Genomic DNA, 60,948 nt, shown 5'->3' with positions numbered 1-60,948 from the left:
CTTGGAATGCTTTGCACTATAAAGACTTTTAGTGAAACTGAGGTGACTGCGCAAGTGTTTATTTATTTTTTTGAGTACGTACCAAATATCAAGACATACAGTGGCCTGGGGGGCACTGTGGCGCAAACAGTAGCCCCGACCACATTCGGGCTTGAAGCCCATGGAGGACACGGGTTTGAATCCGGCCTGATGTCATTTCTCCTGTCCACTCCCCACCTCTTCTCCCTCTCATTTCCTGTCCCACTCTTCACTGATCTATCAATTAAAGGCATAAAAAGCCCAAAAACAAATCTTAAAAAAAAAAGACATACAGTGGCCTGGTCAACACATTGCCTAATCCAAAAGTGACACTCAAAACACAAAGCATTTACCTCATAACCTGTACCTGTGCGTACCAGAACCAACCAGAACCTGTACGTAGCCTATATCTTTCACTGGCTTTCCAACCAAAACCCAACACATGAGTCTTAAGACTGTGTTCTACAGGCTGACTGAAATGCGTGCTGCATTGGATGGGCTGCAGAGTAGCTGTGTGCAGTGGCACTGGAAAAAATGCAGGCTAATGGAGAGGTAAGCAAGGACGGAGGGTTTAATATGGAGCAATTACAACAGAAAACACAAGATGGCATCTATTTCACAATTTTCGAATGAGTTTTGGCCAACACGGTTGCCAGCAGTTGACATTTTTTAAGTTATAACTTTTCTTCCTACTCGTATATGGTCTCTATACTCAATTCTGACACGTTGTTACTTTCCTTGACACACTACCAGCTGGTTGAGAGGTCCAGAAATGTGTGAATTCCTGGCTAAACAGAAGTAATTAAAGCTTGGATAGAATAAAAAAAAAACATAGGGAAAATAGTGTCAATTACATTTACTGCTGCTGTGGAACTCAATTCGTAAAACAGTAACCTATTAATCAGGTACATCCATTGTCTGTAAAGCTCCATGAGACCATAGTTTATGACCAGATTTAAATTAAGTATAGGCTATGTATTTACTGTTTCATATCTTTAACCTTGCAGGTTTAACCTTGTGTATGCAGGTTTACATTTTTTTTATAAAAAGTGTCAGTGATGTGTTTCAAGTAACACTATCTAATAACTACTGAAAATGTAAAAAAAAATACTTAAAATATAAAATAAAACATTAACTCTACCTCTACCAAATGGGGGGTAATTCACCCTAATTCATTTACAATGGAAAGCTATCAAGTACAAAAATCCGTATTGCTTCATTCATTTTTTTTATTCTCTTTATTGAAACCAGTGGGAGAGCCATGTTTAATACTGTTTGAAACCAGTCTCATACAGTTTGGATTAAAACTCAAACAATGACTACTGCAGGCGTCAGTGTCCTGAAAAGACAATGTAGCAGGTAGCAAAGTCGCATAATCATCAATACTAATGTGAAAGCACATTGCAGTGCAGTTCGTTTTTTCTTCTCACCTTTAAAAATGAATTTAAATAAATGTCATCGCTCTATTTTTATGCTCCCCACTTCCCGTCTATCTCTCACTCCCTCTCTCTATCTTACTCCCTCTCTCTATCTCTCACTCCCTCTCTCTATCTCTTGCTCTGGATATAACTGTGTGTGATTGCTGCGCCCCCTAGTGTTCACAGCCCAGAAATTCCCGAGAGATTTTGTGTGGCTCTGGGCGGATTCTGCTGAAGGCCAGGACTTGAGGCGTCTCATAACGGTAGAAGTCCTCATCCACAAAGATCTTCACCCCATCTGGACCACACATGCCAGCATTCACCTTTTTGAAGGGTAGGAGTGCCTCTTTATCTATGACTCTGGGAGTCACTGTCAGATCGATATCATACATCTTATCATCTGTATGTGAAAGACAGAGACAGAGAGGGAGAGAGAGAGAGAGAGAGAGAGAGAAATAGAAAAAAAGAGAGCGAGATAGAAAAGAAACATGTCACTTTAGAAATTAGACTGAATGAGTCATTCAAGAGTGCTTGACTAGGGAGAAAAAAAGTGAGTTAATTGGAGAGAACACCTGTCATGACCTAAAGATAGACTTAACACCTGTGCAGAACTGTGACAAATTAAAGTGAGAACAGCTTGTGTCTCCATGTGTATTTTGTGTGTGTGTGTGTGTATGTGTGTGTGTGTGTGTGTGTGTGTGTGTGTGTGTGTGTGTGTGTGTGTGTGTGTGTGTGTGTGTGTGTGTGTGTGTGTGTGTGTGTGTGTGTGTGTGTATACTGTATGTGTACTGTGCAAATAACCTTTGATAACGTGTGCAATCTCATGCTCCCCACAGACAAAAGCTGCATCCACAGGTCCCTCCACCCCCAGCTCCTCTTTCAAGCTTTTGGGGTACCCTTCAATGAGGGCATAACCCGGACCCGATTTATAAATGTACACCTGATCTCCCTGTTGGGAAAATGAAGAAAAAAAACACAATGGTTGGTCTCTCATGTGACATTCATTACAATGGGCTCATCGTTGTTGGATTCATTGGATTTAAAGCTCTTGGCCAGAATAACTTAGTTCTTTACTTTAATGTCCTGACAATTAGGCAGAGGTGTATTTTTTGCATATAGCCCTCTGACTTCTGACCTCTGAGCGATGACAGATGAACATTGTTGCTGTCCTGTCGGGAATGTAAACGGCCCGAGACAGGGGCGAGAGCCGTTACCTTGATGATGTAGACTTTTCCATCGTAGGTGAAGACAGCGTCCACATCCCCACTCACTTCCTTCCAAGTGTTGCTGATGGGGAAAGAATGCCAGCCATCCCGGTGTGTGTCCAGCCTCATGTAAAGATTACCTAAAGGGCAGAGAATGGGAGAGTTGTCTACTTCTTTACACTGCCCTATCTTTGCTCTGTGCACGTACAGAATAAAGCCTACAGCACAGAGGCATACGCCCACGCACCTCTGAATGCATAAGCCTTGCCCAAGTCATCTGAGGTGATGGCATCCACTCGGGTGTTTTTGCAGAGATCTTGCGATGTGTGATTGCTCCCGTGGCCTTCCAGATCAATAAAATAACCATCAATGAGGACCGCACTCAGACCACAAAACAAACTTCACTGGACAGAACACCATTAGGACAGTCATACCGTGACGTTCAGTATTGCCACTGTGGCGTGTGATTTTAAAGATACACAAGTTATTAGATATATTTATTTATATATATATATATATATATATATATATAAGCTTTATATTCCATCCCTCCATCCCACTCACCAAAGTTGGGGCAGCGCATGAAGTACTTGCGGGCATCCTTTGGGTACTCGCCCACCACCGTGCCCGTGACCGGGTGAAAGCGGGTGAACTCGTGCCCACTGAAACAGTAGTAATGCTCGAGCCAGCGGAGGGCGGAGGTGCAGTTGGGCAAGTGGGACCACACCTTGGTTTTCACTGTCTTGGTCCTGGTGTCATAGTGGAACACTTGGTTTTCTGTACATCACGACCAAAGATACATAGACACACACGAAGGATAATGGAACAGTGTTAATGTTTATAACATCTTTTTTTCTGTGCAGCTATTGGCTTGCGTTTTTGTTATCTATAATAATAATAATAATTCATTTAATTTATAGCGCACTCTATATTCGTCTGAATCTCTACAGTAAAAACATAGTTAAAAAAAAACATAGTTAAAACATAGTTAAAACAGCCTATAATAAAACATAGTTAAAAGCATAATTAAGAACATCGTTTAAAAAAAAAAAAAAAAACATTTTTTCACATCATCTCACCCTTAAAGAAGAGAACAGAGTCAGTCACACATTCTCCTTTAGGGCACTCTACTGCTGCATCCAGATGACTGGGAACCCCAGGGAACACCTCTGAGATGTCTTTGGGAAAGCCCTTTTCCAGGGACTTCTGGTAATAACTGAAGACTGTGTCATCCTAGAGGCAGGGCAGGGAGAGTGATAGTGGTCTATGAGTGTGAGAAAGTTTATCATGACCACCGCTGCACACAGGAAGGCGGTCTTATAGTGTATGTAGCTTCTTCTTTTTCTTCTACCTTTTTTCACAAATGTTTGGATGGCAATAACTTACACCTTGACAATTTTATATGGTTGTTGTTCCACATGGCTGATACAGCATAGAAGGTTTGTGTCCCTAGGTGTGCATTTCCCTTGGTGCTAGCGCCCTCTGAAGTGGGGTAGGGTCAAACCACTTTTTGGGCAATAGCTCAAAAAACGTTTTGCCAGACATAATTAAATGTATATGGCAAGCTGGCCTCTAGAGGGCGTATTACCCTTGTTCATTAGGATTCATTTGTGGAGTGGCGCCACCTAGTGAATAATGTTCAAATAATTTTTTTAGCCCTTCACTAGTCAATATCTTGTTATGTAAAGGTTCAAACTTTACAAACTCTGATACCCTCCACCAGTAGCACATTCTTTGGATACACCCCAACTTTTAATACTGACACATTTTAATATCTCAAGAACCGCTTAAACTAAAATGTGCTCACATCTCCTGAAGTTCCATTTGGCTCGCTCAATCAAAACCCAGCAGCCAATAAATGCCTGTGTGAATGGCCAATCTTAATTAACTTTTGTAGAATCATACATAATGGTGTATAGAAGGTATTTACTCATTTTCAAACAAATCAGCCACAGGATGGCGCTGCAACATCTTTCTTCTATTCCTCTAACATTGTTGTCATCTATTTCCAAAATTAATTTTGTCTTTAAATTCTTAGGTTACATTACAAAATTAGTCCTCTTTCACCTGTTGAAGCATTCAAATCATTCAACCTTTCGCCACTTGGGGCAGTTTGTACATTCTGCATGGACCCTGATGATCCCTGCTTGCAGCTATATTTAAATGTTTTATTATGACAGTGTATATCCCTGTTCTGTAATAAATGTTGCTACTTGTAGGCCTATATGTATCATTTCCCCATTATTAAGTATTGTTTTTAGACATATTCACAGGTAGGCTACGGCTTCACACCCAATCAGTGTACAACTGCAACATCCACACACTACAGTTCCTTGAATTTTGACATAGAGTAAGATATACAGCAAACTTTCTATTGTTGCCATAAAAACGTAATAATTCAAGATAACATACTTTTTCTTGGAACAGAAAGTATATTGTTATTTCACCTAATTCTTTCTCATTCTCTCACTTTGTGTGCATTTTCCACACCTCTAGGCGGTACGTGTAGTTACGGCTCTGTTCAACTAAGAATGGATTTTACTACTCAGGGAAAGGGTGAAGTTCTGTGCTGGACCTTACCAGGAAGAAGAACGTGTGATCGTGATGATCAGTGTTATCTGGATAGTGCATACGGAAGGCAGCATCAACGTGGCCCAGGTGGTGATGGTCTTCCAGCTCCTTAAACGAGGAGTTTATCAACTCAGGTTGCCCTTGGAAGCCCTTCCACACATGGTCACCTGACAACCAGTATGATTGGTTAAATGCAGCCCTCCAGTCTTGGCAGGATTATTCTGATGTAGTGTGGTGTTTTACATCAGAAATAAAAGGTAAAATGACACTCTTTCCTCCCGTTTCAAGAGCCGATAGAGAAGATAGTTCTCAGTGGAAGAATGTTGTGTTGATTTACTTTCAGACTTGATACAGCCTGTCATCAACACAACTACACAAGTCTGTCTTCCACCTACCCTTGAAGAAGAGCATGACTCCACTCTCATCTGGAGCAATGGCATCAAACTCCAGTCCCTCACAGCGATCCAGTTTAGCATCATGGTGGGCCTCAGGGAGATGGAGAGCTGAGAGAATCAATGTTGTTGATAATAGAACTTTGTTGGAGTACTTTGTGTTAAATAATAATTGTGTTACTTGATTGGGGGGTCATAGTCAAAGCTTACCTTTTGCTATCCGATCATATCTGAAGAGACAGACAGAGAGAAAGAGAGAGAGAGAGAGAGGGAGAGGGAGAGGGAGAGGGAGAGAGAGAGGGAGAGAGAGAGAGAGAGACACACACAGAGAGAGAGAGAGAGAGGGAGAGAGAGAGAGAGAGAGACACACACACACACACACAGAGAGAGAGAGAGAGAGAGAGAGAGAGAGAGTCAGTCCAGTCAAACTCATTATGACATCAGTGGCACTGTCCTTATTCTAGTTCTTTCTCATTTTTCATCTTTGTTTCATAATCTCTCATGAAATACTGCAAACCCAAAAAATGTAAACACTTTTAAGAACTGAACCATGGACGGAACCAAACTCAGACTCAGACACTTTTCAACATAATACAGCCGTTCCCTGATCTCCTGCAGTTAAAATGTGCTTCCCTGCAGCTAGTTGCATTTCTGTTGTCTGTTGCATTGCAAAATTGGTATTCCAAATTGGTGCACAGAAATGCTTTGTAAGCAAGGATCTCATGCCAAAAAGGCCAAATCAATAGCCTTTCTAAACCACTGATATTGACTTAACTCCCAGGCTAACAGATCAAACAGAAGTCCACAGTTTTGCATAATCTTGCACTAAGTATGAACATGGCAAACAGTGAGTGACGGCAGGGAAGAGACAGAGAGAAAAAGAGAGAAGGAGAAAAGGGGAGAAGGGGGACAGAGAAATAAGAGGGAAGAACACAAAAGTGACAGAGGAAAGTAGAAATCAAACATATTTCACAAGGAGGTCACAGAGTCGAGGGGTCAGGCTTAGTTGAGACTGATTGCTGTAAGAATCTCTGGCTGGAACACGGAACACTCACTGGGTTGCGGCGAGGCCCAGGGCCAGGCAGAGACACAGCGTCTGGAAGAGCAGCTTCATGGTGAGCAGGACCTCTGGTGCAACCCCTGGAGAGAGATCAGCTGGACAAGGTGCCCAAGGTGCAAGTGGACTCAAACTTTTATAGCCCCATCAGGAGAGGGGGAGGTTGGGGTTGGGGTTGGGGGAGGGTATACACACACACACACACACACACACACACACACACACACACACACACACACACACACACACACACACACACACACACACACACACACACACACACACAACCTATTTCAGACTTGTGACCTCCACTCTGCACACATATGCAAACATACACAACAAGCACATACATAGATATGGAACCAAGACCCCCCACTCCCCCACCAACCATATTAAGCAAGTTGACCATACCAGTACAGAACTCAAATGTTTTTGATAAACACTGGGAGATGATGATTGTAAAACGCAATTTGAAAATAAAAAAATGGTGTATATTGAATACAGAGTTTAGTTATGATTACACAAAAATATTAATGGATGTTCAACATGATAATAAATAGGAAAATAACAGGGAAAGAAATACAGTCAATGTGTACATGCCATTAATTTGATTGCTTTGTCCCCTGGGATTTTTTTGTAAGGTTTGGATTTGGGTTTGTGTATCGCATACGTAACTTAGACACTGTGTTAGGGAATAATACACTATGGAATTGTATGACAGAAAACCATGGTGATGGGGTCATCGTCTGGTGTGAATCATAAACCAAAGAGAGAAGGAGGTCAAGGAAAACAAACTTTCAACATCAACAAAGCAGAAATATGCTACAAAAAAACGACACAACACTTGTGGTGTCTTATCTTATCTCACTATATTTATCCCTTTTAAGAAATTCTGTTTTCCCTGATATCGCTCGTTGTCATAGTTAGAATCATTAAATGTTTATTTTGTTTGTATAATTATTCATGTGGAGTCATTATTTATTCAAAGGTTTCACAAGTGTGCCCCCGCCTAAGGTGCCCTAGAAGAAATGCTTGGCAAAGTGCAGACATGTGATGCAATTGTATTCCTGGATCTCACAATCTGTCTGGTCCTGTCCTCACCTTTCGTTCCCTTAATACCAGTGACTCACAACTAGCAGGTCATCTTAATAACAAATAAATACTAGTGTTTTCATCGAGAATCCATCCCTCATCAGTCTCTGTTTACAGTGTGGATCTGGCAGCATGGTGAAACAGGCAGTTGTTCCTGATCTACGGGAAATGGCTGATGACGAGACAGATGTGTTTGTTTCGCTGACAAAACCTCCTGTGTGCACAGGGAACCAAACATTGTCAGCCTATTGGGACTAGGTGAATGGTTTAGTATGTATCTAGCTTGCTGTGATTATTGTGTGCTGTGCCTTTTTGAGTGCTTATGAAATGTATCACCCTTTTTGTATTCACTGTGTGTATTGTGATCCTCCATTAATGTGCACCGTGTGAAATTGCATAGAACACTGTTCACCACACAGACTTCCCCTTGGGGCTCACTGATTGCTTCATTGCTTGAACCTGGACACATACCTGGACCATTAGTAACCTACCTATCGACGGGAGCGAGGGCAAGGAGGTGGGGTATATAAACAGGGAGCTGCTGGATTACTGGAGGCCCGGCGGGGACAGCGAAACCGAGACTAACGAACGAACGGACGGACGGACGGACGGACGGACGGACGGACGGACGAACGAACGAACGGAAGGAAGGAAGGAAGGAAGGAAGGAATTGGGCTGCAACGGATGGAAGCAACCCAGCACACGCTATCATCACGGAGAGCTGTATTGGAATAAGCAAGGCTCACAATTCCTGAGCAAAGGAACGTAAGCTTTGCCTCCTACTTTTATATGTCTTGTAGAATACTTCCTGCGGAAGCGCTGGGATGCATCATCAGTGATGTATCCTGGGGTCATTGGGTGTTTCGGGTCTATTCGAACATCAGACACCCTCCCCCAGGCGACCCAGCCAGGGGTGATCAGTCCCCGGCTTGCATCCCAGCAGCATTTGACCACTGGGCCTCCCTTTTCAGCCAGAGCCACTTAGTGGCTCTCTCTGCGGCATCAATGGTTGATTTGATGGCCCTCTTCTTACACAACCCCAAGATGCCTAGCTTTGTCAGAACTCTGCAGAGGGACTGGCCTGCAAAGCCCCGACATCCCACCTCAATAGGCTCACAGCGAGTGATCCAGCCCTGCCTCCTGCACTCCTCTGTCAACTCCTGGTACTTGGCACGTTTACGCTCTTGAGCTTCATCCATGCGCTCTTCCCAGGGTACAGTGAGTTCCATCATGATCACCTGTTTGGTGGAATTTGAAAAGATGACCATGTCTGGACGCAGTCTTGTTGAGGCGATGTGCTCCGGAAAACGCAGCTGCTTGCCCAGATCTACTTTCAACTGCCAGTCGGCTGCTGAGGCAAGGAGGCCAGTCGTTGTTCTTGACTGTGGGGTGCGTTTCTCTCCCGCCTTGACAAAGTTGATGGACTTTGGACGACGTTGTTTGCTTGTCGTTATAGCCGAAGCTACTATCTCCGCAACTGCCTTGAGCACTTGATCATGCCGCCAGCGGTAGCGACCATCTGCAAGTGCCTTTGGGCAGCTGCTGAGGATATGTTCGAGGGATCCTCTTCCAGAGCACAGCCCGCAAGATGGTGTTTCGATCTTGCCCCAGACGTGGAGATTTGCCGGGCTTGGTAAGCCATCATAGACCGTCTGGATCAGGAAACGGACTCTGTAGTAGTCTGCTCGCAGGATGTTATCCCAGGTGACCCTTCGCTGCTGTACAGATTCCCACTTTGTCCATGCCCCTTGCTGTCTTAGACTCACCATCCTGCTTGCTCTTTCTTCTTCCACGCCTGCTCGAACCTCCTCCTGGAGAAGAAGACGCCTGTCTTTGCCAATGGCTTTGCGAACTTGTATACTGGGGAAGTAACCGAGACCAGCACGGCCTCTGGCCACATTCCCCACAAGCTCCCTCTGCCTCAGCCGGGACTCCGCCACCTCAAGTGCCTCACCTGCTTTCCATTTCCTGCCCGTTCTGACCTCGATTCCCGCTGCTGACACCTTTGGGTCCTTCGAGTCTCTGTAAAGGAGTGCCTCCCTAGTCCGCGACACCATGAACTCCTCTTTAAGACCGCTGAAAGGGAGTTGCAGGATGTTACTGCTTCCATATAGTGCTGCGCTGCTAAGGCTGCGTGGTAGGCCAAGCCATCTGCGGAGGTGGCTACTGATTCTCCTCTCCATTGACTCTACTGCCGTCATCGGGACCTCATAGACCAGCAGCGGCCACAGGATCCTGGGCAGGACGGCATGTTGGTAAATCCAGGCCCTGAATCTCCCTGGTAGACCTGACTTGTCTACCTTTCTGAGCCACTCCTCGAGGTCATTGATGGTCTTTTTGATGGAATTGGCATCCTTGAGGCTGGCATCAAAGACCTTTCCCAAACTCTTCACCGGCTGCTCAGAAATAGATGGTATTGTGTCGCCAGCTAGTGTGAAACGGAACCTGTCCACTACACGCCCCTTCTTCAGCACCAATGACCTAGACTTGCTGGGTTTGAAACTCATCCTTGCCCATGCGATGAGCTTTTCTAGGCCTTGGAGGATCCATCTGGTTCCTGGCACTGAAGATGTGGTGATGGTGAGGTCATCCATAAAAGCCCTGATTGGAGGTTGTCTCGTGCCAGATTTTGTCTTTGGGCCTCGACATTCAACCTCAGCTGACTTAGCAACCATGTTCATGGCTAGTGTGAAAAGGGTGACAGAGATGGTACAGCCTGTTATAATTCCCTTTTCTAGCCGATGCCAGTTCGATGTTGTAGACCCAGACGTAACTCTCATCCTAAAATTATTATAATAATCCAGGATAAGGACTCTGATGTTACTGGGTACATGGTGTTTTTGCAGGGCAATTTCCACTAAGCTGTGAGGTATGGACCCATAGGCATTGGTCAGGTCCAACCAGAGAACAGCCAGATCTCCCTTTGACTCCCGGGCTTCACGGATGAGCTGAGTGACGACACCTGTATGTTCCAAGCAGCCGGGGACCCCAGGAATCCCGCCTTTCTGCACTGATGTGTCTACATACTCGTTCTGGAGGATGAACTCTGTCAGGCGTCGAGACAAAATACTAAAGAAGATCTTGCCTTCGACGCTAAGCAGCGAGATGGTGCGGAACTGTTCGATGGTCTTTGAGTTTTCCTCCTTAGGAATCCAAACTCCTTCTGCACACCTCCACTGATTGGCGACTCTCCCTCTTCGCCAGATCACTCTCAAGATCTTCCACAGGTGGCTGAGGAGTGCTGGACATCTCTTGTAAACGATGTATGGCACAGAGCTAGGTCCAGGAGCTGAGGCTGATCTTGCTCTTTTCACGACCTCCTGGACCTCCTTTAGGCTGGGTTCTCTGGGGTTGAAGTCGACTTTGGGGGGTGGTGGCTCGATGAGCGCCTTCTGGGGACCGAGCGCCTGATCTCTCTGTGGATCACTCAGGGTGTTACTGAGGAACTGGTCGACCTCCTCTTGGGAGCATGAGAGGTGGCCGCTGCGCTTGTCTCCCAAGAGCTTCTTGACAAAGCCAAAGGGGTTGGATAGAAAGGCTGTTCGTTTCCGAGCTCTCTCCTTTCTCCTTCTCCTGTGCCCCTCTGCTCTGCGTAGAGTCATGAGCTTCTTCCGCAAGATGTTCCTTAGTTCGGCGAGAGGTTCTTTCTGATCCTCCCTTGCACTCTTGTGTTGTTTTTTAAGTGTTCGAAGCTCATGTCGCAGTTGTTGAATCTGGGCGGCTCTACGGTTCTTGGTGTAGGGGGCTCTAGGTTTTCCCTTTTCATCATAGCCAAACCGCTCTGCAGCGTAGCTGATGATGATAGATGTCATGCTATGTAGCCGGCTGTCAATATCACCCTTGGATATGGTCTGCATGATGTTGCCCACGTCCTCGTCAAACTGCAACCACTCGGTCTGTTTGTTTGCCGGGGGCCATCTAATCTTCCCTTTCTGGGATGCTGTGCAGAGTCTTGGGGGCTGTGAGGCGTGGAGGTTCTGGGCTCTATGGGGTGATTCCTGGCCGGGCTCCTCCTGCGTCTCACCAGGGCTGGTGCCTGTGGGCTGCTCTTCCAGCTCCCTCTCTCTGCATTTCATCCTGGCCATATGGATTTTTAGGCCACGCTCGTTCTTACATAGCTTGCCGCAGGTGCATCTAACGGTGTTTATCGTTGTCGGTTGTCCGTTAGCCTTTGTCGTTGCCGTTGAATCCGTCCTGTTGGGGATCTCATCCTCCCCCCCCTCTCGGGATCCCCTGGGGGTATTTCTTTGTAGGTTTGCCTGTAGCTTTTTTTGGGTGTCTTCCTCACAGAAGACTCAGGAAGGGGTGCTGGCCCATCCTGACCCGTGCCGTCTTCCCGAGCTGCCAACTGTCTCTCCAGTCGTCACCAATCTATTCTCGGTTGTCAGCCCAGACTGTTCCTGGGTGTCACTGGCAAAGCCAGACGCATAACTTGTAGAATACTTCCTGCGGAAGCGCTGGGATGCATCATCAGTGATGTATCCTGGGGTCATTGGGTGTTTCGGGTCTATTCGAACATCAGACACCCTCCCCCAGGCGACCCAGCCAGGGGTGATCAGTCCCCGGCTTGCATCCCAGCAGCATTTGACCACTGGGCCTCCCTTTTCAGCCAGAGCCACTTAGTGGCTCTCTCTGCGGCATCAATGGTTGATTTGATGGCCCTCTTCTTACACAACCCCAAGATGCCTAGCTTTGTCAGAACTCTGCAGAGGGACTGGCCTGCAAAGCCCCGACATCCCACCTCAATAGGCTCACAGCGAGTGATCCAGCCCTGCCTCCTGCACTCCTCTGTCAACTCCTGGTACTTGGCACGTTTACGCTCTTGAGCTTCATCCATGCGCTCTTCCCAGGGTACAGTGAGTTCCATCATGATCACCTGTTTGGTGGAATTTGAAAAGATGACCATGTCTGGACGCAGTCTTGTTGAGGCGATGTGCTCCGGAAAACGCAGCTGCTTGCCCAGATCTACTTTCAACTGCCAGTCGGCTGCTGAGGCAAGGAGGCCAGTCGTTGTTCTTGACTGTGGGGGGATTATTACTGTGATTATCATTATTACTGTGTACGTGGCCTGTGGTACGTTGATCCTTTGCCTGACTATCCGAGGTCTGCTGGTGGCCATTTCCGGGTTGGGACCGAAAGGATTCCAATGACCGAAGTCGGAACCAAGAGAAGCCAACGTGGCGAATATCCCAACGCTCACGATATCCAGCGTGAAGGGAAGTATTTGTTCCATCTAAACCCCATTGCGCTGTTTATTGCATTGGCTGAGTTTTAACTGTTTATTTTACTGTGGTGCATGGACTGCTTGCTTCGAGAGGCCGTGACTGACGTCATTGGGAATCCCCGGAGAAGCCCATCGTCTTGAGGGGGGCGTCGCCCATGACGGCACAACAAGCGATCCACACTGGACAGATGTCAACCTTTATTTGACTGCAATTGGACCCCAGCTGTCTGCCAGCTCGCTACTGGGTTTCCCTTGTGGACATTTAACTTATTGAAAGACTGCTTTTAAAGATATACATATCTTCAATCTTTTATACAAATAAAACTATTTTTTATAATTAAATACTGTTGGTACTTCTGTGTCCTGGGCATTCGTAAATTTAAGGAGGCAGCCATACGGCTGACAACATCACCGTAAACAACTGAATTTGTTGTGTGTGTGGTCCTAACATAACAGCACTAAAAGCCAGATTTAGTTGTTGCGATTCAAACTCAACTAGAGTGGGACATTAATACTTTGTCAAGTCTGTTTGTTTCTTTCCAGCATGCCAAAGGTGATAATGCCATCCTTTCATTACCAATCTATGCAATGTCTGTGGCATCATCTAGCTGCTCTACAGCTTTCCATCCACATGAAGGTGGTTCCAGGACTTATGATTTTAAAACACAAAGCATTTGGCTAAGACAAACCAGAGGCAACCATGAATATTGTCATAGTTGATAACCATTGCTACACAGACAGGGGTTTACTCAGCTAACATGCTAACTAAGCTCACAGCTAGCTGGAAAGGATAGTGCTGGATTGCAACAACGATGGTAGTCTGTAATTGCCTCATGCGTCTGAATCACCTGTCTTATCTTTTCTACAACATTGAGTCATTCTGTGTGGACTCAGCTGTAGATTCCCATTCGGCCATTTTAGAATTTACTAATTTTTTTCTCCAAACATCTACGCATGCTATATGAACATATTGATCAACATCATTTGATACTTAATCCCCTGTTTCTACTTGTTGTTTTAAGTGTTTGTTTGTTTTAGAAGGCAGTATCTCAGATTATATATACAATATTTACCACCCAGATTTACTGTTAAATTATTTTCCGTTATAATGGCTACTTTCATCTTTGTAATGTGCTAAAAAATGGCAACCAAGTCATGTGTTTTTATTCTATTTTATGAACCACAGGAGAGAAAATAAATTGAGTGTTCCACTTCATATAAAATAATTTACTTTTTGTGGTTGGTGGTATATATTGTATGTCTACACATACGTGTCATGTGGATATCATGACAAATACTAAATTATTCCAAAATCAACTTAATATCTCATTTGTTTATTGATAACTTTACATCATGGCTGGAATCATACTCTGATCATTTTAGGGGGTCTCATCTCCATCTTCAATGGTAACAGGATAATACAACATGAAGAGAAGACCCCATATCTCATTGTGAGTCTGATATTTGAACCATGGATTGGTCTGATCAGCATTCGAGTCTTTCGCTTAAGACCTGTAGACTCAGAACAACCTTGACCTGATTGGTTAAAATCTGACATTCAGAAAGTGTAGTTGCACTTCATATAAATATTGTATGAAAATACTTTTGGATCATTGCATGTAATGTGTTATGATGTGGCTTCTCTGCTATAAATGCAGAGAAAATAGCACATCGGCTTTGATCATATTACTATAGCAAAGAGGGATCAGGACTCAAGGGTATGTGTGAAAGGATAGAAATGGAGATCTCTGTTTCTTTGCTAATAAGCAAGGGCCGAAAGATACACATTTAAGATTCTAAGAAAGATCAAAGAACTTGAGCACAAATCCTCCATTCTGTTATTTGCAGGTGCTGTTACAAATGTTATGCAGAATCTAAAAGAAGAAATACCCATTCCTTTTCAAGTATCTGACAGTACTTGCATGTAATATGCAATAATATGATGTAGACCACTCAGGATTGTGACATACCCTAATAGATAAAGATGGGAACAAGCTCTTAGCTCTATCATACAAGTCTCAGCAATCACATGACATCTCATAACTAATCAATTTGCCTCCTCTCTAAAGTGACCCAATAGGTAAGTGAGTCGATTGTGAAGTTTACAGTGTCAATGCAGGTGGCAGGAAGAGGGAAGCCGGAGACTCCTCTTTTGATGACTTTCCTCGCTTTAAAGCTGGGCCCCCAGAATCCTGTTCTGTCAACAAGGCTATTGGGAGAGGATTTCCTCAAATGACACAACCAAACCATTGTTGAACAATTTTGTGGAATGAAATTGGTTTTCTTACATGGGGCTACTTCAAAAGTCATTCAGAATTCCCCAAACGTGTGGACCAAACTTGGTCTCATAGACACAGGACTGCTGCATATTTGAAAAGAAATGTATGCCTGTTGTCAACGCTGAATCCGTACTCGCAATCCAAAGCACGTTACGCAGTACTATGTCGTCTTCCCGACAACTGTACATATGAGGGACTAAATGTTTAAGCGAGTGTTTGTCAAATTTGCGACCTTCCGTGAATTGTCTTGACAACTTTAAAGACATGTTATATTTCCCCTGCATGTGTTAAATGGGGAGAGGTTTAACACTCACCATATCCACCGCTCATGTAAGATTTACACATTCTCTAGTTTAACATTGCGATGAATGCTATCTTTCCTACTTGCTTGTATTTGTAGGACAAACTTAATATAATGTATTGCGACTTATCTCCAATAGGAGGTGTTGTGCTTTTGCGTATCGGTGACGCGTGATGTAATATGAATGGGATTCATATTGACAGCATGCAAAAGTACAGAGCCAGTAACTGTGCGTAATGGCTTGAGGATCTTTCTTGAGATGGAAAAGTCCGCTGTGCTGTGAAATAATATTACGTGCCATTTAATCTGAATACACGTTGGTGGAAGATGCACTGTGGAAGGATGCCTTGAACTGTTTAGGTCTAAATCGTCGGGGAAACAACATTTCACCGAGAAATCGGGCTTGTCGATGAAAACGAGCAGCTTTATTCTCTACGCGGTAACGCCTGACGCAACCAAGGTTTGTGACATCGGTATTATTTTCAGTGAATATCATTCAGATGCGGGTATGCTGAATTTGGTCTTCGGAATGTGGATAGTGATTCCGATAATGAACATTGTTTAGCAGAAAGCGCTGTATTACGATCAGTCAGTGGCTTCCAGGTTGCAGGCAGCTAATGATGCGGCACCTGTAGCAACCTGGGGAAGTCAAGTTTCGATTAAAGCGCTTTCGTTGTTGCTGTTTGTACCCCGAAGCGGACCCGTGAGGAAAGGGCATGGAGTTTGGCCACAGTGCACTCTCTGTGCCAAGTGGAAATGCCACCTTAAGTCTTTCCAATTGACTGATTGTGTACCTCCAATAGCCCTGTCAGCCTACTTCCCAATCTATACAGCAGAGCTCGTATTTTCTTTCCGCAAATGAGGGCACAGTATTGCTTTTGCAAGCAGCCTAGAGCGAGTGAGAGTTTTGTGTGACATGGTAGTTATGTTGAATCATTATCGACACCAATGTAATTGTAAACTGAATATACGTGTAGATTGTGGATCATACGATCAGGCGTAGGGAATAAAGTGCTGCGACAGTAATTGGAAAAATATCCATTTAAAGGGCGGGTTCACGCAAGGGTGAAGTATGGCTGTTGAGCTAATTGTATGGGAACACGCGAGTGTGTGTTTTTGTGCGTGTGTCTGTCAGGGATTAGATGCATTACACAGCCACGTTTCCGTTTGAAATGGTAACATTTGCAATTTGTCAGATGCTCGAATCGAAATATAGCTGCACAATGGAATTACTAGTTGGTTATGTTATGAATGTACGTACTCATGTAGTTTCATTTAGACATACTTTCTGTTTTAGTTAGGATTAACAGGGTAAATTCCCTGTGGACTATCTGAAGTTTCTATATGATTTAGATTATCAGCAACAGTTTTTTGGCATAACTCAAAGTGCCCAATCTGTTAAAATATCTCTCATTTTCTGAAGGAGAATAGCTTCATCAGCCCGTTTTTCTCAACTGGAGAATGAGGAGGCTGGTAGTGTAGATGAGGCACAGCTGTTTTATTTCTCCTGATTAAGAGCAACCATGTGAGCCATATTTAGATCAGAGATGAGGAACTGCTCCACACCCCCTCTCATCCCTTCAGCCTCCGCCCCCCCCCCCCCCCCCCCAAACGAGCTGTGAGACAGCTGAATTACGGCATGCTTCTGTGGGTGAACTTTGACCCCAAGCAGACCCTATCCTCTTTCCTAAAGTGTCTGCCACTCTCTCACTCCTCTTTTTCAGTTCCATTTCATGTGTGGACTCTTCCTTGGCAACATGTCCTGACATGTCAGGAAACAGAGCAGGAGAAATGGGAGGACAAGTCAAACCGGTGAGCAGAGAGAGAGAGAGAGAGAGAGAGAGAAAGAGAAAGAGAGGTGAAAAGAGGAGGAGTTTTTATTTGCCAACCAAATGACTTGTTTGGAAATCAAGGCAGAGAAGTAGTCTAGCAGACAGGGACAAGACACATTTAGCAAAGGGCAACAGAAATGAAAGACACTGGGGAGCGTGTTACCGGGGAGGGCGGGAGGAAAACAAAGGCATCAGTATGTGTCTGAGATCTCCTCTCTCTTTTTCCCTCTCTGTCTCTCTCTATCTCTCTCTCTCTGTCTATCTGTCAGGGAAGCTCAACACAGAGCTGTGTCTCCTGAGCTTTTTTTGTGTGTATTTGTGTCTGTGTATGTGAGAGAGAGTGTGTGTGTGTGTGTGTGTGTGTGTGTGTCAGGGTGGGTGTGTGTGTGTGTGGATAGCTGGTTTGTGGCAAGGCGAGCCACCTGCTGAGAGCTGCGAATGTTTTCTGTAGATATTTGACCGACTTGTGCTCACCGCATGCTCTGTTGTGTGCGCGCACACACACACACTCACACACACAGCCTACACACGCGTACGGCATAGTAAAAGCATTCATTTTCTCTCTCTCAGTCACAGGGGAGCAGCTGTAAAGGATCACAGACTCGACAGTCATCCCAGGACGAGGAGTTGTGATAGGACTCGGGGGACCAAAAGAAGGAGGAAGAATTTTTCTTTTCAGCGAACAAGACCATCTCGTGGACTACAAAATCAGCAGCAGCAGGCCTCATCTCTGGGTCACATAAGGACGCGGTGTAAAGTCGTCTAAATATTTAACATTTGAATGTTAAACAAATCGGGGGCAAAGCTCTTTTTTTTCTGTCATTAATACTGGAGTATTTTGAAGCACCGAAGGAGGACCCATCATCGGCATCATTAAATAGAGAGCCTTGGCAGCGCAGTAGAACATGGGCGTTGGGGCCCGCACAGTGACTCCTGCCCCAGCTCTGAGGGCCCGATGAGGGGCCCCAGCCCAAGCCCTCTCAGGGGCCGGCACTTTCACTGCCGGGAATGGGCCCTGGAGAAGTTGCGGCGATGCTTGGATGCCCGGGGAGACTGCAACGAGAGTCGGGCATCGGTGGGCGTGTTGATGACAGGGGGGCCCGGTGCGGGGAAGACGGCTCTGAGCACGGAAACGTTGTGGCCGCAGTCGGATGCGGGCAGAGCCTCGGGGCTGGCGCCACGCTGCCTGGCGTGGCACTTCTGCCAGCGGGAGGATGAGGGCAGCGTGGCGGTCTGGAGGTTCGTCCTGAGCCTGGTGGAGCAGACGAGGGCCAGCCCGCTCTTGCCCCCGGCGTATGGCCACATGCTGGGCAGCCCTGACATTGCACCCACGCTGGAACCTTTACACTGCCAGCGGGATCCAGATGACACTTTCAGAAGGTCTTCATATGTTCCTTTTATGCTCCTCTCTTTTTAATCTTATATAGCTCAGATTTATGGCATGCTTAAAAGGGTCTGGTGTCTTATCTGTAATAGATAGATATATAGATAGGTAGATAGATAGATGGATACTTTATTTATCCCGAGGGAAATTTAGGTCATCCAGTAGCTTATACACTTAAACAACTCACCGACACACATACATAAATCACATACACATAGGGAGAACATGTTCACAAGGAGTGAGGTGTTTACAGATACACGAATGGGTCTGACCCTGTGGTACAATATGCATAGATTGTGACAGTGTAGATGCCCAGGAGGAAAGTGTTTGTGTGCTGCTTGTGTGGATAGTGCAACAAGATAGTGTTCTTGTGCTTGTGTGGATAGTGCAAAGATAGAGTTCTTCTGTTTGTGTGTGTGTGGATAGTGCAAAGAGATAGTGTACAACTCAAACACTAAGCATAACTTTAGCCTCTAAAATCAATATGCCCTGCATGAGCTGAATATTTCAATAGTGATCGAGGCTTTTTTTCACATACACAATTCCCGCTTCAGTTTCAAATCCATTTTAAGTAAGCCAGCATAGAGTACATGCTACAGCATGATCAATGAGTTGATGTGTTAATCTTCACAGTGTACTTGGCAGTGGCAACCAGGCCACCATTTTAAGTATTTTAATCCTCTTTACGCCTGGCTCAGTTTAAATGTGTGTGTGTGTGTGTGTGTGTGTGTGTGTGTGTGTGCAAGTTGAATATGCTCGGCTTGTCTTCTGTTTGTGCGGATTCGAGTCCTATTGCCTGTCACAGGGGAAGCTGTCTGCATATCTCTTTCTATGGAGGGGACAGGAAAGGCACAATTGTTCTTTTTCCCTAGCTTTTATATTTATGTATCCCCCCTCTGACCCAATAATACACGCCATTCACTGCTAGCACAATAGGCCGCTAGTCTAAATGAATGAAAGAATGCTATTTACAACAGTCGAAAAGAGCGAGGGAGAGAAAGAAAAGAAAAAAACAACAGAAAAAATGTGGCAGGGGAGTCGTAGCAGTCCGTGAGGTCTCCGGTCTCACGTGAGTGTGTCGCCCCTCCAGCCCATCACGATGGCGTACACACACACTCACACACACACACTCACACACACACTCACACACGCACACAAACACTCACACACACACACACACACTCTCACACACACAGACAAACACTCACACACACACTCTCACACACACACACACTCACATGCCTTTTCTCCCTCCGTCTCCCTTCTTTCTCAGTGTTTTTAACTTCCACATTTTCTTCAGACTTGTTGGCATGGCTGGACATTTGCACTGGGCCTCCTGTATTTGCTCTGTGCATGGGGTGAACTATAGGCATACATTCCACATTGCCCTCACATACTGACAAACTGCTGAGAGAAGCTGTGTGTGAGTGTGTGTGTGTGTGTGTGTGTGTGCGTGTGTGTGTGCGTGTGTGTGTGTGTGTGTAACTAACTGGAAGGTAAACATAAGGGAAAAGGTTTGACTCTCAGATGAAAACGTGGGTTACTAGCAGCTGTTCTCTCAGATGTCTGTTGTTTACGGACAGCATTAGTGGTTTGTTTAGCCCGTCATTAGCGCAGACTAACCACTGATTTGACCAAGGCAGGCAGGGACACTCACTGCAAATGGATTCACAGTCTGTCCAAGGCTAGTATAAGGCCCTGTACACACACACACACACATACTAGAACCCCTATGATTTGGGATAGAGAAGTGGCTCCAACAGAATGGTCAGCTGTTCGTTTGAACTGTGAGCGTGATATTTACCTGTCACTGTAAATCAGCTTGTTTGTCACTGACAAAGGCGATGAGCTGTGTGGTCTACAAGACTCGTCCTCAACCACAAGGCTTAATCATAGGTCTAGTTCAGCCTGACCATGTCATCATCTCCCTTGGCTGGTCAGAGGGCTCAGGGTCAGTGTTTTTAAACATCCTCTTGACCACGACTCAATTATAGTTCTTTGGGTGCTGCCTCGCTGGCATGCGTTCTCCATTCTTTTGGTCAGTTAGACCAGAGTGTCTTTTTTGAGCACCAAAGCCACATTCTGCCCTCTGCACATGCGAGAGTGATAAGGCCGTTGCGTGTTGGACTACTAGGTGTAGAGGACAAGACAGGAAGTCAATTAAAAGATTGTTAACCTCCCTTTGCTTTGCTGGAATGTGTGCCGAAAGGGTGTGTTCTCTGAAACCTCATTTCGAGATAAGGCCTTGGGGTTGATGTAAGTTTATGATTGATTGATTCCTCTTCCTGGAATAATGTTGCTTCAGTTTGTGTAATTTGAAAACAAAACAGTCTAATTTGTCAAAGCTACCAGGAACGTTCGTTTCAGATCATTCCGGTTCTGCTTCAGGTCATGTTGTTTCGTCTGAATCATCTTATTTATTTTTTTAGAAAACACCAACTTTGTTGCTTACCAACACAGTATGTAGCAATAGTTTAGCAAAACCAAGGAAACTGGAGGCTAATGTCCTGAATGGCTAAAGCACAAATTGAATATAAAATGAACAGTCTGGGTGGAGAAAGGCTTTGGTTTGTCTGTGGGGATGTTTGCGGTTGAGGACTGCCAAGAGCAGAGGAATTTAAAAATGTTGGGATCGCCAAAAAGACAAGGACACTCATTAGCCTTTGAAGTCATGCAGTCATTGCGATGATGCGAAATACTTCTGTGCCACTATTATGCTGATAAGACACGGCGGTTAAACCAGTCGTCTCAGGTTATATAGGTTTCACAGCTCGATGAAAATGAGGCTGATAAGAACACAGCCGCGCGTGCTGGAACAGTCCCCCCCAGCAGCAGCAGTCCCCTCCTGTTCCAGTGTGCTCAGCCTGGGGAGGAACAGGAAATCCCACAGCTTCTTTAGGTCTGACTCACAGCATCACACCACACCAAGCTTCCCCCCGAGGGGGAGGGAGAGAGAGGGAGAGAAAATGCGGAGGAGTGGAAGGAAGGATGAGGAAGAATGCTAGCAGAGAGCAGCAGGTGGCTAAGAGGCTGAAGGGAAGGTTGCAACTGAATTGATATTTAAAAAAAAATATATCTTCATTCTCCATTCTGTTTTATGATCATAGGTACAGGCTGCGTCGTTAACCATGGCAGGTGGCTTTTGATTTTGGTTTTGGTTTTCCAGTTCTTTCAGTTCTCTCATCTAGGTCACGCACATTTGTGAGCTTGCCTTCTGGTTTATTGTTCCTTATCACCAATAAAGACTTTGTAAGCACACTAGGCACTTGCCAGAGAGCAATAATCTGTAGTCTTGTAAGATAGGGAGATGTCAAGATGATAATGATTGTTAAACTGTTAAACTCAGTGGAGGCAAACCTCCCTGCCACCCTTATCCCTTACCTCTCTCCATATGTTTGTTAACTCTCTTTCTCTCTACCCTCTCTCTTTCTCTGTTGCCCCTTTGTCACACACTTTTTCTTACTGTAGGGCAGTTCTGGAGCCCCTGGCGGACCTACCCCGTCCGGTTCAGAGTGTGTATGTGTTGGTTGACTCCCTGGACTCCGGGTTCGGTGCTGGGCTCAGGGACGGGGTGGCAGCTGCTCCCACGGCGAGTCAGAGTGGCTCCATCGCTGAGCTGCTCTCCAGGCACCTCCACCTCCTGCCCAGCTGGCTCCTGCTGGTGTGCTCCGCACGGCGCCAGAACAAGACCATCTGCAAGATGTTCTCAGGTACGGTCCCAACACACAGCTACCCTGAAAAGCTTGCACACACACATACCCGGACACACACACACTCACACACACACACAGGTGAGGTGATGTATGAGGGTGTGTGCTGAAATAATTGGGGGCTCACAGAAATAGAAAGTGGAGCAGACCTAGGCCTGGAGTAAATAAGATCATCAGTTTTCAAACTTTTCACTCTTAAACTTTTTTTTTATAATAAAAAAGAGGTAATTTTCATTACATTTTTGAAGGCATGTTGCAGAAAGCTTGATGTGCCACACAAATAAAGAATTTAAAACACGGAATCAGGGAAACCTACAGAACACAAGAAACATAGTGCCTTTCGTACACGACTCTCCTTAAGATGTGCTGTCTGTACTGACAGGAAGCAGATAGCAAATGCATTTCCATCATATCCCTCAGTCAGGAAAAGAAGGAATGCAAGTGTTCTGCCTTCCATAAATCCAGCTTGTTTATCCTGAAAGCAAACCCCATAGTGTGCCAGTATAATGCACAGTCCAGTGGCTGGTGGAAGGATCAAATAACAGCGAGGACCCAGTAAGTCTTCTGAAGTCACCCACTGAGTGGGTTGAATTCTCATTTTCAAAGAAAAAATACAGATTAACTAATTTAGGTCCAGTGTAGGCAGCAAGACAACAGCAGCTTCCACACTGGGGGGATGTGCCGTCTTCACAAGGGGAAGAAAAAAAGAAGACAGAGAAGCACAAAGGCTGTATGGGGGACATAGCCAACAGTAATCACTTCCCAAGTTTGCTTGCCAACATTGTCCTCACAAACATCTCAGTCTTCCTGAGTCTCAACTACAAAAGCCTGACTACCTCTGGCCAATTAGGTTTGATGATGGTAACCTCACATTCCTGTGAGTCTAACATCAAAGGGCATTCAATATTTGCACTGCTTCTAATTAAGGAAGCAGTGTGCATAGCGATATTCTGCCCCCTGGAAACGAAGGTACCTCTACCAGAGTGTTAAAGTACCCTTCTTAAAAGATCTTAAAAGCTGCATCAGTTTTGTATTTAAACCTGTAGGAGAAAAACATAAGAAATGTTTCCTCATCTCCTCCTAACCGCAAGCCTTAACTATTTTACTGTTATGCAGCTCTGCAGTTTCTTTTCCCAGTTCACTATTCCTCCATTTTATATCCCCTTTCTCAAACCTCTCTTTTCCCTTCCCATCATCCCTACAGGCTTCAGAAGAATGTGCCTGGACGACCTTCGGAAGCCACTCATAGTGCGGGACATTCAACAGTACATCCTGCGGCGCCTCGACCAGGAGGGGGCGCTGCGTCGGCAGCTGACCCCCGACACAGCGGACATGCTGAACCTGCTGCACATCAAGAGCGGCGGCTGCTTCCTCTTCCTGCAGCGCGTGTTGGACGGGGTGGCCGCCGGCCTGGTGGGCCTGCGTGAGATCCGGGACATTCCAGGGACCCTCAACGGGCTCTACCTGTGGCTCTGCCAGCGCCTCTTTCCGAGGAGGCTCTTTGCTCTCGTACGGCCGCTCCTCAATGCCCTGCTGGCCTCCCCCAGGCCCCTCACCCCGGCGCAGCTCTATGCTGTGGTCTGGACTCAGAACGCCAGCCTCAGCCTGGAGGATTTCCAAACTCAGCTGAGTGCCCTTGACTCGCTCCTTATCGACGGACCTGGAGGAAGCAAGCTGTTGTTCCACAGCAGCTTTGCCGAATGGCTGACCGATGTCAAGTACTGCACACAGAAGTACCTGTGCAGCGTGCAGGAGGGACATCTCATGCTGGCCATGGCCCTATCAGTCCAAGCTAAGAGACTGTCCACTGAGGAGACCTGCCTATTGGGTTACCACCTGGTTAGCTGTGGGATCCACTCCAATGACCCTGCTCTGCTGGCACTCTGGATGGTGTGGACTGAGGTACCATCCCTTGGCAGAACCATTGAGGACTGTTGTGATGGGGACACTGGAGGACACTCGCTTAACCCTCCATCGTCCGTGTCTCATACACCGGTTGTGATCCAACAGGATGTCTTTCAGCTTCTGATGAAAAGTGGGGTCTATCCCCCAACCTGTTCTCCTGACAACGGGCCCAGTGTTGGGGTGCACTGCGCCAACAGTGGTAGTGGGATCGTCCGGAGAGCACTCCAGAGAGAGGACTCTGTCCGGGTGCTGCTGGACACCGGGGTTAGTGTGAACCGGACTGACCCATCTGACGGGCGCACTCTGCTTGCCACAGCAGCCCATGCTGGCTCAACTGACATAGCAGCTCTCCTGTTGTGTCGCGGGGCAGACCCACTCCTCAGAGACCACCAGGGCCAGACGCCACTCACTCTGGCTGCCAGGCAGGGACACGTGGGAGTCTTGCAGGTGCTGCTGGACTGGGCGCAGGACCAGCACGGCCTGGAGGCAGCAGCGGTGCGGAACATGCTGGAGCACTCGGACACGGAGGGCTGGACCGCTCTCCGCTCCGCTGCGTGGGGGGGACACGTCGAGGCCGTGAGGCTCCTTCTGGAGGCCACGGTAGAGGTGGATGGCTATGATGCAGAAGGACGGACCGCCCTGCGAGCAGCAGCCTGGGGAGGCCACGAGGAGATTTTGCTTACTCTGCTGGACCACGGGGCGCAGGTGGACAAGGTTGACCGCGAGGGACGCACCCCTCTCATCGCTGCGACTTTCATGGGGCATAGGGAGGCTGTGGAGATCCTCCTGGACGCAGGGGCAGAGGCGGACCTTGCGGACGGGGATGGTCGGACGGCTCTGTCGGTGGCAGCACAATGCGTGCCGAGCGGAGGCAGGGGATACGGGGAGGTGGTGAGCCTCTTGCTGGAGCGAGGGAGCGACCCGGCACACAGGGACCGCGACGGGATGACACCGCTGCTTCTGGCTGCTTACGAGGGCCACGATGAGGTGCTGGAGCTTCTGTTGGAGGCCGGAGCGGATGTGGATGAGACGGCCGGATCCCAGCCTTCCGCTGTGGCTACCGTGACGCCTCTCCTGGCTGCCGCGTCCATGGGTCATGCCAGTGCGGTGAACCGTGTGTTGTTCTGGGGGGCCGCCGTGGACACGATCGATGGCGAGGGCCGCACTGCCCTGTGCCTGGCAGCTGCCCGCGGCAGTGTGGAAGTGGTTCGAGCCTTGCTGGACCGCGGTCTGGACGAGAACCACAAGGACGACCTCGGATGGACACCGCTGCACGCCGCTGCCTGCGAAGGCCACCGCACGGTGTGCGCTGCTCTCACTGAGAGAGGTAGCATGGCCCGCGTGGGAGAGCTAGACGTCGAAGGGCGAACTCCCCTCATCCTGGCTGCGCAGGAGGGCCACTGCAGCACCGTCAGGCTCCTGCTGGACCGCCGTTCCCCCATTGACCAGAGGGGCTACGATGGACACTCGGCCCTCAGCGCCGCCACCCTGCAGGGCCACGGGGAGGTGGTGGAGCTCCTGATGAGGCGGGGGGCGGACACGGACGTCCGTGACGCGGAGGGGAGGCCCCTGCTCTACCTGCTGGTGCTCGAGGGCCGGCTGGACATGGCTGCCCTGCTCATGGAGAAAGGGGGGGTGCCGCTGGAGTCACGGGACTCGGAGGGCCGCACGGCACTTCACGTGGCCGCTTGGCAGGGTAACGCTGGAGCCATGAACCTGCTGCTGGGACGCGGAGCTGACTCCAACGCTCGAGACTCAGAGGGTCGACCGCCACTCCACTCAGTTGGGTGGAGGGGTCACGTAGAGGCTGGACGCGTGCTTCTGGAGGCCAGGGGAATCATTGTGGACCTGGCCTGTCGCCAGCAGGGAGCCACAGCCCTGTCCATAGCAGCACAAGAGGGACACACTGAGGTTGTAGTCAAGCTACTGCAAAAGGGTGCCGACCCAGACCATGTAGATTCCTATGGACGCAGTCCAGTAAAAGTAGCAGGGAAAAGAGGTCACTTTGACATTGTCCGGCTGCTAGAAAGCTACGGGGCTAAGCCCTACCCCTGTCTTCTACCTGGAACAATCGGCAACCCTGGACTGTCCCAGACTTCCACAGTGAAGTCTTCTGCCAGCTCCGGGAGCACTGGGGAAGGGCGAGGCATGGCACACTCCTACCCAGCAGCCTCCTCAGCCTCCTCAGCCTCGGCCTCTGCATCCTGCTCCCCCTCATCCACTGCAGAGCGCTTCCACTCCATCCAGAGCTCCCAGACGTCCTCGTCCACCGGCCACTCGCAGGCCACGGTGCAGACGGTCCCGGCGGACAGCCTGAGCTTCACACAGCAGATTCAGCAGCACTCGCTGCCCCGCTGCCGCAGCCGTCCCTCCACTCTGCCCCCACCAGGGTCGGCAGCCGCCAGTCTCCATGGCAGCACCAAGAGGAGCCAGATCAAGACCACTTGCAAGGCGTCTCCTGCTGACACGCAGTACTTTCCCTCTGGGCTCTTTCTGGACTTGAATCAGCCTCTGAAGGGGCTCCTGGAGTCTCTGGGTGGGGACTATTCGGCAAAGCCCAAAATGCAGACTCTTTTAGGGGAAGACTTGACCAAGGGCTCGCCGAACTTTGTGGGAGGAGGGAAGTGGAATTCTGTCATGGCGTCTCTAGGGGTGGCGCCAGGGCAGGACGGTGCCACCAGACCCGTGAAAAGCAGGGACAGCCCGCCCTTGGGGTACCCGCCGCCACATCAGAGGGAGGCGTGGGAGGTGTCCCAGAAGGCAGCATTCTCCCAAGACTTTAACTTCAACTCAGCAATTTCACCCAGTGCCTTAACTGACGATGCCATGGTCAACATTACGACAAATGACCCACATCTCAGTCGGAAGCAGGCCATCAAACTCCAGTTTGAGGGGCCAACTAGCGCCGTGCTGTATAAGAGAGAGACCCCACTGTGAGGTACCTACCTATGTCTGAGCTGTATTCACATGTGGGCTGGGGTGAAAAACATTATGACCACAATAACATTCTTTTCTAAGGGCTTACAAAACACAATTCCAGTTGATCTTGACTCGGCCCAAGTTTCTTTTTTTTTCACAAGCTTAGAGTTGCTTTAAAGGAATAAAGTTGTTTTTAACTAAACTTCAACCACAAATGTACTCACAGATGTACTCATAATAGCATAAATGATATAATTTCCCCTCTCAATGTATTATGACTATTGCCTTAGCAAATAACCTAACTCATGATTGCGATTGTAATGGGAATTGTACTAAGAATAGCATAGAGGGTGGAACCACATTTTTAGGTGACGCAGAAGAAAATCCTAGGAATTTCAATGACAGTTGTCCTTCTCTCTCTCTCTCTCTCTCTCTCTCTCTCTGTCCTAGGTTTATGTGGCCAGTGAGTAGCTTGGAGGAGCATGGCTATTGTGTAAACTGAAAGATGAGAGGAAAGTGTTTGTCACGACACCTTCTGACCTTCTTCCCGCTAGAGGAAAAGAGGGGGGAGCGAAAGCGTTTGAGTTGAAAGTCTGACGCTGTTTACATTTAACCACTTCCCTTGTGCCTGGACGGTGTGGAAAGCAGCTGTCACTGATATACACACAACAATGCAGGCTGTTGCCTTCAGACTCGCACGTGACACCAACCCAACCCACACCCACCCATCCATGCAGACACTTGTATCATCACATACCACTACAAGAACCTTTCTCCCCTCTCCACACATACGCAGCTCCTCCAAACGTCTCACCACTCAAGAACAATACCACTGTAAGTTGGTGTCGGGACTAAAGGGACAGGGATCTGCATGGGACTTCCGGAACATTCCCACGCAACCCCACCCATATGTTATGTCTAAAGCCAGCACAGTGAAATGGCTATAATCACCAGGGCTCTGACTAGACACATACCACAGAGACAGAGACAGAGACAAACTAATCAAGCTGTAACTGCCTAACTGGAGTTTTGGACTATAATTTGGGAATTTTGGGGATTTTTCCCTAAACTTTTTTTCTTTTTCTTTCTGTTCTGATTTCTTTCATTTGAAATAATAACCCTGTCATAATTCACTGATGTCATATTTATAACGTATGTCCTGGGTGGGTGACTTTTTACCCAGAGGATTTGGTGCTTTCATCTTGAAAGGGTGGCACTGACCTCTCTAATTGCATCTGGAGTGCTGGCCGTTAGTGACTGACGAGGCTGAGGAGGACGGAACAAAGCACACAGCTGAGCGAACAGACCTGCCAGCCGCAGGCCCTCGGGACCAAGAACTAGGACCAAGTCCAAACACAGATGGGGTTTATGACACGGAACGAACAAGAAGGAAGGAGAGGATAAAGGATGAGGTCAACAGTGGTAAATTCCTCAGTTGCGAGAGAGAGAGAGAGAGAGACGCTAAATTCTACCTAATGTACTTATTTTTAATCTATATTCTAACTTACCAGGATGTTTAAATTAAAACATGACTGTGTTTAACATGACTGGTTTTGCACATTGTTACATAATTGTGTCTGAAATTCATAAAGGACGCTTTTGGTCAAGTGTGACTGTATGTTCTTGTCTAAGAGGATGCATCAGTGTGACATTGAGCGTCAGACTTTGCAGACTTTGCAGACTTTGCAGTAACATCATTGGTGCTGTTTATCAAGGCTGTGTTGAAGCCCAGGCCAGATTTGGTTAGCCCTGAAAGCATGCTAGCTTAGAAGAGACTATGTGTTACTCTCAGAGCTCTCATTGGAAAATTCTGTGTGTATGTACACACTTACCTTGGAGCAGTCAGGCTTTGCACACTTGAGAAAGCGTAACAGTGGCTTTAAGATGAATTAGGAAGAAGGCCTACGAGCAAGTGGAGCGTAACAGTGGCTTTAAGATGAATTAGGAAGAAGGCCTACGAGCAAGTGGAGCGTAACAGTGGCTTTAAGATGAATTAGGAAGAAGGCCTACGAGCAAGTGGGGAGACCTGTTGGCTGAGGGCCAGAGAATGCTGATGAGGAGTAATTTGAGTGAGCGTCTGAATGTCACGTAGTACTGAGCACTCTCACAGCTCCATGACAGCTGTGTACCACAGAGACACATCCAGCTGAGGTTCCCCATATGTGCCTTTTTTCTTGCTTAGATCAACCATAATATCCACCCTTAAGAAATATCAATTTTCTTTTAAGGACCACACTGTAATGATTCAGATACATGCGGTAACATCAAATTATATGTCTGAGTTTCATGGACAGGTATAGATCATTTGACAACTGATTTAATTATAGATTTAGTTATACTCTGGAAAGAAGTTAAATTCCTTTTGCAATTGGTTGGGGACTTCCCACAGCTGCCAATCCTCTCACTGTCACATGCAAGTACTCATACCCTAGCCTAACCAATATAACAACTGTCCATGCATAGATCCTGAGCAACAGAATACAACAACGCACCACTAGCTGGTGACATCCACAACAAGCACCACATATAGCTGGGATCTGTTTTTTCTGATTCTGATTCTGATTCTAAAGGCCGTCCCTCACAGTACAACATGCGCTGTCTGTAGCCCACAACTGCTTAACACAACGACATGACTGCCCAAACATAGAACCCAAGCAGCAGGATACAACAACAAATCTGTCTTCGTGAGCATTTCATTAAGGTTTTCATGCAGGGACCTTCCATCAGTGTTTCGTTGAATTAGGCCCACGACACCTCCAGAAGGCTCAACAGTGGTGTCTGGCGTCACAGAGCCATCTGCCTCCATACTCATGATGGTTTAGGACACATGCCACTACCAGAGACAACAACAGATACACCGCAACAAGATTTCACAAATCTCAGTTTTAGTTCAGGTTATTTCCGAATCCCAAGTAGTCTGCGAGCGCCTCAGGCACAGCCACTGGCTCCCTTTATCAGCAGCCTTAGACAACTCCTTTAAAGCTCCTTTGAGTGACAGCCCTCGAAAACCAAAATCCAACAGAAGTGTTGTGGATCATTTAGCTACAAAGCTAAATAGCTAAGAATAAGAAAATCTAAAACATTGACTTGTTGCAGAAGATAGATAAACATAGATGACATAAAAACACATTATTACTGCATATTGGATTTTTTTCAAGCCAATATTTTTGTCTGTAGCATACTACACATCGCTACACACATTTTCTTTACTTGATGAGAATAAAAACCCATGGTCTTAAAATATTTGGTCAGTACTTTGAAAACCTCAGAATAAATAAATAAGAAATGTGTTTTCTGTTTTGTTTTGTTTTTTACTTGAACCGCTTCGCAAACAGTGTTTGAAAAACATTTAAGTGGCTTGCCATTAGGCTCGACCAAAAGAACATCTTCACCAGAGAGATGTGAACCACAGTGACATGATGTTGAAGAGAGAGGGGGGGGGGAGCACTGGGAGGTAACATTTGTCCACTTGTAAGCCTCGTCCTTCTTGTGAAAATGTCATACGTGTCAATAACAAAGAGCACGCGCGTACACAAACAAAGGTGCACAGAGACCTCTGAGACTGCAAAAGGCCCCCTCTCATAACACCGTTGGAAATGCACACCATGTAGGAATTAAGGTGCTGCGGTTGAAGTGTGTTGCATTGCCCTTTTACAGCCAATAGTCCACTCCCACAAATTCCCCCATGGCACACAGAAGAAGCTCTCAGAAACAAGCCTCTAACTGCCACCCACGCACTCACACACACACACACACACAATTTCTCACAAAACATTTAAAAATGCAGATTCATGCATATGCCCCGTCATAGCATTAAAACCCAATCGTTACACACTTCACACATGCATTTCAGTACAATGCATTTCATTGTAGCAATGAATGTTAACGCCAGCATACTACATGCTGCAAACATTAATCTCACCCTCCTCTCTCCTGTGTTGCATTAGAACTCTGCATGCCTTACAGTCTAAGGCATGCAGAGTTCTAATGCAAATATAGAATAAATGAATATATATCTCCTGTGTTGCATTAGAACTCTGCATGCCTTATAGAGGACCTTAAGCTTAGATGGAGACAGGGCCCTCATCTTTAAACTCTCTCACCCCTAATCATGTTTTTTTTATGAGCAGCATGGCAATGGAGAATTAGAGTGTGAGGTTGTAATGACAGGTTTAGACAAATCAGCAGTTCTACTGGAAGTGTAACGTCGGGTGTGTAGTTTAACCATTGCACCTCCATAACATACAGGCATATATTCTGATTCTAAGAAAGTTTCCTAGAACTTAGGAATTCTCAGACTTCTCAGACTCATCCTGATTCATTTTTTATTTCTTGCTTCAATAATGTAGATGGAGCGCTCCTCAAGACCTGCATCAACAGAAACATGCATTCCGGTAACACAGATCGTGGCCTCCGTGGCAATTACATTTTTATAGGGGAGGGGGGAATTCCCAAAGAGGGCTTGATTATACTAAATTTGATAGCTGTCTGGAATGTGTCGGTGCCATTTCCCCCATTATTTGGATTCCATTTAAACCAACACCATCCTCAAATATCAAGCAATTAAAGGGCATCAAAACTGCAAGCTCTATTATATATACAGTATCGTTAGAACAGTAAGGAGAGCATGGCTTGGCTGTGACTGTGAAGAATTTAAATTGACCCTTTGGGCAAGTATGATCATAGAGCATATGCTGACTCGTTTATGAGATAAAAACCAACGGGTGGGAACATCACAGATTGCCATGTCATGGTTAATTCACACTGCAGGAAAACCTTTTTTTTTTCAAAACGAGGCTTGGCATTCTGGATTATACTTAAGACTTGACTGAGACCAAGTAAGGTGTGTTGGTCTTGTCATGTTCCATGCTAGACTGAAGTAGGGAGGAGCTGTTACAGGTGGAACCGGTTTGAGTGGTGTGGCCCCTGCATGATACGTGACTCATGGGGGAAAGTTCATTTGGATCCAGCTCGTAGTTTCTCACGCTTTCTCGCTTCTTGCTTGGAGAGGAACTGTGGGATTTGACCTTTACTTGCTGAATGGTGGGACTCAAAGCTTAAAGTGGAAAGAGCACTGTTTTTCAAAAGGCCAATCCACTTGTGAAAATTGTTGACTTGAGCTTAAATCTGAAGCTTTTTTTTCTTTTAGATGGAGAGAGAGAGATATCAAACGCATTTTAAAGTGCCAACACACACACACACACGCGCGCACACAGATTCACACGCGCACGCAAACACACACACACACCAACCAAACCCTTGGGTTACAATTGTAACAACCTCCTGACAAACAGACATGTTCTCCTCCCATATAAACCAAAGACTAAAAATTGCTCTGCCATCTGCATGGCAAAATAAAACTGACAGTATGTAGTGAAAGCTTCTGAGGCTCTGATGGGAGTTTGTGTACTGTTTTTCTTTCAAGGTGATGCAAATTACCTTGAAAATGCTTTCCAGGTAATCCTTCTTCTAAAAGCAGGGTCTGAACAATGACAACCAGATGCTTGTGTGTGTGTGTGTGTGTGTGTGTGTGTGTTTGTGTGTGTGGGTGTGTCAGCCCCTTTGTGATGGGTGGTCATGGGTGTTTTGGAATGGTGGCAAAGCAAGCAGGTGTCATTTTGATTAGACCCTGTTTCCTGTTGGCAGAGGTAGATAATCCACAGGAGGCCAGAATGCGATAAGTCATCACACCCAAGACACATTTTCAGTAGAAGCAGCCAAACATGGGAGTAGGCTACTGACTCATTCACAACTACACAGAGACGACAGACAGACAATTATTTATTTAAATGAAAGTATGCCACAGCATTCCTGACAGGTTTAAGTAAACTATTTTGGAACCATTCTTCACATTCTAAAACCCATCTGAAAAACATTATCTGAAGATTGTATGTTTACATTGTAAGGATTCCAAAAGCATAGAGGCAACGCTGTGCTGTAACTGACAAAACAATAAATGTCACAAAAGGTCAAACTGAAAAGTGTCTTCTGTCCACACCACAAAGCTGTAATTCACCTTAGGGAAGACCTACAAAACAAAAAAGGCTACCTCACCCTAATAGTAATATAGACAGATAAAAGGATATAAACTACAGAGGTTATTTTAAACCTGTTACTTTATCTATATTAGTCATTCAGAAAAGATATTGCAGGTCTAACTTTTCCGACGTTGATAAATGATTAAGGTTATGATATCATCTTAAAGGTTATGACATATTGATTGTTTGTGTAAGTGTTGTGGCATAGTTCACCAAGTAAGGCCTATTCACAAGGTAGCTACCTTACTTGAAGCCAACTAAATCACATACAGACACACTTAGACACATACAAGGTCACACTCAAGACCTAAAACATTTATTGATTTTCTTTCTAATCTTTCATTTAAAGGAAAATCCCACATTAGTTAATGAGTGATTTTGGTGGGAGTGTGAGTGCTGTTGTATTAATCCGTATATGACTCGTTTATGATGCATAATTGCTTATTGATTCTTCACGATTCCATAATGTCTTGCAATAAATGCATAAATAATCCATTTGAAGTTGAAAATGTAAATGTATAATGTGTTAATTTAATGTAATGTTAATTTGAGAAAAGTAGTTTATTTAAAAAAATGTCTGCTTCCACTCATTACTTACTTGTTTAGGAAGGTTTCCATAAAATCTATATCCTACATACATTTTTCTGCATTATACTGCTCTCATTCTCCCATTATTCAGAAAACCTTCTTATCTGCTGTTTCTAGTTACCATAATATACATGACTTTTATAATTTTTGCTTTTTTCATATTATTACTTTTTCTCCCACCATAGCATCTCTGGTGACTTACTGCATTGCTTTACATTTCAGTCTTGTGCTGCTTTCCTCTCCATTCCTCAGGTCATCTTTTATTAATGACAATTTTCACGATCTTAAATTCTTCCTCAAAGTGCTGTTTTTTTGGTCAGTTGTGTTAGTGGTGCCAGATTCACACTATTTGGACAAAATGTCCTAATCACACCAACACAGCAGAGAAATCATTACTTCATGGGCTGTACATTGAAAAATACCCGCATTGTAACACGAGCAGGCATCTCAGTATTTCACATATTACCCACACATTTTACCCTTGAATATCTCCTCTCTCTAGCTTTTCGGTTAATATTATTCCTCTGAATATCAGGCTGGAAGGATTCACAAGGTTATTTTTCATTATTATATGCACCAGTGTGCTTGATGTAATTGTGTCATGGTAAAAGAGTTACAATTTACTGTAGATCTGCCTGAACTGAGATACACAAAGCTAGTAATATTTTATAACATACTGATATAACTTAGATGCATATCCTATATGTATTAATTGTGCTCTTTGCACAATCACTTCTTCTTGATAATATTATTGATTACATCAGCAACTTTAACACTACCTCTGTATCATGTATTTAAAATCGGTAGCTTGGTGTGAGTACTTAGTCACTTGTATTGGTAGATCTTAATGCAGTGATGCATGCTGTCTGACACTACCAGAGAGCCATCTGGAAGCAGGGTTAGACCGCGTGGGCTGCTCAGTCCTCGGCTCACCACCGTCCTACCGACACCCTGGGCCGGGTATAGAACCACGCGATGTTGCTCTGCCCAATCTGACACCAGCACTGCCCCATCATGGTCAATACAGATGCCCCACGGGCATGCCAGAACCGGCCCCATGCCGGAGCACACGCCAAGCACTCTAACAGTCGTCCAACCCGAGTCCAGTACCTTCACACAGGGATCACGCCCAGTCTCGCTGCCTCTCTCTGACACGGCCAGCAGGCCTGAGTGCTGGGAGGCTGCCACAAGGTAAGGTCTGTGGAAACCAGTCACCACCGTCCGCTCCAGCCTGGAGCCTGTCTTGGGGTCCAGCTTCATGGCAGTCAGAGTGCCCTTGCGAATGTCCGCCACCAGGAACTCGTCCTGTTTGGTCACAGTGACGCCCCGGGGAGCCTCCAGCCCGTCAGAAGATGCCACTGCCCCAGGGGCAGGATTCCCCCCGTAGGTCTGAAGGAGTCGCCCATGGCGGTTGAAAATGAGGAGAGCTCGCTCCGCAGCACAGCTGAGTGCAATCAGGCCTTTAGCATTAACGGCCACATCAAAATAGTTCCGACATCTACGTGTGGCTGAGCCACTGCCTGTTGATTTAACCTGCTGCATGACATTTCCCACCGCATCTGTCACCTGGACTCGAACATTCCCACAGTCAACCAGGAAGAGCTGTCCCTGAGGCGTGGCATGAATCCCACTGGGTAGAGTGAGGTCAGCACGGCCAGAACCTTGTTTTCCAAACTGCCGGACCAGACGTCCCTCGCCATGTGCTATTGGCTCACCTTCCTCTTCCAGCTCCTCAACTAAGGCAGGTTCATTCTTCCCCTCCTTACTCCAGCTCCTCTCCTTAGGCTGGGAGTTCCCTGTGCCGGTCAGAAAACCCACTCCATCCTGAGAAGACCCATCTATCACAGACATTGAGAGTGTTCGAGGTACCCGGCTCTGATGTCTCTGGGATTGCTGTAAATCTGCTTCCTTGGTAGCCGTACAGGAAAATGCCCGTCCAACTGTTCGCCTTACCCCCCTACCCAGACTAGGGGAGGCAGAAGAGGAAGAGAAACGACTGCGATGTTGGGTTCCATTGATGAGTGGACGACTTCGTTGAGACAAGTCGACGGTGGACTTTGACAGCCGTGAATCACGACGGACAAAGCCGGCATAGTCCCGCGGGGAGCTAATGATAAAGGTGTAGCCAGAGTCCACACTGTCTGTTGGGGAAGAGGCTCGACCACCCGTTTCTCCATGGGGGTGGTCATCAGAGCACACACTTAGACGGGAGCGAGGCCGGTCTCGGGGTGAGAGGTTCATACAGCTGTGGCTGGAGAGAGAGTCTCTTGGGCTTCCACGACGGGATGGTAATGTCCCATAGCCAAATCGGGAAAGGGTTCTCGGGGAGTCCTGTCTACCCTTTCGCCGGTCCCTATTTGAATCGCTGGCATCGAAACTTTGAAAGTACCAGCCTTCCTGTTCAACACTGCTCTGGTCAAGAAAGGGTGAAGCCTCACGATGGGATAGCTGACTCCTCTTGTCTCTTAAGTTATGCCGGTTCATCTTCCCAGTCCTACCATTGCCAAGATCCTCTCCCTCCGAATCTCCATTGCCAATCAAATTGGGAACAGCCAAAAAGAGACAATCCCCTCGTAAGTCAGATGTGGGACTCTCTTGCTCCTCATCCTGGGACGAGTCACGCTCACTCGAGTCCCTCTTTGGGGGCCATCCCCGTGATCTAGAGGACAGCCGTTTGGTCTCCTCCCCAGACTCCTCGTCACTCCGCGCTGACAGACGTAACTTTCTGACGACCCTTAAGTTCCCATTGCCAGAGGATTTGTCCACCACCTGGCTTTGACCCTGTCCAGATCCAGCCCCTTCTGGTGTACTTCTGCCATCCTGTGTGCTGATTCCTGCCTCCCCGTAGTGACCACAAGATGAATGAAGGGCACATAGCTGCCCCTGTGGACCACACCCTCCCACAGGAAAACTGATGTTGTGCTCCTGGATTTTAAGATCCCCAAAACTGATAGGCTTTGCTTGGGAGCTTGGCTTAAAGGTCACACGTTTGAGTGACAGCGAGATCTCCCATGGTTGAAGGAGCTCTGCCACGTTTTTCTGCAACTCATCCCGCCTCTGGTTCACCTCAAATCCATCAATCCTCATTGCCTCAGATCCGCTGTGCTGTACCTGCTGACGTAGCTGGGCAACTTTGTGAAGCCTCTGGTCCAGCAGGGCTTGGGCGACACGTGTGGCTGCTGCATTCTCGCGACCCAGTTGCTCCAGACGCTGCTGTGCATCTCGCTGGTCCTGCTCAACCCGCTCCAGGAGGCGGTGCTCTTCCCGACGCACTCCCATCACTGCCCGATCCAAACCTCGACTTACGGACTCCGTCTCAGTGGTCTGTCGCTCCCTCAGGTGCCTCAGCTCCCTCTCGCTCCGGGCGAGGTCACATAGGGCCTGGGTGGCCCAGCAGGGTAATAGGGACGAGGAGAGTGGATTGGGGCCAGCATTAGTCTCCTCAGGGGGGTCGATGTCTGACTGTCCCAGAGGACTGTGTGCAGTTATGGGGGAGGTGGTTGGGGAGGCCTTTCTGCTCATGGTAGATTCAATAGGTTTCAGGCAGTTTGTTAAGGAGGGTGGGATGGAGTCTATTGATGAACAAAACCAGAGGGTTGTCAGTTTTCTCAACGTCACAGGATCACTGTAAGAGGGAAAGAGAAGGGAGACAGAAAAGAAAAATTTTCAAGCAAACATTACATGTTTACATTACATAATAAAGATTAATAAATTATTATTCATTTAATTTCATGTGGTTATTGTACTTGCTGATTGATTTACTGTTTTTTCAACAGCCACAAAACTGATCACTAAAAATAGAGCTTGTTGTTTTGCAGGAGCAGCACAGAAGCCATAGTAAAGGCATTGAGATGTTCATAAAAAGTTCATGATATAATTACTGCCACTGGAAGCCCACATACATAAAAGAACGCCCTAGCATACTAATGTCTTTAAAGATGCAGTCTGCGATTCGGTTTCGGATTCGCAAAAGGTTGTTGATATTTGAGCTCAACAGCCAATCAGATTACACGTCCCCCTTCCGTGCTCCTGAAGCACTGTGTTAATCGGCAGGGATTGTTTATGGCTTGTTTGTTTCCCATTTACAGAGCCAGGGCTGTGTACGAACACCGGAGTTTGAGCACAAACACTGCACGGACAGCTAAAGGACCGTGAGGAGCAATTAGCTGATTTTGACAGAAAGTGCATAAGATTAGAATCGTGGACTGCACCTTTAAATCCTTTTAAAATGATTTCTGTCTGGTTTAGAAGTCAGAGTGACAGAGGTGCAGCGAGTTTCTGAAAGCTCCTACATGTCCCCCTTAATATCCAAGATCAATCAGAGGTGTTTCATTTTTTATGGCTGCCCAGAATCCACTCAATCATACATCTGTAGACTTTTCCTGAGAGGGCGGGCAACTCTTAAGCTCCCACCGAAATGAGACTTGAGTGTAATGGTAGGGTACGTAATAAAGACAGTTTAAAGAACAGCACAAACACACTGAACACGTCTGAGGTTAAATACTGTGAAGGTTAAATGACGCCAGCATGCGTTTCATCACGCTGGTTCATTAGGAGTGACCTCAGCTGTCAGAGTGATTCCTTTTTCACAATGGAGAAGGGATGTCACCAGCTTATTGAGTGGCAGTACTAATACAACTGTCACATCCTGTTTTTCTGGCAAATCTCACTCCATATGGAAATCAAATGCTCCCCTTACTGTGATGACATTTGTCATAAATATCTCTTGGCTGGAGGTAAAGCTTAAATGGATCAAACCAGTGCATGTAAAGCTTGTTATTTTTCAGACCCCTTAACAGTTTCTCCATTCAATCTGCAGGTTGTTATATTTATAGTATGGCCATTTTAAGCAGGAGAGGCTTTATCAGAAGCAAAGGCAACACTGTTTCTGTTACAGGGACTAATGTCATGCTATCACAAAGTGAGGAAGTGAGAACATTGAAGAAGAAAATTGAACATCATTTGGTACCTAAATATACATTTTTGTGACCAGTGACTCATGAGAAGGAGTGCACAGTACATATCATTTTAGTGTTTTAATGTTGTTTTTATGATTTCCATCTTGACAGGAAATGTCACCTACACTATAAATTCCTGCCCCCTCTTGCTATCTGTGCTAGTGGCTGTGGTAGGTTAAGACTGAATCTTTGCAAAGATCGATCTTCTCGTTGAAACTCTGCAGGAATAAAAACATATTTTCACGTATTTGTAATTTGCAAAGGAAATGAAATGTACCATGGACTATTTATACCTATCTATCTATATACTTCAAACAACCTCTATCTGAACTGTAGTCTGATATTGTTCAAGAGCATGATTTTTTTTTAATATCGAATGTAAACAATGGAATTCAGGGGGGAGGAGAACAAAGAAATTGTCTGGTGTCAAAGAATTAGCAACATGACCCCCAGAGGAGCACAGTCAGTTGTTCATGGATCGGTTGTCCATAGGCTGTCCAGGAGGAGCATATACAGCTCAATACTCTATAAACATCTCTTCTGCTGTAGTCTGACATTTTAAAGCTATGGATTCTTCATGTTCGAGCCTAGATTGGGAATACAGAGCTATACATTCACTGTACATTTCAGGCTGTAAATGTTATTAACATTGTTATAGGAAACAAAGTTGTAACCACTGTTAAGATGGATGGCCAGTATGGAGAAGCAGAGAGAGGGGGAGACAGGAAAAAAAATCTACTGTCTACTTTTGGCAGAGGACTTTATTAGCATTTCAAATGCAGAAGAGCAGGCAGAAGTCGATGGAATGGTGCGTGTGTGGGAGGTGAAGTCAGTCTTGAAAGCTGAGGTGTCATCAAGTTAGCAAACATGCACACACACGCCACACACAAACTGTTACACACACACAGAAATATGAACACACCATCTCTCTCTTCCTACACACACACACACACACACACACACACACACACACACACACACACACACACACACACACACACACACACACAAATTCTGTTCCAATTCGAGTGCCTTCTCCCTCTTCCAAAAGTGTGACGTTTCCCATCAGTGTGGTGAAGCTCCAATATTTAATTCATGAAGAGGAACAAAGTGACTGAGAGAAGAGCCACAGTAGGCATGGCAAGTGTGTATGTCAGAGAGAGCGAGAGACAGACATACAGAAAGAAGCAGAGGAAAAGGGAGTCTGAGAGAGATGTCAGTGCCTTAGGAACACCACACAGTATGAATTCTGACAATGGTAACCATGGGGACTGCCACATCGTACGGATAAAGTTCTTTAAAGGTTTTGTGTTAAATGCATGTGATACCGTTATAGTGCTCATAGTGTGGCACATTATATTAACATTTTTATATGTCTACTTCTAGTTTTTACCCAGAGTCTAACCTTTCACAGCTACAATGGAAAACCTATGCAATGAGGTTTTAGATGGTGCAGGTTCATTACTGATGTTTTTCTTCTAAGATCGGCAGCGTCGGTGGAAAATTCAGTAATCAACAAAGCACAGGACATATGTTGAGTAGGACTGTAGTCTTACACCCAAAATGATGTTGCTTTTAATTATTCTACTGTGTTATTACACAGCTGCTTTGAAACATGTTCTTGGTGCTAAATAGGTAACAATTGTCTTTGTTTTTTTTGTTATTTATTCATAACTTCATATTTAAAACTGTTTTAAATTTAAGTGGCTTTACCTTACAAAGTCTACTAAGTTTACTAATACAACTGTTCACTGGTGTAGTAGGATTTAGGTCACAGGTTGACTAGTGTGATCGAGTGATGGAAGTTCCCCAACAGTACATTTCATTAGCTTACTTTAGTTAAATTAGTTTTATTATTGTTAGTTAATGAGATTGACAGAATGATAATGAGATTCAGTGCATAGGAAGTATTTGCAACAGAACTGTATGAGTATAATTTGGTTTGGATCTTCTGTCATTGCTAAAAATCAGAATAACAGCTAAGCAGAATATAAGACCATCACCTGGTATAACCATAAGATTCATAACCTGCACTGCTACTTTGACCTGATCTGAAATGTTTAATAAACCAGTTGGTTAGACAGCAGAGTAGAGGAAGGTTCTTCCTGGTGTCCTCTTTGCTGTGGCAGCTATCCAGGTAAGATAGGGAACAACAACCCGAACACCTGACACTCCTGGTGTTGTCTGACTGCTTTACTATGGATGGGTACCTGCGTGTCTCTGTGTCAGATAAAAAGGAGGCATGTGTACTTATGCCAGAGACAGTATTTTTTGCTGAACAAAAATAGATTATGTGATCGTGACTCATTATAAACAAGCATGCCTTGTGTGCCTTTATGTGTTTATCCAATATGACAGTAGGGCATGCATCTCTGGCACTCACTCACTCTCTCTCCTTCTCTCTCTCTCCTTTCTCCTTTCACAGCGGAAACCACCATCTCAAATTACCCACTGCATTATCAATGAGGAGACTGTTGAGCATGGTTGTATCAAATGAACATGCATGGGAGAGGTAAACTTTCCTCATAGATCTCTATGGTAACTGTTCTCCCAACAAAATACCAGTAAACAAACGCAAATTTGATATCATTATACAACATTATACATTTACAAGCAGAGTGTTCCAAAATAGTCTAGTTATTTACAGAAGTATACAATGGTCTTTTTCCAATTCAGCAGAACACACACAAAAGTAGATGAGACTTGTCCTTGCAAAGTATTAAAACAGTATATCTTTTAAACATGTAAAATAGGCTAAATATGACAACTGTGCAATGCATAATTGTTTCAAATCTTGATGTAGGTTTTGCAAACTGTCAGAATATCTTCCACTTAAATATTTCTATTAATTAGAAAACAAAGCTTAAAAAAGAGAATAAGTCCATGCACAACCAATTGAAAATGGTTATACAACATTTAAAAAGGAGTGTGTTAATTGTCTTACCTGTGCAAAGGTATCGTGCACCTGTTTCACGTCTCTAGAATGCCCTCCTGTTCAACGTGATCTCTCTCTCTATCCCTCTCTCCCTGTCACTCAAACATGGGAGGGCTTTTTCTTTTTTCATCTATTAGCTTGCTGGTATTCTTCCTGTTGCTAGGACACAGTCAAGCCAAGTATGGTTTCCTTGGGACCCTGTTTAACCAAACAAATCATGACTTTGGTCCTCTAATTTGATTTAGAAGTGCAATGGATGTAAACTGATGTCCGGATCAATAAACCTGTAATGACTAGGGTGGCCAGCTAAAACATTGTTTTAAAAACATATCTTGAATAAGGTCCTCTGGTAGAGAAATAGATTAATCCATACTATCAATCAATATAATTAATGAATAACATTGGATGGGACGGTGAATGGGCTTATCCAATTTAACATGGATGACACACAGTGAATGGGCTTATCCAATTTAACATGGATGACACACAGTGAAGGAGTAGAAAATAACAATGCTGGCACAGCTGGAAGATGCAGGTGTTGTATCTGACACAACAACCAATCTAATATATTGAAAAACTGTTCACTGTCAACTGCAACAGGATTTCATTTTGTAATTAATTTGTGATGAACATATCAGCAAATGGTTGCTGTACCTAGCTTTCGAAGAATAGGTACAAAAGTTAAGTGATATTCAGGAGATACCCTAAAGAACAATCCAGAGGGCTGCAATTACTGAATATAGGAAAAACATAAACAGACAAACACCAGACTGGGACAGTGGGGAACAGGTGGAGATATGCGAAGAAGACAAAAGACAGACAAGGACTGGCAGATGAATGGATGACGTCAGCCCAAAACATTTTGCAAACAAACTATGTTAACATTACAGGATGCACTTGAAATTTGTAGTGTACTTTGACAAAATACACAGGAATACTGTTCAGGATGCTACCAAGTTGAATGCTAACACCTCAACATTCCTGAAATACATCTTGGAATGGAATGGAATACAGAGGATCTTTATGACATCATCAAAATGACCCATGACAGTAGCCCTCTACCAAGAGAAGAACATCCAGTGTCCTGAACTAATGAGTCCTGAACTAATGCTCACATCACACACTGCATTGATGGATAGATAGTGGGGCCTGCTAGAACTGTTCCAACTCTGCTCCCCCTAACAAAGGGCGTGCCATGGCAGAACCAAACTCTGCTGGCCCTGGCATGAGCCTGGAGGAGGCGAATGACATCTGGCAGTGCGTAAAGCACAAGGTGAGAATGATCCAAGGTATGCCGCACTCACACCAAAACCTCACTTTGTCACTATCAGTAAAACTCACTTGACTATCTGTCTAGAAAATACAATCTCACTTGCTCACACAATTAATTTAACAAATTTAGTAAATAAGGGATCAATTAGATCTATTTACAAAGTCAATAAATCTAACTTAGCACCTTTTATAGAGTAGTACTAATGATAGGTACATGTAATGGAAAAATCTGCCCCTCCATCCATATAAAGGGGACTGTGCTGGCTGATATGCCTGACCTTATTTCAGTATAGGTGTTTTCAGGTTCTCAGGTGACTTCGCACACAGACTTAGCAGTCTAGTGCCAGTCTGTTGAAGCCTGTTAGGCAGCCCAGTGCTTGACACACTAACCCATTTTTCAGGCTTACAAAAATAACAAAGGTCAGTCACCTATCTATTTATTTTTGTGGAAAGAGGCATCTCTCGCATTCAGTCAGTTTAACACCTGCCCATCGGCTTGCCCGGCGTAATTAACCGTGCCCAATATGTAGGATGTAAAATGTAACAGCTTGTCTTTTATTTTCACACTTAAAGGCTAGTTATTTTTATTTCTCACATATCAGAAATCTAATTTACATTCTACAAAAAATTAGCTTCTTGACACAAGAAGCTAATTTCAGTTCCGTGGATAAAGGGTGTCACTAAAAGGCATGAATGAGTGTTACCTGTGCATCCTCCACCAGCTTAGGAAGATAGCTAAAGGTGCCAGGCATGGACTGTAAAACTAGGTTATAGTTTCTAGGTACCTAAAGCACCGACCCTTCACCAATTCAAGTTATTCAAGTAATTCAAGTAGCAGAATCAATTTGTGATTGCGAGTTCCCCACCTGTGTACAGGTGGTCACTGAGATGTGTGGCTCAGGCTGGACCCCGACTCCTCACCTGCATGATGCCCACATGTTCCACCCGCTGTCTGTGATCGGCAAGCGGGTGGAGCGCTCGCTCCGCCTGAGGAAGGTGCGCAGCCTCTTCCCCCTCGGGTCCCTCTCTGAGCTTGTGGTGCTGCCCAGCGACTCCGACCCAAACCCGCAGACTCTGGGCAGAGTCGCACGAGAGGGCCCGGTGCACTGCGACCTGCTGCACGAGGAGTTTCTGGACGGGGTGGGCCGCGTGAGGATCCAGGTGATGGACTACTGGACGGAGTCTGGTGTGCAGTCAATGGCCCCCCACATGCAGCTGACCCTCAGGGAGAACTTGCCCTGTCTGAACTCCGTGCACCGCCTCTACCTGGTGAGCCAGACGGTCTGCTCCTCCAGCTGTCGCATCAGACTGCTGGGCGGCGAGCATAACCACCAGCTGAAGCTGGAGCCAGACACCCCGCTGGGCTTCAGCTGCCTCAGGCTCTCGGTACTGCCCTCGGGCCTGGTGGAGGTAAGCAGCGGCTTTGAGAGCGGCTACCTCCACCCCAAGGTTCGCTGGACCCGCTACGGCTCACCTGAATATGAGAGGCTTACGGGAGGGATGGCCACCGAGCCCAGAGTGATGGGCATGCTCTCTCAGCTTGGTGAGACACTTGTTGAGGGTGCTGGAAGGTTCTCTGACCAGCACTCTAGTTACTAAAAGGAAGTAGTTAAACTTTATATAGTACAGTTACAAGAGGAATGCATATTATTGCTCCATTCATTGTAACCACTGATTCATATAATGTTCTCAAATGAAAAGGCTGTCTTTTTTCCCCCCTCAGCTTTCTCTATTACGCACCCTTCCACCATGTCTCTGTCTGGGCCGATCTCAGTGAGCCAGGAGACCCTTAGACCGGGACCCGAGCAGCCGGAAGACAACCCTGAGGAGGCCTTACTCCCTCTGGATGAAGAGTGAGGGAGACTAAGGTCCACGAAGGAGAGGAAGGGGAGGAGGAACAGAGTATAAAGAAAGAAAATAAACCTCTCCAAGAGGGGTTGAATAATGATGAAAGAAGAAGAGAAAACGGCAGGAATGGGACAGAGAGGATATCGTGGCAAGGGGAAGGTTTCCTTCTTTCAACTGATTAAAGCTCTATCACATACACCGCGTTCCACATTATTAGGCAAATTGTATTTAATGGTCATAAACATTCATTTTTTGGTTTTTCAATTAAACTCATGGATGGTATTGTGTCTCAGGGCTATTTGGATGATTGAAATCAATCCCAGACACCTGTGATAATTAGTTTGCCAGGTGAGCCCAATCAAAGGAAAACTACTTAAGAAGGATGTTCCACATTATTAAGCAAGCTACATGTTTCAGGCAAAATGGGGAAGAAAAAGGATCTCTCTGCTGCTGAAAAGCGGCAAATAGTGCAATACCTTGGTCAAGATATCACAACATTGGATATTTCCAAAAGAATTGCGCGTGATCATCGGACGGTGAAGAAATTTGTCACCGATTCACAGCACAAGCGGGTTCGTTCAGACAAAGGCAAAATAAGGAAGATTTCTGCCAAACAAATGCGTAGGGTTAAGAGAGCAGCCACTAAAATGCCATTGAATAGCAGCAAACAGGTGTTTGAAGCCGCTGGTGCCTCTGGAGTCTTCAAGATGTAGGATGCTCAAGAGGTTGGCAAGTGTCCTTAAACCTGTTATTCGGCCACCCCTAAACCAAGCTCACAAGCAAAAAAGGTTGCAGTGGGCTCAGGACTACATGAAGACTAACTTTCAAACTGTTTTGTTTACGGATGAGTGCCGTGCAACCCTTGATGGTCCTGATGGATGGAGTAGTGGATGGTTGGTGAATGGCCACCATGTCCCAACAAGGCTGAGACGTCAACAAGGAGGTGGCGGAGTCATGTTTTGGGCCGGAATCATGGGGAGAGAGCTGGTAGGCCCCTTCAGGGTCCCTGACGGTGTGAAAATGACCTTGGCAAAGTATGTAGTTTCTGACTGACCACTTTCTTCTGTGGTACAAAAAGAAGAACTGTGCCTTCCGTAGTAAAATCATATTCATGCATGACAATGCACCATGTCATGCTGCAAAGAATACCTCTGGGGCATTGGCTGCTATGGGCATAAAAGGAGAGAAACTCATGGTGTGGCCCCCATCTTCCCCTGACCTTAACCCTATTGAGAACCTTTGGAGCATCATCAAGCAAAAGATCTATGTGGGTGGAAGGCAGTTCACATCCAAGCAGGTGCTCTGGGAGGCTATCATGGCATCCTGCAAAGACATTAAAGCAGAAACTATCAAAGAACTCACAAGTTCAATGGATGCAAGAATTGTGAAGTTGATATCAAAGAAGGGGTCCTATGTTAACATGTAACTTGACCTGTTAAGATGTTTTTGATTCAAACTTTTTTTGATTTCAGTAAATATGACCTCCTAATGCTGCAAATTCAAGAAATGACAATTTTTTGTTCTTTACAACCTATAAAATATCTTGAAACTCTGAAATTCTGCATAATAATTTGGAACACTGCATTTGAGTTTTTTTATTTTTGAAAAAAATACTGTTATCATTAGGAGGTTTGTTCAATAAAATTTGAATTATACTCTAACAGTTGATGACTTGAAAATGATACTGACCGACTGTGCATTACTATTTAGGAAAATCTGAGCAAAGTGTAATTTGCATAATAATGTGGAACGCGGTGTACAAGCAGAAACAACCTTCATCTTTCTGTAGTATAACATGCCCTCCTCTCTAGATGCAGAGGAAAAAAGAGTTTACATCCAGAGGTAACTTGTCAGAATAGATAAGCGATACTGTCCGACTTTTAGTCTAGATAGGCGAGTGAAATGTTCACTAGGTCTCTGATGGTCCTCAAACCCAGACCTTTCAGTACCCGTGGAAAAACACTAATGTAGGCTACCTGCATCCATTTATGCTGCCTCGAATGCTGGGTAGGAAAATGAAGGCAAATGCTGAGCATTAGGCCTAAGCCTCGCTTCCCTTTCCGTCCTCTCCATTTAGTCTATTTAGAGACAGGAAGCCACACAATGCTGGGCCCAGTGTGGATCCCTAGTCTAGCAGAACACACACACGAGGCTCTCAGGTTTGTTGTCTATACCTTGTGACTCATCAGTGTGATTGGGTCCTTAGGCACCGCTCACTCACATGCAGATGACACACTCCAAATCCCGAAGATCACACACACACACTCCAAATCCCGAAGATCACACACACAAACACACACTCCAAATCCTGTATCAAGCCAACACTTGAGTCCCAAGATACCTCTTGTTGAAGTGAAATAAACAGCATCTACATGTGCTGCCGCTCAACAACAAATATAAGCATCACAGTTATCTAAGCAGAGCTAAAGAGATTACACAGTAGTGATATAAGGAAAGAGGTAAAGGCAGATGGCTGTTGTGCCAAGGTGAAGCTCAGTAGCTAATGGATGAGGTCGCAAAGAGCAATCTCAATTTAGTTCAACGCCACATCCCTTTGAGATCATCTGAAGGCCGTTTCAGATCCTTTTAAGGAAATATTCTTTACTTTTTTCATGCATCCAGAGATGTGTAAATTATACATACCTTTAAATGGCTTGCAGTTCACACTGAAATTTAAATCATTTTTAAACAAGCTTAAATAAAGATAATTTCCCCTTATTGAGTCTCTCATCTGAAACTTGAAAAAAGGCAGTGTACCAACCGTATTCATTTAACTCATAAATTGCCATAAATGTGTCTATGTAGTGACGCCACATTCAGCGTTTTACCAAGGAAATCAGAAAGCAGACAGAAAGACCAGGACACAACAACTATTGCCAGTTAAAACATTTATAAATTAATAAAAACATTCCCTTTTTAGTGTTTCTTACAGCTTTTCCCAAAAAATGTTGTATCAGCTTTTTTTGCTGTGTAGTTTTTCCTCTTGATTTTTTTTTTTTTTAATATAGAAAAATAATTCTGACAACATTCATTATTTTGCATGTGTTCCATTCAGTCCTATTGATTACTTAATTTGTCTCTGGTTTCAGATGTTCCCCCACTGCTGTGTCACTTTATACATTATTTACAGAGGGCCCAGGCCTTCTCAGATCGCAGTGGTGTTGGAGAAAACCAGAGGGATGTTTTGCATAGATTTTGAGAGACAGACACCCCTTATTTCCTTACCCCCCCCCCCCCCCCCCCCCCCCCCCCCCAACCATATTGAAACAAACAAAAACATAAACAAACAATAAAAAGGAAAAAACTGAAATTGAATACTGTGAAATTAAAAGTTTGAAATGATCAATATTTCTGTTGGCATATTCCCATACATGCTTACAAATAAAAAAAATAATTGCTATGATCAGTCAATTGATCAAACAAAAACCAATCAAAAGAAGCTGGTTACAATTAAAAGCACCCAAATAAGATTCAAAGATTGGATCCACTTTGGACTGAAAAGAGAACATGTTGTTTATTGAGAGATGAAATCCCTTTTCCTCTTTGGGGCAGCTTTAGTGCACAGAAGTATATCAAAATATTTGCATGAGCTCTGAATCAATTCATGAATGGCCATGCAAACACATATAGACACACACACACACACACACACACACACACACACACACACACACACACACACACACACACACACACACACTGTACCGCTTCAGAGGGTTGGCGATCACAGTCAAGCAAACCCTGGGAATATGGCTTAAGACCATTTTGTTCATCTATGGACTGATTAATTAAAAAACAAAGCATAAAATACAACTCTCTGCACTACTGTTCCTCATTGTATCATACACTTCATCTCTGTCAAAGAATATTAAACCATGTTGTTTTCATACAGACTTCAATCATCAACTGAAAAAGTATACTAAAGCATAAAAAAATGTAAAAGCCCAGAGTCTGAGTCTGAGCGGATCAATCAAGCCCGGTTCCCCTGAGCAGACTTCCTTGATGGTCTCAAAGACAGTGCGGACGGATCAGTGGATGGATGTTTGCCCTCCTCACCTCCAGCGGCTAGCCGTTTCTCTGGCACTCTCTCCTGCTCCTGCTCTCTGCCAAAAACACTGAGAGACCACTCAAAGGAGAATGAGGAGTTTCGCCAAGTGCCAATTCCGGTTTAAAAAAAAAAAAAGAAAGAAAATAACCCAACACAACTCTGGTTCTCTCGCAGTTTTCCGGATAATTTGAAACGCCACACTCTCCTCCACCACACTCCGAAAACATGTGAATCTTCCTTGGCTTCTGGCTCCAAAGACTGACATTCAGTGACATATTCAAACAAAAACAGTAACAAAAGATGAAAGAGAATCAATGGCTTGGGTTTACTTGTTGGAAGGAGTTCTTTTTTTCTTTTTTAACAACATATTCTAAAACTTGACAGTTGCCACCAGCAACATCACAAGAAAAATCAAACCTGCTGTCGGTCACAAGCTTGCTCTCCACACACACACGGACACACGCAAGCACACACACACACACACAAAAAAAGTGACAAGAGCATTGGCAAACCAAATGAATACAAAAACACACTGCAGTGGAAGCAGAACACAGCTGTGGAAGTTGGATGCAGCTAAAAACCCAGCTCAAAACTGGAGACAGGCTTTCACAATGTCCCAAGGCCTTGTCCCTTACACTCAAAAGCCTGGACAGAACAAGGGGTGTTTGTTCACAGACGCAAACGTCAAAGCTATGGGATAACAACAAAACAGAGACATGAGTGGAGAGAGGAGACAGCTGAACGCTGCCCGCCGGAGCTAAATGCATTGTAGCGTCATCATTTGCAGACAGATAAATACGTGATGGATAATTAGGGACGGAAAGATAAGTGAAGGAACGGGAAAAAAAATTCTAACAAAAATGCCACGACCGGAACACTGCTTTCAAAATATAATGCACACTTCCCAATGACACAGAAAGATGAACTGGCTACTGAGCTGTTGCCCTTCAGTGGGCGAACACTGGATGGGAACAGATTACGCTCCTTCACACTCTTCAGGCTTCTGTTGCTGGCAGACCAGCAGACAACATGCAAAAAAGAAATAAAAAATACAACAGCACACCGACACATTTCCATTATGGCATTGTGGAATGGAAGATGCGCACCACTGTGAGTATGCATGTCATAAAAGAGAGAGAGTGTGTGTGTGTGTGTGACGTGTGTCCTCTTTCACTCTCTCCATCACTCGCTAACACACATGCGTACACACATACAAACACTTAGCACCAATGCAGAAGCTTTCATTCAAGTGCCTTGCTCCCACACATGGCTGATATGTGTTGAAATATTAAGAGACATATATGATCATTCAAACCATTAAAAAAAAACCACAAGACACACATAGTGTTTGCTTTTCTCCAGTACTACAGACCACAGAAGATGGAGAGGCAAAAAGGAGGAGGAGAAAGAAACACGTATGGCTCTCAATTTCCTACTCATCATTAGGGTTTTTATACCCCCACCCCACTCTCCTCTCCCCTCTCTCCATCCTCCCTGCACTCTGCCTAGCTGAGGTGATGTTTTAATTTATAAACATGTTAATTAAAAAAAAAAAAGGAGGCGTGTCCTCGAGATGGTCTGAGACGATTGGCCTGTGAGCTCCTTACTCCCCACCAGCTCCACATAGTGGCAGTAGCGAGGGTCAGAGGTCGAGTCTGAGATGCTGACAGCAGGGTTGGTCTCCTCCGTTGATGTGCAGCTGTGAGGATCACAAAAAAAAAAGAGGCGCAGCGTTGTCGTTTTTTTTTTTTTCCTTTCTTTTGTTATTGTTTGTTGTTTTTTTTTTTCCCCAGACGGTGAGAGGTGAGCGGTTATTCCTTTTCCAAAAAAACAAAACTATTCCACCAATGCATTGCTTGAAACATGTCCGACACACAAAGACAAACAGGATCTTAAAAACATGTAGAAAACGAATGAGGATCGGTCTTGTGTACTTCCCTGTGTGCCGGCTCCTGTCCTGCAGCAGACTACAGGGGGCATCAGTCACAGACTTGAGAGGGGAGTGCTGTGCAACTTCTTCATTCAGCTGTGCCTCTAGAATACAGCCCTACAGTGATGGAGCTCTGCACAGTGTATGTGTATTTGTATATGTGTGTGTGTATGTGTGTGTATGTGTGTACACGTGTGAAGGCTGTTTCCAGGAAATAGCCATCAAGCGATTACAGTCGCTGTGTATATAAAACCCGTCATACACATAAATATTCTATATATCTTATATATTTATACTCTGTCTATGTATAGGTATGTACACAGCTATGCACAGATGTGTGGTGCCCTTTACACGAACACCACAAACGTCTTTAAAAAATAAAACAAACAAAAAAAAAACCTTTTCCAGCGGCCATCTCTCTCTGCAGGTTTTCACCTAATACTGCCCTCATGTGGCTGGAAAGAAAAAAACTAAAGTTTCCGGGGTCACTGTGGTGTGTGTGTGTGGGCGTATGCATGTTCTGGGGTCACTCTTCGGCGCCCGGGCTGCTGCGGGGGAAGGGCAGGGCGACGGCGTGCTCCTGGGCCAGCGCGGCCAGCTCCTTGAGGAACTCGGAGAAGACCACGGCGCAGTAGACGGCGTTCTTGACGCGCAGCGCCTCGGCCTGACGCTCCAGGCCGGAGGCGGACGAGGAGGGCGTGGCGCCGCGGAAGAGCGCGCTGTGCAGCGACTGGCCGCCGTCGCGCACGTGCGCGTAAGCCAGCTGGGCGGCGTGGCGCGCGCGGGTCGGGCTGTTGGTGTGGCGCAGGATCAGGTCGCCCAGAGACGGCTTACGGCTCTTCACTGGATGGGAGAGAGAGAGAGAGAGAGAAATAAATAAGGAGTGAATGTGTGTGTTCAAAGAGAGATTAAAATCAAAGACTCAAAGATCGATTCACAGAAAGATTTAAAGAGTATTACAAAGAAAGATTATTTTCTTCAAGCTGTAAGAAAATCTAAATAAATAAATAAGAAAAAAAGCTGAATTTGGTTGGAAGAAAACTTACTGGCTAACCCAAGCAGAGCTATAAAACAAAACCACAATCATCTCGAACAAAAGCCCCAGTGTCTCCTCACAGACACCTCGCTGCTGCGACCAGAGAAATGAGGACACAGGGGGAGCGGCTCTGGAGTCCCAGTTGTCCAAAAGTCAAACATCTGTGGCTCAACCCCACAGTCGGCACTGAGCTCTGCCAGCACACATTACTGCCCAACAAACACAGGCCTCAGATGACTGTAATTACAGACAGCTGAACTGGGGCATCTCACTGAAGCAGGCCACCCTCCCCCTCCTTCCCTCTTGTTCCCCCCCTTTCCCTCCTTCCCTCTTGTCCCCCCCCGTCCTCCCAACCCATTATTTTTTCTCCTTCTCTCCATTTCTACCATTCCAACCCCCACTCCCTCTGCTCCTGCTCTAGTTCTGGTGTGCTCACCCTCACCCATGGAGTCGGAGCGGCGCAGGCCGGGCAAACTGGTGGGCGAGTCGCTCCAGTCCAGCTTGCCGCGGGCCAGCAGGTAGCGCCGGGCTTTTGTCAGCATGGCCGGGAAGTCCTCGTGCATGGCGGCGAACACCTCGATGCGGTTCTTTACTGTGCCCAGCACCTGAGGAGACAGAGGAGGAGGAAGAGGGGGAAAAGGAGGAAGATGACCAAGACAGCAGCAAAATAAAAAGGAATTAATAAATACAAAATTGCCAAGTTATTGAAAAAAAAAAACAGTGACATAGATGACCTGGCCTTGTACTGCCTACATATACACAACAGAGGGCAGTAGAGAGCAACAGGGCTCATTAGCCATTTCTACTGATCCTTTGCACTCACTTATGTCCTCAAAATATCAAGGTCGTGGATGGTTCTCCTCAAACAAAAGCCCTTCAAGTCATGAGCGAAGAGAAGAACCCTCATTGCCTGTTTTCAGAAGGTCACATGTGTTGCTCATGTGTGCATGTTTGGACAGGCCCAATTTCAACACTTCTGATGACTCAGATGTTAGTGGTTCAGTCTGCTCCTTCGTGCAGGCTAGCATATTTTAAACTGGTCACCCGGGGCCAGTTACAGACTCATACTGTGGGTTTAAGAGTGAACAGTACCTCCCACGTTCAAATGATACTCATAAGTTAATCAAATGCAAATCAGTTTCAATGTTTGTATCGCAAAAAAAGAAGAAGAAAAAAAAGATTGCTGGCTTAAGGCTGTACCTGATAAAGAAACATCCGTGAAGAAGCTTGTTTTGGTCTGAACATTGTTGCCATTGCAATGCACTTGTTATTTTAAAACGATTCCATTTAATTTACGTCATTAACTTCAGCTGTTGCCATCTGCTCCTCTCCTTGGACGTCCATCCAAACCCACACACTGATTTCTCTGAAGCTGCTGTAACCAAGCAACAAACTTCTAATCGGCATCTTTCAATCCACCTCAGCTGATGTGGCATGCTTTCGGTACGCCGATAATCAGGTGATGTGGCACACATTCGGTTTAACTCTATTAACCTTGCACATGATCCCTCCGTGGTCTGGAGGAATCTGATAAAATGCCTAGGCCAACTAATTAGTGGCAGTTGGTCTGGAGCAAAAACATTCTGAATGCCTGCATGTCTAGGTCAGTGGTTCCTCAGTCATTCACAAAATAGACTATTTTTGTTTGTTTATCAGTCTCAACGCTGTTGTCGGGGAAATAGGTGGCAGCAATTTAGTTTCACTTCACTTTTTATGAGGGTAAGTGAAAATGGTGGTTTAGTTGGTCTAAACTGTATGTGTTTTTTTTTGTAGAAATCTAGAAATTTCCAGGAACTATACTGGGGCCCTGACCCCCAAGGTTGGAAAACCCTGTTGTATGCACATGTGGTCCTGGCCAAGTGAAGTGGAGTGTGTTGGGTGTGAGGGACAGCCGTCAGTGAGTGCCACGTACCTGGATGAGAGACTTGACGCTTGGCTGGAAGACCATGTTGGCGTTGAGGAGGAAGGAGCGGATGAGAGGCTGAGGGTAGCAGGCCAGCTGGAAGACCATGCCCGTCAGCAGGATGTTCACATACAGAGAGTTCTGCAGCATGTTCTCCAGCTTGGCAAACAACACCATAATAAACGGCCCTGTAATGGAGAGAGAGAGAGAGAGAGAGACAGACAGAAAGAAGGTGAAGGAGAGAATGTGAGATTGATTTTTGATTTGAACTAGATTGGCAGAGAGGTTTCGGAATGGTAATCAAAGCTGCTTCAGTAGAGTTCACATGAAAGACTTTAGGAGATGAGGTTTACCAGTGTATGGCGGAGCGGCAGGCTGTCCCAGGGGCCTGGCAGGACTGAACAAGCCTTCTGCGGCGTTCTCCATCTTGGCCTCTCCGACTCCCGACTCGGTCTCCAGCGGCGTGGGTGGTGGCTGCGGCTCGTCCTCCGTCTGCTCCAGGATGGGCACGTCTCTGTTGAGCTCCTCCAGGGCCTGGCCGGCTGCCCTGCGCCCCCGCAGACGCTCCTCCAGCTCCCTCAGCTCCTGGTGGAACGCCTCAATGCTGATGCCCTGGCCGTTGGAGTCCCCGGCCTGTGGCACCGCCACCGGTGCCCGCTCCAGGAGCTCCTCGATCAGGCTCTCCACCGACTGCAGCCCCCGGTTCGACGCAGAGGAGGCCTCCGGGACTGGGGCAGGAGACGGAGTCGGCTTTGAGCCCTCATCGGGTTGGCTCTCTGGGACCGGGCAGGACAGCGGTGGACCAGCAGGCTGGGGTTGGCGGGAGACTTGAGGAAGGGTCTGCTGGAGGGTGCCCGCCCCAGCGCGGACATCGCCGCCGCAGCCGCCCTGCAGTGGTGGGCAGGCCTCGAGGGTGCACATGCCCACCGTGCCGTTCTGGCCCAGATCCCCACCGGAGCTGCTTGCGTCCACATCCCTCTTCACCTTCTTTACCTCCATCCCTCCGTCCGAGACGTCAGGGCAGCTGTCCCCCCGGCCCGTCCCGTTAAAGAGGGCCTGGTGCGGGGCTGCAGGGTCAGAGGTGGGCACAGTGGAGGTTGGCATTGTTGTTGCTGATGATGATGAGGATGATGATGAAGAGGAAAGGTGGAGAGGGGCCGTGTTGAGAGGCATCTGGTCTCGCTGCAAGCTGCGCTTCTTGCTGCGTGGCGTCAGGCTGATGCAGTTCTTGCTGATGGTCACGTCCCACTCGCCGCTGTCCCGCTCCGAGCTGGTCCACTCCGACCGCGCCGCCTCCACCACCGCCGCCCGCTCCTTCTGCCCAGCTTCACCCGAGCCCGGCCCCAAGCCTGTGCTTGCACCCGTACCCGCACTGGCACCGGGGGTCGAGCCACCCTGTAGGGAGAAGTGCTCGGGCACCAGGTTCAGGCTGGGATGGCTAGTTGGAGGGGGCGGGGGCAGCGGTGCCAGGTTCGGGGAGGGGTCCTCGCCGTCGTAGGGGGCCGACCAGTCGCGGCAGGCCCACGAGCAGAGCTCGATGCCGCGCCGCGCGTCCCGCAGGTAGTCCAGGTAACCCATCTCCCCGTCCGGCACGTCAGTGGTGCCCGAGCCCTGGTGCAGGGGGCTGTCAGGAGAGAGGGGGGCAGCCGGACCCCCACGGGGGGAGGAGGGTGTGGGGTCGGCGCTGGAGGGGGAGCTGGCTGAGCCGCCGCCCGTGCTCTGCTGGCGCATGAAGAGGGCCAGACGGGACGGTGTGCTGGGTCTCGGGTGGACAGGAGACTCAGAGCTAGGGCTGCCCAGAACTAAGAAAAAGAAAAAGAAAAAAAAAGGAGATTAAAGGGTAAAAAGGAGATTAAAGGGTAAAAAGGAGATAAAAGGGTGAAAAGGAGGAGAGAAGCAAAAGGAATGAGAGAAGGGTGAAAGATAGAAATATCAATGAATTCATCATTTCTCTACTGCATGTATTCTGTAAACGATCATGGAAGCCTGTAATCAGAATACGTTTTTTGAGAATAACTCCCTGTATGGAAGAAAGGGTAAGCTTGTATGCTAAACATACAGACACCAGAAATCCATGTACACAGGCGAGTGTGTGAGCGTGTGTGCATACATATGACTTTTTAGCATGCAACCTCACCTTTCCCCCAGAAAGCAGGCTCCTCCTCCCGATCACTAGATGGCGCTGTGCTGACGTGGCAGCATTCAGGGATGAGGGAGAGGAACTTGTCTGCTGACTTGCCGTAGATGTCAGTCTCTCTGACCGCACGCCTCTGACTCAGCATCACGTGTGTGCACGGCAGCAGATACCTATAATAACAACAACAAGACACACACACACACACACACGGTCATGCCATCTTGAAAATTAGGTAAATGTGGGTCAGTAGAGGGTTATATCCTCTTTTAAAGGACTGCTTGTTTTACAGAGGTATTTACAACTTGTGGATTACTTACACAGGGAATGTGAGGTCTAGGACAGCAAATGCTTTGGTAGTGAAGTTTCCAAAATCCAAAACATTGCATGAGGACTTTGACATCACAACTATGCAATACCTTTCAGAGCCATATCATATTCATTTAGAAATGTACCGAGTACTGAATCCTCAAATCAATGGACCATTCATAAGCTTCACTCTCCTTAAGTTTTAAATGGGGTGAGATATGAGCACACACACACACACACACACACACACACACACACACACACACACACACACACACACACACACACACACAGATTACCTGAGAACGAGCTGTAGCATGAGGTCCTCACAGTTGAGGGAGAGCAGTGTCTTGAAGAGGCTGAGAGAAACCATGCACAGCTGCAGATACACAAACAACATACACATTTAGATTTCCACTTGAAGATTATACACCCTCCTATACTACTGCGTGTGTGTGTGTGTGTGTGTGTGTGTGAACTCCTGACTGACCCGTGAGTTGCTGCTGATGCGCGTGAGCAGTGTGTCCAGGATGGTGTCGTTGTCGTGGCGATGCACCAGGATGAACTGCAGGAAGGTTTTGAGGAGGGACGTTTCTGTTACGCTGCGCAGGAAGAGGTCCAGGTAGGCCGTGCTGGCAATCATCTCATCAACAGACGACTGGGTCCAGGAAACATTGATAGAAAGTAAGAGAGAAAAGTCCTAATTTTTTTTTTTTTTTTAAACATGAAAGAGAGAAACAACACTAAAAAGTACACAGACCTCAACGCACTGAACAAACCCGGCAGTGAACACATCTGTGTTGAAAAGAATACAAAAACATCCAACTGTTGAAGAAGCAACGTAGTGACTGGCTGTACCTTGTGAAGGGCAGGGCCCATGACTGGCACCAGGAAGCCATTGTGGACGTAGTCAAGCAGCTGAGAGCGCACTAGTGGGTGAGCCACCTGTGTGGGACAGGGGACACAAAAACACACATCAAAACCGGGTATAGTGCAGTTACATAGGCCTCACAGAGCATAGGCAGGAGACGGCACAGCGTCTGACCATGTCTTCACACAACACTGTTGAGCCTCCTTGAGTTATCTTTTCAGTTATCAGGCACGCTAGAGTAATGGACAAGGTGTATGTACAAACATGTACAAACCGAGAGCTAAATGCTGAGGGAAATGTTAATTCTGTCCGAGTTCTCGTGTCTGAATGAAGGGCTGTCGCCGCTCACCTGCACCACGGCGTTGCAGAACTCCAGCGAGTTCATGAAGAGGACCAGCGAGGACACGCCCATCCAGTCCTCGCGCCGCAGCGCGTGCCAGTCGTCCCCCCGCACCTCGATCTTCCGTGGCAGAGACGAGTAAAGAGCGCTCAGGCCTGTGGCCAGCACCTGTGGAGAGGACAGAGGGGATGAGTGAGACAGGCCAGCCAACTGTGTGTCTGCGTCTGTGTGTGTGTGTGTGTGTGTGTGTGTGTGTGTGTGTGTGTGTGTGTGTGTGTGTGTTGGTGGCAGCAGACGAGAGGAGCTGTGGTAATTTACTGGCCACCCCTTGACACCATCCTGCTGCTCTGACCATCCATTCATGAAATGCATTAGGCAAACAGCTTTTACTTAAACTCCTAGCAGGAATGAAAACCTCGCACATGCAGTCGTGTCAAAAAAGTAACAAAAAATAAATAAAAAAATCAATCAAAGGTTTCATTTAAGATTTCTTCCTCCACAGAAACGTTGTGCCTTCAAGCTGCTGTGCCCTCAAGCTATTGTCCAATCATCAGGTCTCTACACAGCCAACAGCAGCGGGAAAAAAAAGCCCAGCTATGAAGATATTTCTGTCCAGGCTCTGATACAGACATGGCAACAGATGAGGAGGTTGAAGAGGAGGGGGGAGGTGGGGGCGGTGTAACAGGGGTGGGGGCGGGAGATTCCTCCCTTGTGCGGTGTGATCTGGCAGCGGTAATGAGACGCCTTGGTGGTAGCGCCGTGGAGCTTCTGAGGGGCAGAAGACCTGGGCGCTGCCGGCACCCACAGACGCGCAGACAGACAGGCAGGCAGATAGACAGACACCCCCTTTGGAGACGAGAGGCGCAATTACGCTAGACCCGGGGCTGGGGGGGGTCAGGCGAACACACAAACATTCCTCTGATTCTACCCCCCACCCCACCCCCCCACCTCTTCCATCTCATGAGTGGGGCAAAGAGCAACGGAACAGGGAGCAGTCAAATGTGCACAGTAAATGCAGAGAGGCAGGCCAGAGATCAAAGTGTGAGACAGCAGCGTAGATGTGAACAGTCGCGGCTGGAAAACAAAGACACGGGGGAACTGGTGGGGGAGGAGAAATCAAAGGATATACTCTTGAGGGGAGCAGGACATGCAGGATTGGACAGGAGAGAGAGAGAGAGAGAGAGAGAGAGATTTGACACATTCATCCTAGACGGCACCTTGGCTGGTCGGCGGCCTAAGTAGGTCAGACACGTCCTTATCTAATATTTCATGGGAGAGGAGAAGAGAGGAGAGGAGAGGAGAAGAGAAGGAGAAGAGAGAGGATTGAAGGCGAGGCAGAGGACATGGAAGCTGATGGGGCAGAGCAACAGAGAGGGCTAGGAAAGAAGGGGAAAAGGCAAGGAGAAGAGGAGAGAGGGAAAGGAACAGAGAATGAGGAGGGTTTCTATACAACAAAAATGTTAACATTAAGCCCCTCGTGCCAAATGTCTTAGTGGTGGAAACATTATGCCTTTCACCACTGCTGCTCATATGGGCATGGCAAAGACACAACGACACTACACCAGCAGTCACCCAGAGTACAATGCCTGTCTGTCCCGTCAGTAGAGTGCCAGCTCATGCCACCTCTCTCTCCCACGCCCACCCACGCCCACACACAGTGGCATCAGTGCTGGAGACAAGCTCGCACTGTCCACAGGCCCTCAGTAGAAACACAGCACGGCCCAGACACACACTGAGCCTGTGTTCCCACCCCACATTACAACTGCCATGACACACGCAGCATATGATGCTTATTGTGTGTCAACATCACCAGCCTACAAGGAAACAGCCCCAGCAACAGTGGCTAAATTGCTGAACTCGTTGCATAAAGCTGGCTGAATTCACTGACTTCATCTTCTAATCACAATCATTCTAATCTATACTGCCATCCGGCCTGTTCGGATGCGAGTCCACCAGCACCAGTGACAGTGACAGCTGAGACCCTCTCAACTGAAGGTTAACCTTTGTATGGTTAAGAAGTTTTGTATAGAAGTGTTCTAGGAGGTCTGGTGAACTTGGGACATCTCTTTAGATTGCTGGAAACTGGAGTTGACATCACAGACACAATGACTCACAGACATGGCCGCACCCAGGACCTGCACTGCATTTAGCCTAGCGCTTCAATCTGCAGAAAGCAGAAATAAACAGCCCTGTGGCCAGGCTGACACTTGCAGTACAGTAGGGCTGGCCAAATATGTTAAGCTATACTTATGCAACTCTATAGTTATAGATTGCTGAGAGGAAACCATATCTCAAGACATCGGTATCCAAAGTCAAGTGGTTAAAGACGAAAGTGTATTTTGCTAGCTTACAATCCATAAGCCCATACAGCAACATTCCATGTAATAGTGAGCAGCAAGCTAATAGTGACCGTTATTAGTTCATGCAAGCTGAAATCAATTCGTCGCATCCACCACTCCTGATTTAGTTAACCCACAGGCTACACTTCAAAGTAAAGGCGAGAGTTTAAAAAAAAGCAACAGAAAAGCAAGTCCGCATAACGGTAGCAACAATTACTAAATCATGATTCATCAGTGCAGGTGGTGTGTGAGAGAGAGAGAGAGAGAGTCCTGGTGAAAGCTCGTACCGGGCAGAAGTAGGAGTTCTCAGTGATGTACTGAGCCACTGCCTGGTTGCTGGCAGAAGTAGCCATGACGAGCAGCAGGGCGTCGCGCGCCTGCTGGCCGAGGGCGCCGTGGCGATGGATGAAGGGCACCAGCAGGGAGAAGATGAGCAGGTTGGTGGGGCCCTGAGGGGCCGGGGCCGCCTGGAACAACAACTCCAACACCCTCGGCTCCCGCGCCATGCATACACACACCTGAGGAGGAGGAGGAGAAGGAGACAAGGAGGTGATCAGGATGGAGTTCAGAAGAAAGAGGAACAAAAAGAAAAAGAGGTTAAGGGAGGAACAGGCAATGTCAGAAGTAAAAAAAAAGAGGGGGGGTTAGAAGTTGTGACAAGAAGAGAGAAAAAAAAGAAATATGCTATGAAAGCAGGCGATACAGTCTTTAAACATTTATTGCACTCATTCACAACAACAGCACAGTCACATCAGCTACACTGACCTGCTGTTCTGCACAGATCGACAATACCAACAGAATATGACCAAACACACAAACCCGGCCCCTTGAGACTCTTCTCACCTGGTTGAGCAGGAGCACCAGACTGGCCTCCAGGGCGGGGGGGCAGCCCAGCTGGGGGTCTGCGCAGGTGGCCAGCAGGCAGAACAGAGGCTGCAGCACGGCTGTGTGCTGGAGCAGGGGCTGCTGGGACTGGCCGATCAGCATCTCAAACAGCTTGAGCAGCGCCCCCTGGCTGTCAGGGTCCAGGCCGCGGCGAACGTGCCACTCCACCAGCCGCTCCAGGACCCTCTCCGACACCACGAAGTCCAG

The 60,948-nt window shown here is 46.5% G+C and overlaps 4 protein-coding genes across 7 annotated transcripts in view; 1 reads left to right on the top strand and 3 right to left on the bottom strand.

Moving 5' to 3' along the window:
* Positions 1–571: 571 nt before the first annotated feature.
* Positions 572–6,811, bottom strand: LOC105913291 (hemopexin-like). Its single transcript, XM_012842338.3, has 10 exons — positions 6,660–6,811; positions 5,815–5,834; positions 5,608–5,715; positions 5,222–5,379; positions 3,721–3,874; positions 3,206–3,418; positions 2,889–2,984; positions 2,651–2,781; positions 2,238–2,385; positions 572–1,836 (listed from the first exon to the last, which is right to left on the bottom strand). The coding sequence occupies exons 1-10, from the start codon at positions 6,716–6,718 to the stop codon at positions 1,610–1,612; spliced, it is 1,314 nt and encodes a 437-aa protein (XP_012697792.1). The 5' UTR covers positions 6,719–6,811; the 3' UTR covers positions 572–1,609.
* A 1,741-nt stretch (positions 6,812–8,552) lies between these two features.
* Positions 8,553–11,625, bottom strand: LOC105899704. Its single transcript, XM_031583790.1, has one exon. The coding sequence runs from the start codon at positions 11,608–11,610 to the stop codon at positions 8,671–8,673; it is 2,940 nt and encodes a 979-aa protein (XP_031439650.1). The 5' UTR covers positions 11,611–11,625; the 3' UTR covers positions 8,553–8,670.
* Positions 11,626–15,757: 4,132 nt separating this feature from the next.
* Positions 15,758–28,914, top strand: ankrd50l (ankyrin repeat domain 50-like). 3 transcript variants are annotated; one of them, XM_031583765.2, is made up of 6 exons: positions 15,758–16,017; positions 17,282–17,369; positions 17,960–18,769; positions 22,242–22,483; positions 23,688–27,326; positions 27,758–28,914. In XM_031583765.2, exons 3-5 carry the CDS (start codon positions 18,345–18,347, stop codon positions 27,323–27,325), a joined length of 4,305 nt encoding a protein of 1,434 aa, XP_031439625.1. In that variant the 5' UTR covers positions 15,758–16,017; positions 17,282–17,369; positions 17,960–18,344; the 3' UTR covers position 27,326; positions 27,758–28,914. The 3 variants fall into 3 exon arrangements, with proteins under 3 accessions (XP_031439625.1, XP_012697749.1, XP_031439634.1); XM_012842295.3 differs by lacking the exon at positions 17,282–17,369; XM_031583774.2 differs by lacking the exons at positions 15,758–16,017; positions 17,282–17,369 and adding an exon at positions 17,477–17,583.
* A 19,520-nt stretch (positions 28,915–48,434) lies between these two features.
* Positions 48,435–60,948, bottom strand: part of fhip1b (FHF complex subunit HOOK interacting protein 1B) — a 13,857-nt gene continuing 1,343 nt past the window's right edge. Inside the window, exons 2-12 of one of the 2 annotated variants that reach the window (XM_012842350.3) lie at positions 60,700–60,948; positions 60,144–60,374; positions 57,527–57,685; positions 57,165–57,251; positions 56,797–56,964; positions 56,606–56,685; positions 56,001–56,170; positions 54,217–55,665; positions 53,873–54,051; positions 52,397–52,565; positions 48,435–51,767 (exon numbers count right to left, since the gene is read on the bottom strand). The exon at positions 60,700–60,948 is cut by the window's right edge and continues 183 nt beyond it. In XM_012842350.3, the coding sequence (XP_012697804.2) occupies positions 51,451–51,767; positions 52,397–52,565; positions 53,873–54,051; positions 54,217–55,665; positions 56,001–56,170; positions 56,606–56,685; positions 56,797–56,964; positions 57,165–57,251; positions 57,527–57,685; positions 60,144–60,374; positions 60,700–60,948 (3,258 nt within the window). In that variant the 3' untranslated portion in view covers positions 48,435–51,450. The remainder of the gene's footprint in view (positions 51,768–52,396; positions 52,566–53,872; positions 54,052–54,216; positions 55,666–56,000; positions 56,171–56,605; positions 56,686–56,796; positions 56,965–57,164; positions 57,252–57,526; positions 57,686–60,143; positions 60,375–60,699) is intronic. The other variant, XM_012842351.3, reaches the window with a different exon arrangement.

The sequence above is a fragment of the Clupea harengus genome, chromosome 2, assembly GCF_900700415.2.
Source record: "Clupea harengus chromosome 2, Ch_v2.0.2, whole genome shotgun sequence".
NCBI lineage: Eukaryota > Metazoa > Chordata > Actinopteri > Clupeiformes > Clupeidae > Clupea > Clupea harengus.
The sequence above is the reverse complement of the archived record's forward strand: the minus strand, read 5'-3'. Positions and strand labels throughout refer to the sequence as shown.

Coding starts and splice junctions, on each gene's coding strand:
- LOC105899704 (XM_031583790.1), bottom strand. CDS start 11,610: ATGCAGACCATATCCAAGGGTGATATTGACAGCCGGCTACATAGCATG.
- ankrd50l (XM_012842295.3), top strand. CDS start 18,345: ATGAGGGGCCCCAGCCCAAGCCCTCTCAGGGGCCGGCACTTTCACTGC. Junction 18,770..22,241: donor CCAGATGACACTTTCAGAAG/GTCTTCATATGT, acceptor TTCTTACTGTAG/GGCAGTTCTGGAGCCCCTGG. Junction 22,484..23,687: donor CATCTGCAAGATGTTCTCAG/GTACGGTCCCAA, acceptor TCATCCCTACAG/GCTTCAGAAGAATGTGCCTG.
- LOC105913291 (XM_012842338.3), bottom strand. CDS start 6,718: ATGAAGCTGCTCTTCCAGACGCTGTGTCTCTGCCTGGCCCTGGGCCTC. Junction 5,380..5,607: donor AGTCATGCTCTTCTTCAAGG/GTAGGTGGAAGA, acceptor ACTGGTTGTCAG/GTGACCATGTGTGGAAGGGC. Junction 3,875..5,221: donor ATCACACGTTCTTCTTCCTG/GTAAGGTCCAGC, acceptor CCCTGCCTCTAG/GATGACACAGTCTTCAGTTA.